Below are 69301 nucleotides of genomic sequence, written 5' to 3'. Positions count from 1 at the left end.
AGAAAAGGTGACCGTTGGGTTATACGCCTGACTTGGGTTGCATACCAACTAGGAGATTGGGTGGCAACTGCTTCACTTACTACCCTCCTAAAGCGCCAAGCAGAGAAGCCCAATGCTATTGAAATACTGTGGGCTCCTTTCCTTCTCTTGCATCTTGGGAATGCGGAAACGATGGCTGCTAATTACTTGGAAGAGAGCGCATTGTGGTTAAGATACTTGGTTGGCCTACTCATCCAACTTGCAATGGCCTTTTATATCTACTTCAGGTTCCAAAAAAATCATCCTGGGTTCAATTTTCTAGCCATTTTAATGTTCATAGCTGGGACTATCAAGTGTGGGGAGCGGATTTTGATTCTCCGTTTCTCAGGCTTTGAGAATTACCAAAAAAAAGTGTTGAGAGCTCCTCCCCCTGAAATTTCACACAGCTCCGAGGGCAAATTCGATTTTCCAAAGCATGAGTTACTGGTGGCTTACTTGAAAAAGAAAGGTGTAAGCCAAGAAACTGAATATCTCCATCAAGCATATCTTTCCTTCAAGATGTTCATGCCGTTGTTTTCAGGCCTAAAGCTCCGGATTTACGAGAAATTAAATGATATCTTCAATTTAGAGAAATCTATGAATGCTGAAGAGGCCTTCAAGTTGGTAGACATTGAACTAGAATTCTTGTACGATATGCTTTACACCAAGACCAGTATCCTTAACTCTGTCAAGGGTGTCATCTTCCTTTCCATAGCCTTACTGTCTTGTATTTCAGGATTCATTGCCTTCTCAGTTACCATTAGCAAGCATGCCTACCGACGTGTCGACATTGCCATAACTTACTTGTTGCTGGTTGGAGCTATTTTTGCAGACACCTTTGCACTCATTACACAGCTATTCTCCAAGTGGACATTGCGCACGTTGACCAAACCTGACAGCAAGAAGCTATCTAAATGTGTCTATCCAGTCATTAATTATTGGTTAAATTACAGACTAATGAAGAAAGGAATCACATCCATGGCACAAAGCAGCCTTCTAAAATATTGCCTCAACACCAAGGCAACCACGATTTCTGCAGTTGCAAAGAAACTTCGCCTGGGAAATACAATTTTTGAGAAATCCCTGCATATATTAGATCAGAAGCAGCAGCCTCCAGTTTGGATGGACGTAGACCTTGAACTGAAGAATTTCATTTACTTAAATCTCAAAGAGAAACGTACGCAATATGAAAAAAAGGAATTTGATTTCAAGTCTCTCCCAAGTTTACTTAACGAGGGAGCTTATGAGTTGGTGCTGAACAGAAGAGAACTCCACGAGAAAGTGGGTTGGAGCTTAAAGGATCTAGAGTTTACCCACAGTCTCCTTCTTTGGCATATTGCTACGGATATTCTTTACTATGATCAACGAAGAAGATATCCAAAAGGAAGTTTCAGTGCCCGTTGCCGGATTAGTAAGCACTTGTCTGATTATATGATGCACCTCCTTGTTAAGGCCCCATTTATGCTTCGAAAAGGTATTGGTGAGTTGAGATACAGAGACACTTGCAGGGAAGCTGTCGAATTTTTCAACCAGGAAATGAGAGGCCATGGCGTTAGATTAGCGGCCACGACACTGCTAGCTATTGATGCTGAGTTTAGAAGGTTCCTTTTTCAGATGAAAGGGCATGGGAAGTCAGTATTCTTTGGAGGGAGTGCGCTTGCCATCCAATTGCGAAGTTTGTCTCGGGGCGAGCGGATGGATGAGGAACAGGTGTGGGAAATAATCAGTTGTGTGTGGATGGAGATGCTGGTCTCTGCTGCAAATCATTGCGATTGGAAAGATCACATAATACAACTGAGGAATGGTAAAGAGCTGCTCACTCACGTCGCCCTTCTCATGGCACATTTTGGTTTAAGCAAGCGCATTCGGATGACGGATCTTCCACCCCAGCTTGAAGCACAGGGAAACTATAATCCCCCTTGGAATTGGGCTGAACTTAATCGTTTGGTTTATTACTTGGCCTAAGATATCTGGCTTCTATGTAATTAAACTTCTTTGAAAATTTTCTAGTGCATTACAGTAAAACAATTTTGTCTCCTTTTTTAATCATATATCAGCCGGCTGTGTAAAAGGAAAAGTAACGAGTACCACAAAAGGACTAGGATGGAATCGGCATGATATAGGGTTCAGGCATGCTCGTATAACTAACATTATAATAAAAATGTTGCTATGATTTGCAACATTGTATATATACAATAACTGTGATAGTAATATTCATACCCTATTGTTTTTGGGTCTTCAAGACTTCAACTACCTTTGGTAGTATGTCTAGAAACAAGCACAGAGTTCATAGCAGCAATCCACACACTCAAAACAAGCGAGAGCAGTGCAGAGTTGTGAGAAAACGATTGAGCATTGGTTATTCATATAGGAACAAGCCTGGATGAAGCACATGCAACAGCAGCGATCAAGCAACATGCTGCAGAAGTTGGAAGCAGCCTTAACCAAAATCTCTGCACCTTCAGGTGACTTTGATTCCTCCGTTCCTGAAGGGATATTCTTAGCTGTCGCATTCAAGTTACCAAAGCCGACACCCAGGCACTGCAGCAAAATTATCTTCTGGCTATTCAAATCCCCCTTTGTTGGCAGGTTTATTTTGTTGAATATCTGATTAAATTTAAAGAAACTAAGTAAATTAGCATAGAGGGATTCTTTTTCCTCCTAAAATATATATATATATATATATATCTATCTTAAAAAAAAAAAATAGCAACTTTATCATCTACTCTATTCTTCAATTCCCAAAATTTCTTTAACTTCTGAAAAACACAGCTAAACTTCCAAATTCTGAAGTTGATATCATCTAGAATAATTGATGGTAGAAGTGAGTCTCAACTTTTGAGCTCTAAAGAAAATTCTAATGATAGAAAATGAGACCAATGTAATAAATTAAAGAGGGGGTTATATTAATATTTGAATTCAAGGGGAATATTGTAAGTACATTAATAATTCATGCAGAACCTTAAGCAAGAATATACCTCCTGGCCTTTCAAAAAAAATACATACCTCACGTACCAGAATCGATTCTGGCACTTTCTTCCCACTATCAGTCTGAAGCAAAATCAAGGAGGAATACTCAGATGGAAAACTAGTTTGTAGACTTATTTTGGCAACCTGCACCAGAAACAGCTCAAAATTATTAGGTGAATAATTAAACATATAAACCAGACTGCAAGAAATGATTATCAAATAAAGCTTAATAATTTCAGTAAATTACATATTCATCAGGGTGTGAATGCGATCATAATTCATAACAACAACATCCATCTAAACCTAGCGCATTCGACATTCACACCATAATGCCAAACTAAGGATAAATAGGCCAGATAAAATTTACTTGAGCCACAATGTGTTGTTTAAGGTTAACTGAAGTTTCACGAAGTGGCATACCTTCTCTTCAAGCTCTTGACTCTCTGACAACCACGCATGACATGTAAGGATATCAATTTGCCTCCTTGTAAGTATCTGCCAACAAACATAACAATTAGAAAAAGTAGATGCATCAGCACGCAAACTTCTATATCTGCATTTTAATAATGAAAATATATTGTTAAATAAGGCTTCAATTGGAAGATTATTCATATAATTTGGAAGGTAATTTCTGAAAAGATATAAATACTATTGCTTTGCGGGAAGGGGGTTGTCCTTTTATTAGAAAATTAATACCATAAGCTCCCTACAATAACAAATTGGAACCACAACAGTTAAGTGCCTAGCGGGGAAAATAAACTATAGGGGTCAAAATTCAATTTACCCAAAACTGACTCTTATGGACAATAGATATATACCCTCATTCTTAGATGATAAACAGTTATTTTAAGTGGATATGAAAAAATACTTCAATAATATCATGTGGAAGGCTTATTAAGCATATAAGAAAATTTAAAACAAACTATGCATGTTGTATGCAAACAGGTCATTTAACATGCAAGAGCTGGCAGAGGCAAATGGAAATTAAAGCAGACTTGTTAAATGCAGAAAGAAGATGCAACTTTCTGCATTAAAAAGAAGTGTTGCTTTTTGAATTGAAGTTAACTACTTCTGTGGTAAACAAAAAGATTCAAACAAATTGTCAAGTCAAGTATAAACTCGGAAACTTTAAGAGCTATCAACTCCAGGAGTAGAAAAATTACTCTATCAAATGGCACGTCCTTTGCATTTTGCACTTTCAAGTCAATTACAAAAGTGCTCATATCTGCTAACATTCCATTAACCTTAATAACATCCGGAAAGTCTCCTTTGTATCTGCCCGACACAATCAAAGGACTTCCAAATGAAAGGTCCGGAATATGAGATGGAAACAACTGCAAAACCAAGGAAGAAGGATAGTATATTTGGGCAAGCATATAAAAGGACCTCATAGTAAATAAACAGTAAAATTGAGACAAACATATAGCAGCTAAATATTTGACATAAGGGTGGGCAAGGAAATCTGCAAACAGCTGTGATGTACCTCAAGAGAATCAAGATTTTCTAGAATGTCCATGGTTATGTTGGCTAGAACAACTGAAGAAGCTGTAGTAAATAATCTCTCCATTTGCAGTTCAATGTTATCTGGCCAATTAAGGTGAAATCAGAATGAATACTACTAGAATCCCGTATTATAATTAATTAGGCATTGAGCAACAAAAGCCTAACACAGCACATTGTTCCATAATAGTTTAGCATTGAGTGTCCTGATGTTTCCTTCAACTAGACTATAAATTAGTTTTTAGCAGCTTTGAAAACAATAAATTCAAATATTTTGATTCTTGATAGAAACAGAGCACAAAATCGTTCTTGAGCATGGTAGCAGAGAAAAAGAAAAAAAAGTAAAAAAGATTTAATGCCACTCAAGTCCAAAATCTAATTCTGATTTCTACCAGCATAATATAGATTAGTAACATATTATATTAGCTGAAATTACTTTTTTTTTTCATTAGACCCTGACATATTATGCAATTGGAATTTGGAAGTATGACATAACTTTTGTCCCCTCCCCCCCCCCCCCCCAAAAAAAAAAAGAAGAAGAAGAAATAGAAGAAAACTAACCTGCATTATAAGTGCAATCGTAATGGCCTCTCCCAATTTGAGCCAGCATTTGCAAGAAGTAATGATTACAATACAAACCTAGAAACGGTTTAAACACAAAAATAAGTAATAATGCTCCAAGAATGCAATAGACAAATTAATATGGCTCAGATGTGCCAGTAGGTTGATAAAATATGAAATAATGACAAATCATCAGTTGGTATTGACACTGAAAGGAAGGAAAACTACTAAGGCTGTCACCATAATGTGTCTATATAATTCACTGCACGATGACCCGAGATTTATGGCATACTGAAGAGAAAGTAAAGACAATTTAAAGCACAAGCAAGAACTAACAAGTTCAGATTTTTCAGAAAGAAGAAAGCATAGACTTGATCTTAGCCCAATGGCTGACAGAGGTGTAGAGAGGGCGTAGACTAAACAGGCTGAATGTAACTCCCGAGCACTTAGGTGCAAGTCTATGATTATTACACTGGGCAGTGTGTTAAGGCCCATGGGATGCAGATTAGTAGCAAGGCAGGAAACGCATTAGCTACTGCAGAAATGAATCATGTCTCCAGATCTCTCAACATCTAATTGTTGGGAAGATAAACCAAACCTTGAGCCTATGAGAGCACGTAAAGGAGCCCATACATACATGTTACACCTTCCACGTGTGAGTGTGTATATATATATATATATATATATATATATATATATGTCATGTTTACATCCTACATTTTAGTGATGAGGGATATTCCACTCACATGTGAACCTCAAAACTAAAGGCATAAACATATATGACAAATTAAATGCTTGACAGTAGACAGAGTGTTCTAGCAACTATTTATAGAAACATACTGCCAATATTAAGAAAGACTCCATTTGCATGCCATGAGAAACCAAATCAATTGAGAAAAACAAAAGATGCCAAAGCGGCATGAATAAGAGGGAAAGATTTTCCAAACACCTAAAAACTCACCAATGCCAAAAGTAGATATACGAGGAGATACCGATCCTCCGCTTGACAAATAACCTTTGATGACATTAAAGATCTCTCTTTCATCTTCAACTGACCCATCAGTTATAAGGAAAACAAGAGGAATTGACTCACTTGCGTCAGACAATAACTTCATTGCCTACAATAAAACAGAATTAGATGATAAAACCCCTCTATGAGTCATTAAACAGTAAACAGTTTAGAGATTTCAAAACCAGAAGTGTTAATGTGTTAACAGATAGAATTGATCAGTCACTAATTAAGAAATGCTGATAAATATAGGTACCTGTTTAAGGGGCAACATGATATTTGTACCACCATCTGCAGTTAAATTACTACTAAGCCACTGAGTAGCATTTAGGATTGATCCATGAGTAGCCATCACCATTGTTGATGAGAACAAGAGAATCTCATTATTGAAAGCAATAATGTTAAAAGAATCTTGTGGATTGAGCTTAGAGAGTGATGCCAATAGTGCATTCTTTACATTCTCTATTGGGTGTCCTTGCATGCTTTCACTTATGTCAACAATAAAAACCACTTCCCTTCTGAATACCTATCAGATTTACTTCATGGTATAAGAATAGCTAAGATACAAATATAAAGGAATCTTAAACAAGTATGTTAAAGATTCTACCCTAGAGCAATCTCAAAGGTTCAAACAAATTAAAGCTAAAGTAGATGGGCCAGTTTAACAACTGACGAGAAATTTTGATATTTTATACTCATTAACACTGATGGACCAGTTCTCTACTCACGCATTCACCTTGATAATCCCAAAAGAAAATATTGCCCACATTTTTGCTTGTCCAGTAAAACCACATCAGTACTAAAAGGGATAACATTCATAGAAAAGATTTTTTTCAGGATTTTTTATTATTTCAACTAACCTTCCTGTTCTGCAGGTTATGTCCAGGGAAAAGATAGAAGCAGAACATCTCTCTTTCATCAAAATCACACAATGGTGGAGATTGCAGGAGAACACCACCAAAAATGCCACTCGAAGAAACCTGTAATCATAACAACAATCAAGCAATGATCACTTAATTATGCATCTTCACATGTTATATGACCCTCCAGAGTCCAACATAAGTTCCTCAACTAAATAGTCAATAAAAAAAATTATCAGTTAACAAAACATCTTACGGTATAAGCAAAATTGAGGTCGGAAGTTGACCATGCTGGCACTTCTGCTTCATATATGAAGCTTAATTTACAAACCTCCCGACCTAGCTCCTAGAAAGTTATAAGAAAATGTCATTTTCTTCATATTTCAGAAGCCATATACTATCATGAGAACGTCATACCTTTAGAGGGTGGCTAGTATATTTGATCAAAAGTTCCGTTCCAATGCCGGAATTAACATTCAACTGAATCTTTTCTCTCTTAGGGATTTTCTTCCCAACAGGAATGACATATGCCGGAAAACTAAATGGAATATTGAGGCAAAACTGACCATCCTGGTAGGATAACTTCTGTGACCAACTGACTTTAATTGATACATTAGACCCTCCATCAACCTGACACATATTTAGATCATATAAAATGTTGTGAAGAGAATGAGAAGTAATAGTATTAATAAATTAAGAAAATAAAGTAATTACTCGTGGAATTTTGAAAGTAAATATATGGGGTGTCAAGAAGTATCCATCTCCAGATTTGGCAATTTTTTCGGTCTCTTTTGAATTAGCTAACGTGACCCATTTCGACTTATAGGACCCCTCAGTCTCAGAGACGTCAATCTCAACACCTAGAAGTGAACCCTGTTAGCCACATCATGTTTATCTTGAGAATCTATAAACAGAGAAAGGTTACAATAAATATTTTCAAAAGAAAAAAAAGGTAACACAATATTGTCATTATCTGAAATATGACTAAGAACAAAATACATGAATCTCATTAATCATAATTTAGACATGAAAAGATTAAGGAACAGTGAAAAAGCAATTGCATATCTTTTCCTAGAGTAAGTATTAAAAAGACTTATAAAGTAATAAGCCAAATTCAAGCGGCATTTTTTACTTTCTTTCCATAATAGCTAATAAAATGAATTGGCCCACATTAACAAATAAATATTTCAATTTAGTTATACAAATTGAGCCGATTGATAAATATTTCTTTAATATAAATAAACAAGAATAAATTTTATAAAAAAATTTTTTACCAAAAATATCGTAATTTGAGGATAGAAGAGAGATTGCAAGATTTGAACATTAAACCTTCGTCATATCATTGCTTAAGCACTTCCACCTGACTCAGCATTTTTTACTTTTGGTAACATTAAAATAACTAATTTTCGTCTAATAACCAATTTTTAAAATAACATTAAAATAGACCCTTAAATAGACGAAAATTAATATTAATGGTTAACTCATTTTCATAGCTCAAATAATGAAAATAGTTTTTTGAGAATTTAATTATTGCAATAAATTGATAAAGGTTTTGATGATTATTAAATTTTTAATAAAAGATTTTTTTTAACTTTATCCTAAACTAAAATTATTATTCCAAGAAAAAAATTTTTTAAAAAAATCACTAGCCTTTTTTAGTTACCTGCTCTCCCATAGGAATAGCAATCCGGCAATCACATCTCCGACCAGCCATTATACAGTGCACGCGCCACGCGCCGCTAACTGTAACGAACGCAGTATCCATACAACAGTCCACCTCCATGGAAACCTCGTGCATGTGTAACGGAATCAACGCCGGCGGGTCGCACCGACCATGTACGTATGGCTGGTAGCTAGGGACATCGGGGTTATCTACCGCCGCTGGTTCGGGAACCACCGCGTAAGCCATAACCGCCGTGGGAAGATAACTCTCCGTCGAAGACAACGACCTCGACATTACCGCGGGCGTCGGTGAAGCTCCTTTGCCGTAGTATAGTCGCTTCGATAACATGAGACCACAAGTGACCGACATCGAGAATTCGTCGACCATGACTGTTTCTTTTTGTTTCCGGTGATTTTGGAGAAGCTAGGATTCAAAAGAAAAAAAGATGAAACAGAAAAGAGAGTAGAAGAGTGCTCTAAATGAAGATTGTAGTAAGAAACTGCTGTTTTTTTTTAAATGCAGTTATAATATAGGAAGGAAGAAGGATTCATATCACCTGGCATTTTTTTATTATAATATTATAATTAATCAATTAAAATTAAAAGTTATAATTAGAAATTAATTTTTTTAACTGAAATCAACCAATTATTCATCGCCACGTGGAGATGTGGCAGGTTGTTCTGGGTCGGTGTTCGCCGGATTGCTACAGGAAGATAGATGCACTTTTCGGTAGTAATTTTCTACAGTGAGGAATATTTTTAGATTTTATAAAAGCCAATAAGATTGTGGCATGTTAAAGAGGGATTAATGTTGCATTCTTTTTATTAATCAACATGTAGTTAAGCTAATGGACTGGCCGATTCAAATGGGATTCCAATGTGTTGTGCATGCGTGAACATGGATTAATTAACTTTAATCATTTTGATTGACCATACTTTACTTTTTAATCACTTAGGATTTTATTTAATTATTTTAGTTTTTATATAGGAATTCATATTTTAAGGATAAAAAATAAAATTATATGTATTAAGTTTAAATTCAAAATTTACTAAATATTATCTTCAAAAAATAATTATATAATTAATTAAATTAAATTTTAAATTATTCATTTATTTGTGTTTTTTAAGGAAGTAAATGATTGATCTCGTGGCTAATTAAATAATATATTGAAAGTGCATCAACTCCAAAGTTATTTTTTAATACCTTTTTAATAATATAATAAAAAATATTCATATTGATTTACTGCGTTCGAGTTATGCTTTCGAAAATGGTCTTCCATTAATTGAACCCTTTTATTTGAGATTTTTATTTCCACACTTTATTTGGTGTAACAATGGTAAACTAAACATTGACATTTGTTCTAATAATTCTACAACTTTGATTTATGGAAAATGTCATTCCGGCATGACTCATCAATTTCATAGGCAATAGGTCTAATCTTTATTTTTCCTTTGATTACGGGGAAAATGATATAGTTAATAATATTATATTCTAAAATTGAGAAGCATTTTATCTCTCTATTTGCACAAATAATTACCATAATAACTTTTATAATTGTTAATTATGACCACTTATGTAAGTTGGTGAAAAGACCAAAAAAACATAATCAGTTTAATAAAAATAAAATATACAGACTTTTGTTGAGAGAATCAGCAAAGACTATTTTGACCCAAAAAAAAACGAAAGGAGAAATGATGGATCGTATAAAATAATTATGTCACATTAATATATATTATTTAATTATATCATATAATTAAATAATTAAAAAATTATCGATAACTAAATATTAATTTTACTATATTAATTAATTTTTTAATAATAAATAAATAATTTTTTAATAATATAAGTATATGATATAATTTAAATAAAAAATATATATTTAAACGATGTAATTATTTTATACAATTTTTTCTCAAAAACAAAAAATGTGTAAGGAGGGAGAATGTAATTTGTGAGGGAAAAAAAGTTTAAACAAAATATTTTCAACACAAATTTAATGACAGAAATAACCGTCGAAATGTTATTAGATATTTTAAAAAGATATTTACAGTAAATGAAAAGACAATAAAATGCATTGAGTCAAGTTATTTCAAATTAAAAATTTTAAATCATTTAAGAATTAAAATTTTTAAGTTTTACACTCAAATTATGGAGTTTTAAAATAAATTAATTAATTTCGAATCATACAAGTATAGATAATTTTAAATTAGGATTAATTTAAGTTCAATTTGAATAAATTTATGTTGTTACCAATCCATTAGTCAGACAACTGCCAGGCTTGCTTTTAAGGCAATCTAATATATAAGAAATGGCTTCGTAATCAATCAGCTACTCTCAGGACCACCAGGGTCCCCATTGTGGTCCAATGATGCCAATCAGATACCTTACATTTTGTCGAACAAAATACAATCTTAGCACTGTTCTTCCCTTCATGTCAACCGTTAGATCACTATCGAGATTGGAATATCTGAACAGTATGGGACCCAAAATAAATTTTTTTCGTTGCAACCTACAAGATTGCCACAACAAAGCCAGACATTATTGATTAGTTTGACTAGATATTTTTATTTTGTATTATAAAATATTCTTTTGGTTTTTTTTTTTTCTTGTGATAGGCTCTACGTTGAAGGGTTTTTAAAAAATTGTGGGTTGGATTTATACGAAATTTTACAAAAGAGGATTTGCTTTGATGAAATGCGTATAACGTGACCTTATTTATGGGCCCACAAGTTTTCAAAGCAACGGTCAAATTAAGTAGCATCATCATTAATTATGCAATGTGACATTAATTGGGTTACTTTATTTTATTTTTTAAAATTTTTTATCAATCATATTTAAAAATTTTCGTAAGTGATACTGATTCAGATCTAAGATTTGCTTTAGGATTGTCTGGGCGTGTTTTATAAAACTAATCTATGTTCAAGCCCATTGGTGGATGCTTCATACTCTTGATTTTGATCGAAGAATTTTCTTCCACAAAAAATGTCTTGAATTCCCCCTTGGAAGTTGATCACCCTTGGCACCACGATTACCAGCTTATTCTTGAGTTTAAGACGTACCACCGTATTTGCGACCTATGCCAAAGCCCAAAAGCAGGATTTTTTTTTTTAAAGAATTTTTATTGTAGTTCTATTAGCAATGTTACTATTCAATCAAACTACTCAGATCATGAGCTATTCACCTAAAATCTTTCTCACAGTTTTCATATCAAGCACACGAACGTACCACATTACCTCTGCTTTGATGACAATTATGAAGGTCAGTCTGTGTAGTGCTTGTAGCAGTGACAAGAATACCCTAGATATGGAGATGCAAGGGTTGTGATTTTGCTTTGGGTACAAGGTGTGTTACATTGCCACACATTGCTTGGCACAAGTCTGATAAACTTTCTTTGACACTTATCAGGATTACAAAGACGATCCACTACAACGTTATTATTGTGGCATATGTGAAAAAAAAATAAAAATCCAAAGCATTGTTTTTATCATTGTGGAGTTTGCGATAATGTTACGCACCCAAATGAGTTCTTAGAAATTATCCATTTTGTCAAGCTCGGAAGCAAATACACACACAAGAATCATCCATATCCTCTCACTTTCGTCCAAAAGATTTACTACGACCCCTTACGTGTTGAACGTGGTGAGCACTGCATAGCGCTGTCCTTTGAGTGTGAAAAGCATGGATGCAACTATATTATTCATTGGAAATGCATAGATCCTTTTTGTTCTATTCTTGATGATAGTGACAACTATACTGCTAGTGATGCAGAATGATGCATAAAAACCCCTTCAATCTAAACTAAAGGGGTGAAATAAATATTGCTTGTAATGGAAAAGCAGAGTTGTTTTTACCTTCCTTCCTTTCTTGTATTACTCTGTTTATTTTGTTTTGGTTTTAGCATTGGGCTTATTGTTTTCTGTTCTGGTATGTAAGCCTATATGTTGGGCGTTTTCCCTGGTGGTTTAGGTCTATTTTCTGGTATTTGGTTTATTTGCCCAGCTTTTGTGATTCTCAAGTTTGTTCCGTATTGTTTAACCAGAAAAAACTGATGCGAAATATTTCCGGTAAAGTTTATGAATTTTTTCAAAATGATTTAATAAAAATTTTAATAAAAAAGTTTAAATAGATAAATTAATAGAGTTTAGCGAGAATATCAATAATATATAAATTAATTATTAAAAATATTATTTATAATTTAAAATTTATCAATATTTTTATTAAAATATTTACTAAAAAATATCAAATTTATTAAAATATTTTTAAAATTTTCATATTTGATCGATACAACAAAATCTTTTACTTTATTAATTTTTAATTTTTAATTTAATTATTTTTAATAAAAATTGACTAATTTTTTAAAAATTTTTATCTAAATCTTTTTTTTATCCGATATTGGTCAAATGCTAACCTTTTATTTACCAATTTGGCGATTATCATTTGGGAATGTTTAAATATTATTATCTCATCAATTTTTTGGGAATTGAGATCCACTCTACTGATTTGTGGGTCGCTAGAACATTTAATATGATTACTGTATTTAAAAAAAAAAAAAAACTACATTTAAATTCCAGTGTACAATATAAAAAAGATCAAATATTTTAAACTATTGTCATTTCAATTTTTCAAAATTTTACAAATTTTCATTCAAATATAAATATACTTTTTACATCTAAAGACAGGCAAATGGATGTTTCATAATAAATTTGTCTAGCTCTAAAAAAAAATAATACTAGTAAAAATAAAACTAAAAATAAAAATAAAGGTAAAGCAAAAAGAAAAAAAAGCTCCTACTAGATGTATCTTGTCATAGCTGAATAAATCCTGCACCCAAACTTGTACTTCAAAGCCAAAGCATGCGCTTTCCTTCCGATTGAAGTCTTATCCGGCGGAGTACAATTCCTTCCGGCGATCAATTTTAAAGGTGATAACATTTAACTCTGATCGAATTCAGTTTTATTTTTTTAAATAATATATAATATTATAAAAATTTAAAATTCAATTCAAATTAAATTAAATTTTATTGATTTAATTTAATTTTTAAATTTTTATATATTATTTTAATATAAAATTTTGATATATTTTAATATATTTTAATATAAAATTATTAATTTTATTTTATAAAATTTTAAAATATATATAATTCGATTTATTATTTATTATTTTTATCTAAAATTAAATTTGAAACTAATATATATAATTAATATTCAAATTAAATAAAAAAATTTATCTAAATTAAACTAAACACTATAATTTTAAATCATTTTAGATTTTTTTTTTTCACCTTTACCCAATTCCACGAACTTCTCGGCAGAAGAAAAACCGCGAACAATCAAACCCGGCTCTTAGCTTTAAGCTAAGGTCGGTTTAAAAAAGAAAGCATATCTCCGTTCGCCCAGCCTTCATCCAATCAACTTCTCCCACGTGTACTCCAATAAGCAGAAATTACACAAAAAAATGATCATAATTAACCCCAAAAAAAAAAGAAATTCAAAACTAAAGTTTTCGGAAAAGAAGTTTCGCAGAGAGGCTTTGAGTATATATCAATTTGATTCCTTACAATTTACAAACGAAGGTAGTTATCGTAATAAATCAGAAATTTTCAGTGAAAATCGAGTTCTTCAGGTTCGTTAATTTTAAATTTTCCGATTTGCCGAGTTATTAGGGTTTTCTTTTCCAGATTTTCCTCATGTAGATGTTATAATTATCGATTCTTTTTTCAAATTTCGTATTTGTAGATTATATATCAGCAAAGTTTATAGATTTGTATTGCTATGAACCACGTAAGCTTTTAGAAGTAGGATCTGTATTTCGATTTTCTTTAGTTTTCTCAGCAGCCAAATAGAAGGTTATAATGCTGGAGATCGTGATCCTTTTTTGCATTTCAAAGCATTCACTTTTATTTCTTGTTTATGTTTGAACTTGAATTTATTGAACTTCAATCATATTATAGGATGTTACACGCTTTCTTCGGTTGATGAATTCAGTTGAGATAATTTTAATTGTTCCTCCTTTTAGGGATAAGCTCATGGCAACTGCAACTATGGCTACTGCAGCCGGTGCAGCTGCTCTTTTGTACTATACATTGAATCGTAAATTGCAAACGAATAGGTCTGGTGAGGATGACAATGAAAATGGAAGTAGTTTGTCCAGTGATGCTCCGTTAGGGATTGAGCGTGTTTCACATAGATTAATTCAAGCTCCTGCAACTTGGGTAGAGACTATTTCTACTTTGTCTGAAACTCTGAGGTTTACATACTCTGAGACTTTGGGGAAGTGGCCCATTGGCGATTTGGCATTTGGGATCAACTTCTTATTGAAGAGGCAGGTATGCGTCCTTTGATCTTTATTATAGCTGTACTGTGTACATTCCATGATTATTTTATTGGTTTCATTTACTTAGTTTTGAGGACCAAAATGGATTCCCGACAACTAGTATATGAGGGTTGGGGAGGGGGAAGGGAGGAAAGGGTGAGGAGCGTTGCTTATGATAAAGTTGGTAGTTTCATTTTCATAAGAGAGATCAGGAGTGAGGGACTGATGTTCGTTTTTCTGTTAAATCACATGATTCTATTCCAGTTAGTTTATAATCTACTGTCATTGAACTTTCCAGTGAATTACAATGTTTATGAGATGTTAACTATATCAGAATCATGAATCCTGACCTGAATCCTCATAAACAGTGTTTATGAATCCTGAATCCTGCAAATTTTATACAAAGAAACACTTAATAATTTGTTGTCTATTTGATTTATTTTGTATTGGCCCTACATACAATATGGTTATGATTTTTTTCAGGGACATTTACATGTTGCGAGTGTATTTGGTGGTAAAGATTGCATTGAACTCAAAGGACCAGATATAACCGCTGAACTTAAATATTTGTTAAACTTGTTGACACTGTGTTGGCATTTTTCAAAAAAACCATTTCCTCTGTTTTTGGAGGAGACTGGTTATGCGGAGGAAGATGTTATTCTCCAAGAACCCAAAGCAGGCGTAAGTCATATCTGGACTTGAAATTGTGTTCTTTCCATTGATCCCTCCTCCCCCACTTTTTCGGATTCTTTATGTGATATAGATTTTTTAATATTTTAGTCAATTTTCAAAAGTATGATTACATAATTGTACTGTCAGTATGCTTTCGAATTTATGATTAGTATTATCTTATGTATTGACATCTTGCAGATTTTGAAGCCAGCATTTACAATATTAGTAGACCACAAAACAAAATGTTTTCTTCTGTTAATACGGGGAACACACAGTATCAAGGATACTCTGACAGCTGCAACTGGAGCTGTAGTTCCATTCCATCACTCTGTTGTACAAGAGGGAGGAGTGAGCGATTTAGTTTTAGGTTATGCACATTGTGGAATGGTAGCAGCTGCTCGGTGGATAGCGAAGCTTGCCACTCCTTGTATTATTAAAGCGCTTGGTCAATATCCTACTTATAAAGTTAAGGTAAAGGCATAATTGGCAAGTTATGTTCATAAATTCTTCCTGTGACTATTGTTCTGTCTATGTCCTTGCTTGACAAGAATGCAACTATTGCTAATTGGGAAAATTTCTGTCATCAATGATTGTATTGTGACCTTTCAAATATTTTAAAAATGAACCAGTCTACTTGGTCAAAATTTATTCAATTTGGTTTAACAGATTGTAGGGCATTCATTGGGGGGAGGCACTGGTGCACTTTTAACTTATGTGCTGCGGGAGCAAAAGGAGTTATCAAAAACTACCTGTGTCACATTTGCTCCAGGTTTGTGCACTCGTCCACTGTTAGCCTTCAAGAATATATGCCTCTTTATATGGTCATGTATAGAACATCTTTACTGTAATGTGGTATGATAATGTGATACCTTCATTCCTTGAACATAGTTATAAAACTGACTATATATATATATATATATATATGATGCATGCAGCTGCTTGTATGACGTGGGAGTTAGCAGAATCAGGGACTGATTTTATTACATCTGTTATAAACGGAGCAGACTTAGTGCCTACATTCTCAGCTGCTTCTGTGGACGATTTGCGTGCCGAGGTAACATTCCTGATAACTGTTATTTAGGAATTATATTTCTTCCTCAGTGTGAAAGAAAGGGATGCCAAGATATTTTAACTGTAAGCAGAGGTCTTTAGGACCTTATATGTTTAATTTGATTTGCTGCAAGAATTAGTTAAGTAAATATGTCTGCTCTCCTTAAGCTTTTGTTACCTTTCTTTTCAAAGAAGAACAATAATTTGTAGTAGAATTATTATGTGCTTGTGGCGAAATGATTTTAAAGCCCTTAATAGCAAATAATGAATTGGCTTGCTAACTCTTGCTGGCCTGGCCTGGCCTTCAGTTGTTTGCCTCTCTCTTTTCTTCCTCTCCAACCCCCTCCTTTTGTTGTGGTTAAATGGTCCTCTTCTTGGGTGGAATTGTTTAATGATCCCCTTTAGAAAATAAGAAATCACATTAACCTTTGTATGGAAAATATACTTTGACTTGGCTGACATAGTTTGTGGCTTTTGGTAGCTGATAGATTTTAGGAGCTTGGCACAACTAGCATTTAATTGAAATGTTGTTGTGGATAGTGTCTAGTTCATTTGCTTCGGGGCTATGTAATATGTATCCTGAAGAAATTATTTTTGCTATTTCAGGTGACTGCATCTGCTTGGCTGAATGATCTGAGGAATCAAATTGAGCGTACAAGAATTCTGAGTACTGTTTATCGATCTGCTTCCGCCTTGGGTTCCCGTCTTCCATCCATAGCCAGTGCTAAAGCAAAAGTTGCTGGGGCTGGGGCAATTTTACGCCCAGTTTCTAATGGTACACAGGTAGCTGAATTACTGAACCTGTTTCTCAATTAAACTATTTTTGCTAGATCCTGTTTTTTAGTTCTTAAAAGTTTTTTGAGTTGAATTTACCTTAAAAGTCGTTTCTTTCCCTGGTCTTATAATTTATTAGTTGAACTTTTAAAGTGCCACAACCCCTTTGGAGGGGGACGTTATTTCTCATCCCTTCGGACTTAATTCTAGCTGAGCTTAAATGACTATTTGTATTTGATCTTTTTAATTGTGGTTGAGTTTTGGTAGTTTGTACTTCTAAGCATACCTCAAATGCCCAAGAATGTGCTGGTAATTATGATGAACAACATGTATATGTTCAATTGTGTTTTTGTTATTCACAGGTCGTTATGAGAAGAGCCCAGAGCATGGCTCATGCTGCATGGACACGTCCTGCCATAAACTTGTCCTCTTGGTCATGCATTGGACCCCGTCATCGTGGCACAGCTGCTCGATCAAACTCAAAGGAAGAGGGAAGTTCCCTAGAATCTTCCCCCAATAAAGCAGAAACGTCTGAGCCTCTTCTAACATCTACCCAAATAAACTCATCTTCAAGTACAAAAAAAACCTTTGAACTTCCTGTGTCTTCTTCATCAGGAGTTGAATGGGCTTCAGAAATTGAGTGTTCGTGTTCTGAGGAACAACACCATGATAGGGATGCTGATCTGGATGACAGTGAGGATGTCATAAGCCACAACTCTCATGATGACCGCATGAATGAAGTGGATTTGTGGCAACAACTAGAGCATGAGCTTTACGATAGGACTGAAGGTGAGGAGGCTGATGTTGCTAACCAAATAAGGGAAGAAGAAGCAGCAGCCATTGCAGAGGTTGGTGAGGGCCAGACAGATACATCTGTTCCAGAAACGAAGGAAGTGCACAGGTTTTTCCCGGCTGGAAAGATTATGCATATTGTTACGCTTCTCTCTGATGCAGTGGAGTCCGAAGGTGATTCTCCCACTTCAAGTGACACTGATAACGGCCAAAGGACAATGGACGCTAAGATTGGGATTTTCCTTACACCGAGATCTCTGTATAGTAAATTGCGGCTTTCCCAAACCATGATAAGTGATCATTTCATGCCTATTTACAGAAGACAGATAGAAAGGCTAATAAAGGAGCTTGAGGAGGAACAAGCTCTGATTGTTCAGAATCATTGTGGATATAGTGCAGAGGTAGGCTTATAGGAAACAATTTTTTTTTCTCTCTAATTTTTTGGATGGAAACAAAATATTTTGGAAATCTCTTTATATGTTAAAAGTGGTAACCTCGAAAGTGTTAAACGTGGATTGGCTTAAGTATGTTTTAAAAAATAAAATTAACAAGTTAAAACCTTTATTTTTTTAAATGACTTTTAGCGGTTTATTTAATCTAAACAATTTCTAAAAATAGGGTTGACTGCAATAGGTCTTGCTTGTGGCTATTATGCATGAATTGATGAAATACAAAAAAAATTATTTTTGCTTAAATACATTTTGATTTTATTCTCAATTTAACACTCTAAAATTAAGTTGTCAAACTTTAGTAGTAAGAAATTTCTTAATTGCCATTTTTTATAGAGGAGTGAGATATGGATTTAGATGGTGTGATTTACAATTTGAAACTAGCCCTAGCTTCAATTAGCCAAAAAAAGAAAAAAAGAGGATCCCCGAAAAACTGGCGAGGCATTTTGGCAAATATTTTTAGATTTAAACCTTGAAAGCAAAAACTAAGTGCTGATTAAGTAATAAAAAAAAGAAGAAGGAAAAACACATTAGTTTCTATATTCATTTGTTTGGTTTCTTTCTCTTATTGTAATTTAATCATTTCTTGAACATCACATAAAGAGAGAGATTTGAGGTTCTATTAATTAATCTTGTTCTATGATTTTTTTTTTTTAAATGATACAATGCAAATCCACCCAGATCAGTTGCCTTCTAATGAAGTTATTTAATGTTAATAATTGATATGAAACAGATTTTCTCTTTGAAAATAACTTCCAACAACTTTGTGTTGTGCTATGGTTTATGGAAAATGGTTATTGATCCTTCTCTTTTGTCTCTATTATTTGTCATTTCAGATATGACAAAAATTGACTGATTTAAATTTGAATATTGTATTTACTAATGATTTTTATTATTTATCGTAAATTGGTAGATATCATCTTTAAATTATTTAATGAAATTTTACCAAGTAAATAGGGACAACTAAGATGTATAAAATTGTTGGGTCAAATAGCACTATTTTTTACACACACACATACACGCTTGGAAAGACTTAGAATGCAAAAAGTATATACTATATAATAAAGAGTATATATTTAATATATTATTAATGTATAAATTTTATATATTATTAGTGAATCAGATGATATCATCTTATTAATGAATGAATATCAATTTTTAAAATAAATATATAAAAATTTAATTAAAAAAAATTTTATTAGTGATATGACATCATCTGATTTATCTTATTAATGAAATAATATTATTCAACTAATTGACGGTATATAAATTTATATATTGATATTACATTAAACATAAGCACTACAATAAATGTAGCACTTATTTTTTTATGCACTTTGTCTTTTGTTTTAATTGACCTATTAATCAATTAATATATCTTGTTTTTGTTCACATCAAATTTATAAAACTTTAAAGCATAAGGAGATTTTTTTCTCCCTTAATTAATTACTCAAATGTCAAAGAAAAATTATACTACTAGATATAGTATTTTTGTAATGATATATCATCTCTAAAATTTAATATAGTATTTTTGTAATGATATATCATCTCTAAAATTTATGTGAGGAAGAGTTTGTTGAAACACTTGAAAAATACAAAGGAAAATGGATTTAGTTAATCACAATTTAGGTAATTTATAACTGAAAAATGAAGATAAGAATTTTGACTTTTAAATTTTTACAATTATCTTCTAATTTTATAAATGATCAATTATATCTCTTTGTGGCTATTAAGAGTGCTTTTGTTGAAGGACTGTCTTGATAAAAAATTAGCAATCAAATAAAAACACGTGTTTGTCAACTGTCATTCCAGTTTTCATTTTTCAACTTATCAAAAACCCTTTTTTTTCTTAAATTTTTCTTTTCTTTTTTATTTTTCTGATCACCACATTTAATTGTGAGAATTTGATGTCTAGGGAAAGCAAATGAAAAGAAAAAAAAAAAAAAGGTAAAAAATATGAGTTCAGGGAACTCTTTATTTTAAAACATCGATCATTCCTCGACCTTTTTCAAAGAGTAGCGAAAAAGATGGGCTTAATTTGGTCATATGATCATCAAAGATACAAATATAAATATGATTATAGCATATATCAAATTATGCAAAAATAATAATAATTTAATGTCAATTAATGATAAATAGGATTAGTGTATGACACGTAATCCTAATCTATTATTTCTCAATATATATATTTTTAATTGATAATCAATAATCAATATGACATCATTCACGACGTCATTACCATTTTAAATACTTTGGTTTGACCTACAAAAATGAGTTAATAAACTTAAAACACAATGAAAAAACAACTCATCCGAGTTCCCAGAATGTTGAAACCAGCAACAAAAATACCATGGGATTTGAGAGCTGTTTCCAAGTTTACAAATCAATCATCGATAGCTTAAATCACTGTTTTTTTTTTTCCTCAATCGTCAAAGCCATGGAAAATGCCCTAGACAAAAGCCTATGTGGAACGTGCACGAAAGCAGAATGAGACAATGCGGGGCTGACAGGCTGTCCCTATTGCCCCATGTGAACCAGTCCAATGCTCCCAAGTCCCAAAAGCTGCCATATCTCTCTCTCTCTCTCTCTCTCTCTCTCTGTTTGTTGTGATAAGAAATATCACGAAATATTTAACCTAAGCTCAATTCAATTATCTAAAAGATTATTGAAAGCTAAAACTTAATAACTATGAAATATGGATAACATAACATCATTTTAACAAGTTTTTTTATATGTAATTTTTTTAAAATATATTTAAAGCTATCAAAAATTAAATTTTAATCATTAAAAATTAAAAATTTTACATTCTATTAATAGATCCTACAATTATTGATGCATATAAATATTAAATATTAACAGCCAAAACAACGTGAATTTGAGGTATTAGACAAGAAATTTTAATAAATTTGAACTCTATGTTAAATATTTATTTTAAATTAATTAACAATAAATAAATAAATCAAACTTGAATATATATATATATATATATATATAAAACTCAATGTATGCACGTGAATAAATGAAATAACACAGCTTAAAAAAAAACAAAAAAGAAAGAAATGAACGAACAAAGGAAAGATAGATTTACGTGTGGGGAAGATAGGAACAGGACATGCGGGTGGGTTGTCATTTATCTAATCATTAATCTTTCAATCAAAGTGCAAGTCTCAATCACAATCGATGCATATATATACATATATATATATATATATGTAGCTCTCATTGCTTTAGGTTTGGCAAAGCTTGGTCCATGTATTTATTGAACCCACGACTATATTATATATGGTCGGAGTTTGACGGCTAAAAGATATTGGTTTGCGTTTGCACCTATGATGGAAGGGTGGTTTTCGAACCATGAAGAATAGCCGATAACGTATATCCTCGTGCTTGAACATAAATAATGGAGTGGGGACTAAGAGAAGGAAAGGGGTTGCGTAATTCGCACTCCTATTCAAACCACTTATTAAAAGGTTTGATATCTCCACTTCCAATTGCCTAACACATCTTTCATTTTTTTTTACAATTTCCTTCCTAACATTATTATCAGAGTAATTCACACAAATTTTTTAATTAACAACTTCAAGCATCAATCTAATTGATAAATTTTTGTCAAGGAGAACTTTAGATTCTTACAAGGAGTATTCCGAGAGTAAAATTTTAAATATAAAACTGATGGGAGAGTCGTATTATTTTAAAATTTTATAAAAATAAAATAAATTTAATTAAAACATAAAATATTTTTTTTTGTAAAAAAAATTCAAGAACAAATAAGTTGTTCAATCTCTCAAATTAAAGTAAGATATGACATATTTAACAACTTAAAACAGATGATTATGATAAAAAAAAAATAATTTTGGGGTGATAAAATTTTAAAGTAAAGAATTTAGATTTGAGTCGTAATACTCTATAAATCACGTAAAAAAAATGCATTTCTAAAGTTTTAAGAAACAATTAAATTAAATCACGAGTTTGTATTTGTTCATTTTAACTCAAGTTTTTTTCTTGTGATATGAACCAAATGAATGTTATGTCAAAGTCCAAATGTGCACATTACATATATTTTGTTAAATTCCAAGCCCTACTGTACCCTAGATTCAAAGAAGCTTTTGGTTGTGATCCTTGGGACCTATACAATCTAACAATGCCAATTAGCTACCTCTAATGACATAAACATATAGCATAATTGAGAAGAATACTGAATGTTAATGGCTTTGCTGATAAAATTTTGGTTTTCCAACTCTTTTGAACGAAAATTCGATTCATTTTTTGGTATTGACTTGCCGTTGGAATTTTATAAGTCTAAATTGAAGGGAGACAGAGAAGGAAACCGAAGTGATTTTGAAAAAAAAAAAAAAAAGAAGATAATTTTGCACCATATTTTCCATATACCATTTGTTATAATGGAGTAATGGTCCTTTTATGAAGCACAATGTGCAAAGCAACTGAGCAAACAACAATTTTGCACACAAATACAAACCGTAGGAATTTGACAAGCTAACATTCTTCCAAACAGCAGGAAAAAAAAAAAGAAAAAAAAAAGGGCAGCATGTCCCCACAGTGTGGGCACCTAACATGCCATACTCCTATACTTCATTAAGGGTCCAGGTTGGCCTAGTTTGGTTCCATTCTCCTAAAACATTTTGCTTATTTAGCAACAAAAAAATTTTAATGAAAATACTATATTCTATCCCCAAACATATTATTCGTCCCATCGTTCTGTCTCAATATTTTATCCTATTCCATGTGAAAGTAATTTACTGATTTAACTACAAACATCTCATTTACGAAAGGTTAGAAAATATTTTTAAAATATAAAATAATTAAGTAATAATTTAATTAAAAAAAATCATGTTAAGTTATTAAATAACTTAAGGTTTGATTCTAAGATCATGATTCTAAATTTAACAAATTTAGTTAAAAAGACTATACATATAAGGAATCGATTGTCTTAAGCTTCGAAGAAAAGCAGCCGACTACCATGGGCATGGAGTCGACTATTTTGACAATAAAATCTAAACATAGTTTTTTATGTAAGATAACAATTAATTGTCAACTTAAAGCAATTAACTGCTATAATTGAAAATGAGTAGAACCAGTTTCTAATCCTAACGGAATTGGCTATCAATATAAAAAGTCTTCCAGAAATTAATTTAGGCTATAGCAATTGATTGTTATAAATGAGGAGTCGATTGCTCTATAATTGACTATTAATGGAGCTTTTTTAAAATTGAAAGGAGTTAATTGCTATATGAAGCAATTGGCTACTTAAATGTCGAATGCATTTCATAAAATAAAAGAAATTTATTGTTTTTATAAATGAGTAAATTATCTTATTTCAAAAAATATTTTAGAAATAAAAAATATAAAATTTAGTCGATTGACTTTTAGATGGAGTTGATTGCTCTATATGAAAAATTATAAATTTAAAAAATGTAAAAAATAATTTCTCTTTTAATGAAAAATTTGATTATTCAAATATGTAAATATGTTCTTGATGATTCAAAAGAGACATATTTCTAATAAAAAATTTAATTAAAATAATATAATTACAAAGTCACAACCTTAAGTTTAATATTTATAAATATATATTAATGTGAATTCATTTAAACAATATAATTAAATAATTTGAAAGTAGAAAACTTTCTTTCTTTTTCATCATCTTCTCTCATTAAAGGCAAGTTTCTTTAATATTATTGTTAGAAATATTGACTCAAATCTCATAAGAGATTTGTTTTAGATTTGTTTAAGATTTATCAGATATTACTTGATGGACAAAAAGACTTGCAAAAGAAGAATTCTAAGAGAAATGAGATTTTTAATAAGTAAGTTTGACTTGCAATAAAAAAATTATAAAAAAAGAGTAATTCTTAATAGGCAAGTTTAACTTACAGAAAAATAATTCTAAGATGAGAGGGATTCTTAATGGGCAAGTTTGTATAGTTATAAATATGTGAAGTCTCTACAAGGTTAGATATGAGAAAAATATGTAAGAGAGTTGTAATGTTTTGTGGGATACACACCCCATAGGAGTATTGAGGCTTTACGTCTTGTGGATGTATATGCTTATTTGTAAGTGGACTAGAGGAGACTGAGAAGATCCACATAGGTATAATGTATGAGAGCATATGGGTATGTGTTTGGTTATGTTAAAAAGGTGTATAAGAGTTCGGGTTTGTGTTTGTTTGGGTTGAGAATATTTCATAAGACTAGAGAAGATTAAGAGTGTCTTATTAGTATTTATTGTTGAGTGAGGTTGATGATTTGATGTATGTTTGTAATTCTCTATAACTAGTGGATCTTGTTTCTCATCCGTGGACGTAGATTGATTGGACCGAACCACGTTAAATTATTGTCTCTTATGTTTTTAATTTATTGTTTGATTTCGCTTCCACTTATGCGATTGGATTGAAGACTTTTAATCCAACAATTATTTGTTACAAAAAAATTTTATTGAAGATAAGGTAATTTCATTCTTATCAAGGAGTATTTAATAGTTTATTTTGCTAATATAAAATAATAACATATAAGATTTTATTATATATTGGAGGTATTTTCGGTTAACTTTTTTGCATATTATAATTAGTTAGAGACAAAATAAACTTTAAAAAAAGTAGCATGTGCAGCATGCTTGAAGTCATTTCCTTTCATAATTGAACATCCAAATTATTCTACCCAACTGCACGACAAGGATGCTACAAAAAATTTACAAATATCAAATCATTCAAGTTCCACTAATTATTTTTCTTGTAGCCTTGTGATTTTCTACTAAAACGAATCAATTAATTTAGTCATAAATTAATAGATCATATCTTTAAATTCATTCAATAACTATATGTCATATAAAAAAATATAGATATATAAAATAAAATTGATGGGCAAGTAGCATGACTCATTTTATCCCGTGATATTTTTTTTGTTGAAAATCACCACAGTTTTGAAACTATTTGTTGGATTAAAAAGTCTCAATTCAATTAGGCCAATAGAAGCATAATCAAATAATCAATTAATCATATAAGAGATAATAATTTAATGTGATTCGATCAAATTAACCTACGTCGATGGATGAAAAATAAGATCTACTAATTATAAAAAATTACAAACATACATCAAATCAAATCAAACACTAATAATTAATACCCATAGACATTCTCAAACCCCTCAAGTTCTATGAAATATTCTCAAACTAAATAAACATATTTCATGTGCATCATTTCAACACAATCAAATATATAACTATATGCATCTATATATCATATTTATGTAGACCCTCTCAGTCTCTTTTAGTTCACTCACAAACAAACATACACACTCATGAGATGTAAAGCCTTAATACTCTTTTCTTACATATTTTTTTCATGTCTAATCTTATAGAGACTTCACCTATTTATAATCATACAAACTTGTCCATTAAAAATCTCTTTTCTCTTAAATTTTTTTTTTTGTAAGTCTTATTAATCATCAAATACTATTTAATAAATCTCAAACAAATCTTATATGAAATTTGAGTCATTATTTTTAATATTTTCAAGAGAATAAAATTGTGTGAACATAAGGGTATTTAGTAAGCATTTTAATAAGAAAGAATTATTTAAAAATAATGTTGTTTTGCAAGAAAAAGCAAATGGTTTGACAGCACACAAAACCAAACAAGCACACATGAGTGTGAAAATGTTTCAACTCAAAACAAACCCATAAAATATAAACAATTAATTTGTCCAGCTCATAACACAGCAAATCCAAACTTAATTACCAATTAAGACTGAATAAGAAACTAAACAAAACGACAGCAAACACCGTGAAGTTTCGAGTTTAAAATCATAATTATACACAAATTTGGACCGTATGAACTATACTTAGGCTTGGTTTGGATGCTGTTGTAGCTCCAGTGAGATAAGATTGTCGTGTAAATTTGTGCAAGTTGTCCTGATGAGATCCAAACGAATAGATAGTGCGATTTAATTTTCATCAGTTGCTCACCAGACTGTTGACATTGATTTTTTTTTCTTCTTCTTTTATTGTTTTTCTTTTATCCTTTAAATTAAATCCTAAAGATAAAAATTATTCTTACAACTTAATTTTTTTATTTTATAAATTTTATTTAAAAATTGAAATAATAAATAAATAAATAAAATTTATTATATAATAAATAAAAATTATAAAATAATAAAAAATTATTTCTAACAAAACTATTATTAGATATAAAAATATTTTAATAATATTTTAATAATTTATTAATTTTATAAATATTAAATAATTTAAGTTTATTTTTATTAAATATTTTGTATTATTAGCTAACATCATTAGTCCAAATATTGACATAATAAATATTGATAAAAGAGTCTCATATGTTAAGATATTATTGTTTGTTTTTTTTATTATATCAACTTGCCATTAATAAAATTAGTACGTAAAATAAAATATTTAATGAAAATAAAAATTGAATGCTTAATCCTTATTTTTTTCATAATATCAAATCATAATTCAAAAATAAAATCACACACTGTACCATTATATCAGTAACATTAATTTTGTAAAAAATGCAGGAAGATAAGGATGTCCACGTGACATCTCTCCCTTCCTCCACTATTTTATTTTTATTATTTTTTTTATTTTATTAAAATTATTTTTTATTAATAAATTTTGTAAAAAAAAAATTAATGAAGATAAGAATTATGAAACTATCCATATTTGATTGTTTTGATTACTATCGATTTAATATAAATGTGTTTTTTTTTTAAATTAAGATTAGATAAAAAAAATTTTTAAATGTTTTTTTGTTTTGAGTATTCACGTGACACCTTTACTTTTTATTTTTTAAATTTTTGCTTTTTTGTTTCATTTTTTTCTTTTGCTAAATTCTTTTACTTTTATCTTTTATAAATAAATTTTGTAATAAAAATTTTTATTGAAATAAAGATAATAAAATAATCTGTATTTGACATAATTCACCATGATCTAATTGTTATACTTTTTTTTAATTCGAGATAATTGGATTGTTTTTTTTTTAATCAAGCTCATATTAGAACAAAATTTTAAGTATTACATCTTGATCTTAATATATATAAAATTTATATTTTTATTATTTATTTAATTTTATATTTCTATATATTATTAAAAATATTATTTAAAAGCTTAATTTTATAAAATCATATGCCATTTCATTGATTTTTTTATTATTTTTTTGTTTTTGAAAATTTTATTTATTAGATAAATTTATTAAAAAATTAATTAATATAAGAATGATAAAATATCATTATTTGATGTATTTCGATTCATCACAATCCAATTAATTTTAAAAAAAAGTTAGATTAAGTTTTAATTTTTTAAATAATTTGAGTTAAGTTAGAATTGGATTTCAAAAATTCTATGTGACTCTATTTAAAATATATAAAAGAATAAATTTTATTATTTATTTAATTTATATTTATATATATGATATCAATAAAAATATTATTTAATATTTTAATTTAATAAAAAATATATTTATATATAATTAAATTATAATTTATGTTTGAAAATAAAAATATTTATATTTATCTTTACGTTACCATCTACTAAAATTTAGCATAAAAAATTTTCTTCTCTCGTACGAAAAATATAATTTAGAAAATAAAAATTATACCACGTAAAAGGCGGCGCTCATTACAGTATAAACTAAACAAATATACCCAATGGGGGGAATCTTCAAAGTTGTCCTTACAGGTTTTTGGAATGCACGTGGCAGAACAAGAGTGGCCAAAGATTCAAGAGAAAACAGGTAAGAACATCAAATAGACTTACCAAATTGATAATGCTTAGTTGGCAATCAAGAGATGAACAGATATTTCTGACGTGGAACAAACTAGAGTACGCGTTTAAAGTTTCAATCATTGGGCTCTCTTTCTATCTCTTTCTTTCTCCAATATTCCTCTCATTTATAAATGCGTTTGAGTGGGGAATTTTGTGGAAGAGAAAACAAAAAGCAATCTCTTGGTTTTTGTTCATATAAAGATTTGGTCTTTGGGGCTCCTTCATAGTAATCAAGAAAAGCGTCTTTGAGGTTTTTGTACGGTTCTTTAAAGAAAAAAAAAAGAAAAGTAAGAAACAAAGGAAAGGAATTGAAGGTTTCAAGGAAATGGTTTTCATGTGTGAGATTTTCTTCACAGGAGGAAAGTTGGAAGAAAGAGAGTGGGAGAAGGAGAGATAATAGAAAAAAAATAAAGAAGAAAAACACTTAATTTGCTTAAAAAGCCATAGTAGCAGAAGTAGAAAAGAGAGATTTTTAAGCAAGAACAAGATCCCAAAGTTTTATTTCATCTGCTTCTCTGCTGGTAATTCTTTTTTATACGCCTTTTTTTTAATTTTCATTTTCTTATCTGTTGTTGGTTGGTTTTGTTCTTCTTATTTGATCAATGATTGTTGATGTGGGAGTAGAAATTTATTAGGTCATGTTCTGTTTTATGCTGTCTATGTTAAACTGAAAATCAAATTGCATAATTAGTTGCATTCATATTTTTTGGTATTGTTTTTTTCTTTTAACAGGGCTATTGGCAATGTCTGCTACAATAATCAGTGATCCAATGGTGGCATCAGCACCAGCACCAGAAACTCAAACAACATCAGCAAAACTTGTTGCACAAAGTGAAGTTGAGTTTGCCAAATGCGATTGCTGTGGGCTAACCGAGGAGTGTACCCCAGCATACATCGAAAGGGTACGCGATCGATACCAAGGCAAATGGATATGTGGCCTCTGTGCTGAAGCTGTCAAAGATGAGATTCTAAGGACAGAAAGGCTTATTAGTACTGAGGAAGCAATGGCAAGGCACATGAATTTTTGCCAAAAATTTGTCTCCTCCGGACCGCCTCCTGATCCTACAGTTCATTTAATATCTGCTATGAGAAATATTCTTAGAAGAAGCCTGGATTCTCCAAGAGGTTTAAGATCAACCCCAACTAGTCCTACAAGAAAGGTTGGTGAAATACGGGGTTCAGGGCTTACTCGGTCCGAAAGTTGTTTCCCTACCCTGTCTGGTTGATAGAGACAAATGGAAAGGAAATTAATAGAATGGAAGTGAATATTGTTGGGAATTCGATTTGATATGCTGCAAATGAAAAGAATAGAGCTTATGGGTGTTTGGTCATAAAAGACTTGGGCTCGAATTCTTCCTTCTTCATGATTGTATCATTGATTAAAAGGAAAGAACTAAAAATGAAGTAAAAAATGAAAAAAGAAAAAGAAATTGATGTTTAAGTTTAGACATAGAAGCTTATGTAGATTTTAATGTCAAATATAGAACTCCTTTGTTGTTAGAAATCTAATTCTTCTTGCAGAAAAATTACAGTTCTTTACCACTCCTTGAATCTGCTTTCTTATACCAAGGCAACAAACTTTACATTATGTTTGGACAAGTTTTTTACCAAATAGTTTGCATTTGAACTTGAAGAAGCATTCTACAATTGAATTTGAACTTTTTTCAACCAAATCGAAACATATTTTAAATGGAAAACTTGTTACCAGTTGTGAGATTTTGCAAACGTGGGTTATGAACTTGGTCCTTTTTTTTTCTTTTTCTGGTGACCCTGGTTTTTGGAAATTGAACACAAAGTTATGTTGGTCAAAACCAAAAATTTAATGACATTCATGTTTAATACTAGTATTCAAAAGGGAAAAGCTGTGTTTAAATTCATATTTTTCCAACTTAATTGTTAAAAAAAATCCCCTATCTAAGTAAAATAATACTCAGCTATTTAATTAAAGAATTTACAGAATCTCAAATCTAGGATTCTGTCAACAAGAGATTAAAAAATTTTGGATATCTGGTTTTGGGATTTGCATGATTGGATCAAAGAATATATAGTTCCAAAGTTGAGACGTACATAAATCTAAGAGTAAAATGGAATTATTCAAATAGTTGATTTCATAGATTCTATTTATGCAGAGATGCCATTAATGGCATAATGTTCTTTTGAGATACTCCAAATACCTAAATCAAGGAAGTGCACATGATGAGCTTAAATCTGTCTAAAATCACTCTACATCCAAACATGAAAAAATTGGATTGAATGACAATTTCAAAAGTTTTAGCTTGAATGGCATGGTTAACTCTTATTTGGTGCATTCCACGTCCAGGGATTTCTTTTTCAAGGGGGTAGAGCAGAATTCAGAGCTTCAATTTTTTTATTCATTCCACTTGTATGCCAATGATATGACTTGATTCGAAGCTTTAAAAAATCCTTTTATGAAAAGGGATGTAGTATAATCATGGTGGATGATAAAGTGGAAGCCTATGTTGAAGGGAGCATGAATTGGAAAAAGTATGATTGGATGGCTAATGGCTAGAACTGGTTAACCAATAGCAGTATAATAGTATGATTGTATTACTATTTAGACAGCGACTTCACCCTACATGAGCCATAGAAGTGCAATATTTGTACTGGACAGTGACTGGACTCTTGTAGCAGAAGCTGAGATTCCTAAAAAAAATTAGCAAACAGTGGTAACCAAAAAAAAGGTTAAAAAGCCTGCCAAGAAACATGACAACAACCAAGACAAAAGCTTTCAATAAGATTGAAGATCAATTCATAGTACCAGTTGTGGACAGCTCTGCTCTGCTGCTCTTGTAACCCTTGGAAGAATGAAGTTTCTGGAAATGGATTCAGTGCATGGTTGCTAAGTGAACTAACAAGATGTCCGAACAAAACACAAGAAGTGGGGTCTAGGATTCTGATTGGGTCCATCAATGACAGATCATCTGACTCAGATATGGACCCCACCAAACCTGTTTATTTTGATCAAAACAAAACTTAAAATTATTGCTTTGTCTTATTGATAAAACAAAATGGTAGAAATGGTTGCAAAGGAGATTAGGCAGCCCAATTATGTCATACATTTTTTTGTGCATATACATTTCACTCTCCTAAAGGAAAAAGTTAGGTGTTTGCAAGGTATGATATTGATTTTGGAAAAGAAGAATTGTTGGAATGGTATCCAACAGCAGTGAAAAAAAAAAATACTACTAGGTTTCTTCTAAAAAATCTAATTGTCTTTGTCATTGTTTTCAAAATAAATTACCTTTGGCATTTTTATGTTCCCATCGTATAAAAAAAAAACCCTATTTTCCTAAATTCTTCCGCCAAAAAATGTTAAATCAATCCAATCAAGGAAATTAATGCATAGAACACTAATTGTTATTCATTATATGACTTTGGACCCTCCATTCATCTGATAATAATTGATCAAATATAAAGCTTCTTGATAATTTCACATTTTATGAGATGAAAGATCCTAAACTTGAGTATTTTCTCTCCAATTAAGTTGATAATCTCTTCCTTTCAAAAAAAAAAAAAGTTAATAATCTTCTTAGTTTATTTTTAATTCGGTGAATAAAAGTTAATTATATTTTACTGAAGACCAAATTTACCCACTCTATCCAAAATTACCTTATTGTTCAAGGATGGAAAACGGATATTCTTATGATGCACCAGCTAGACTGAGAGACAATATAATAACAAAAAATTGACTATCAATGTCTTTAAATTGCTGTGATTAGTTAGTTTCTTGATATAAACGTCGTCTAAATCCTCCAAATAGTCAACTATATTATTTTTAAGAGTTAATTATAGATTTGATATTCAAACTATGATTAAATATATAAATTGATACCAAAATAAAAATAAAAATTTCATTTTTATTTTCAAAATATATATTGTTAGTTGTAATCTTGACGTGTTAAGATTAAAATTAACATAATACATATTTTGAAATTTCGGAATGTAAATTATATATTTTTATTTAGATATCAATTTATATATTTAATCAAAGTTGATGTACAAAATATGTAAATACCTCTTAATCCTCCGATCTTCCTTAAGTAGTTATTCATTTAATCTTCAGTTTATATTATGCTATTTTTTTTTATTACTCCTAATGTATTTTATGGATAAGAAGGAAACATGAATTTGTTTCTTTTTGTCTTTCTTTTTACCTTTATTTTTCAACAATATGAGTTTCTTCTATTCCAATGATTAGAATCCAAGTTGGATATGACTTTAACTTTTAAATAGAAAAAAAAATTAGGTGGTGACTCTTGTATTAAAAAGCGTAGGCTAAAATTTTCTCTATCATTGCATTCTTTTTTAATCTATAACCATAATATTTAAATAAATTTTGATTTAAATATTTCAATTAAATAAATTTGATATTAAAAAAAAAGATTATGATTCTATGGATCAGAACTCCTGCAATTGTTTAACTCTAACTGCTCATCATGTATGGGAAGTGAAGATGGAAATGAACGGAGTCAGGACAGATTTTTTGCTCAATTTAAACTTGGCCCAACTTTAGTTTTTTTTTTTTTTTTTTTTTTTTTAATTCAATTTCTCATCAAACAAAAATAAGAATCAGAAGCAAAACAACAAATCCATTTGAGCAGGAAAAAAAAAAAAAAAACTAATTCACTAAAGAGGCCTTAACATACTGCCGAATGCACAACAATGAATATAGTTTTGTTTTGCTCTGAACAGCCGCATTTGATCCATCCGATAAACACCCACTTAGTTATCAATCAATGTCATATCCATTACACTATAATTTCTCTTATACCTACCTACAAAACGAGAAAAGAGCAGAGATTAAAACCTAAAATTTCTACTTTCCATCAGGTTTCTCTGTTAATGATGTAATGTTATATCTGTCCACATTGGCTGTTAGTACCTTAATCATTTAAGGTAGATAATTGCATTTGACAATATGCAATGTCAAATGAAAGAAAAAAAAAAGGGCAAATTCAATACCGTTCTTTGATAATAAGAATTATTACAGTAGACAGACTAGACCTGCAGTTTTTTTCAAGTTTGCTTTAAACATGGATTTCTTCAGTGCAAGGCATAGGAACATTTTGCCTTTCTTTTTTAAAATTCTATATGTTATTATTTAAGTTTTTAGGCAACAAATTTTGTGAACCAAAGCCCAGTCTAAAGCACAAAAGATCTCGGGGCTATCAACGATGCAAACGAACAAGGCCGGTAGTGTTGATTTTGCAGGACATGTAAAACTGGGTTCCTTAGGCCGACCCTGCGTGTGAGAAAATGAAACATAAGAAAAGTAACAAGAAAAGAAATTAAATGACTAGTGAAAATGGTTAATATATGCTTAACCATGTCGCATTCCTAGCCGAAATTGATTCCTTGTGCCAGAGGTAACTCGTTCCCGTAATTTATTGTGCTGCCAAAAAATATTAATGGAAGAATATGTTTAAACAACCACTGGCCCCACTTTTGAAGATAAGCAAAATGCTGAACTAATCTTTCTCTATGGCAACTATTGAATATAGCATTGAAAAGGATGTAAAAAAGAGGTAATGGAATTCATAATCAGGTTTACCAGGTTGAGCGTCGCATATACTGTTTCCAAGAGTCACTTCCAGCTTCACGGCCTCCTCCTGTAGCCTTTTCACCACCAAAAGCACCACCTATTTCAGCTCCATTGGTTGGTATGTTCACATTAACAATGCCACAGTCACTTCCTTGAGGCCTGCATATGAAATTAAGTAAGAAGCATAATTTGTAAATTACAATTCCATAAAAAATATCAATAATTTATTGATTAACGAGACACCTGGTAGAGAGACTTGCCCAGTCCATTTGAAGATAACTTCAGGTTTACGAGTGAAGACAGAACTGCTTAATCCTTGAGGAACAGAGTTGTTTATTTCAATTGCTTCTTTCAAAGTCTGTAAAATTAGTTAAGGTTTCAGAAAGCAGCTCTTTGCATAACATTAAAACATGAAAGAATTTGTTTAAGGTGTCTCCAATGAACAATTGTAGCCACCGTCTACCTAGACCAAAATAGGAAATTTTGGAAGAAGAGGTTACATTAAATTTCATGACATAAAGAACTGGTGCAAACAACTCTTCTTTAACAACGTCAGCATTTGGAGAAATCTCGACAATTGTAGGCTGCACAAAGTTCCCCTCAGACTCTATCAGTCTGCCACCAGTAAGAATTTTCCCTCCCTGGAAAAACATCACAAGATAGAATAAGGTCAGGAACCACAGCCAAAATACAAAACAACTGAAATTCTGACCAAATGAGCTTCCAGTTGCATCAAACAAGGCGTACATGAAGTCAACACATAAAGCTTGATGCTGCAATGTAGAAAGTTTCAAGACTATCACCTAACAATGTTGAAAGCTGAGATCTTATTACGAACAATTGAAAGCTAAAGATAGTTATTCATGCACAATGTAAGATTATAAATACAAGTTCTTTGCTTTAACACTCTGACATGCCTTTATGAACATTTCATGCAAGTCCATGACACCCACAAAAGTTATGGTGGAAGATTGTGTTAATGAATTCATCAAAAATCAGTCCCAAGCTTTAAGTTGTATTTTATTGCACTAACACCCAAAAATTATTCTATAGTAGATAAGAGAAACCTTAGATGTGGGTTGAATGTTGTGTAAGAGTGAAAAATAAATAAATTAAGAACACACCTGTGACTTGATTATTTCTATTCCTTTCTCAAAGTTCTTCCTTGAAGAAGAAGTATGCAGTGGCCCAAGTAAGGTACCCTTTTCTAATGGATCCCCTATTTTAATTTGTTTGTACACACCAAGTAGCTGGCCAAGTACCGTCTGATATATACTTTCATGAAGAAGCTTCAATACAAGCAAACAGAAAACTCAGCAGAAAAATCATTGGCAGCTGTCGATACTCAATATATATCAAAATTAAGAAGATTCACATAATTAAAAAAATACCAGTCTACGGCATGTGGTACAACGCTGACCAGCAGTACCAACAGCAGCAAATAGAACAGAACGAACAGCTAACTGTACATCGGCATCATCCATGACAATTATAGCATTGTTTCCACTTAGTTCAAGCAAGCATTTACCAAATCTCTCATTCACTGTTTGTTGCACCTTTAAACCCACCTGCAGTTAGAATGTGCAGTATAATTAAAATCTTGGTGTATTACAAGTATTCATGTATCTAATAGATATCGAGAAAAAAGTTCTTGCTAATTGATATGCAGAAATATCAAATTTGAAATGTTTCTTCAACAATTAGTAAGCTGGTGTTCTTTTTTTTTTTTTTCAACAAGAACATACAATATCCTATCCTGTCATTCCAAATACAAAATAGGCACAAGATAGAAGTACCTTCGAACTCCCAGTGAATGAAACTAGATGAATGCGTCTATCTTTTGCTATTGCTTCCCCAATGTCAGCACCACCACAAAATGATGTGAAAATTGCACCTGGTAAGTTATTCTTTTCCAAAACTCCAGCCACTAGCTTTGTCATTGCTATGGTGACCAAAGGAGTGGTTGGAGCACCTTTCCTATAATTCATACCAGTTTTCAAGCATAAAGGTTGTACGTTAATGTATGGAAGAGAACCCAAATCTGTTTAAAGCAAATTACGCTAACTAAAGAAGAGATGAATTATTAAGTAGAAATATTTTTAAGCAAAACAGATTATGCAATTGGATTGTATTTCTTAAACTATAAACTGCTGATCACCATGGCTAACGCATCAATATAAGATGTGGAAAAAGCAAAGAGTTTTTGTGATCTTCCAGAAGTGTGATTATCTCATTATAGCACTACAGAATTGAACCAATTTATAGTTCAAGAAAAGGAATGAAGTACGTGCTAATGGTCCTTAATGTGAAATACAACAGTAGAGTTTACTATGGCATGCATTGTTGTCAGAACCAGACAGGACCAGCTGTCAAACCTGGAACCTGAGGTCAATCCAGTTCTTAAAAATTGGAATCAACCATATGTTCATTGAACCGGTTAAACCAAGTTAGACCAGACCAGATTAACAGGATTCGACTGGGTTTTGAAAATTTTTATTATTTAAATGAATTAACTGGATTTGACTGAACATCCAACCGGTTCAACCTCAGGTCTGGTTATTAAAACATTGGTGGCATGATGATAAAGTTCCATCAAAGGGAATCAAGGATATAAACACCATAAATAAATACCAAAAGTAAATTCAATAATGCAATAAATAGCCAAGGATTTACCACCAACAAAATAAAAAGGTATAGTACTTGATAAACATGATTCTACTAGTTAATATAACTGGAGTTTACAATTAATTAGAAAAGACATAATAGACCCACTAACAATTTTATCGACTGAATGGTTTAAATATTCCCCAAAAATGTGAAAAATAATAATCGTAGAAAGCATTGACATCAAGCCTTACCAAACAATGCAGTTTCCACACACCAGCGCAATGCAGGCATTCCATCCTACACAATATGGGAATTATAAATAGAACAGCTATCACAATAACAACAGCAAATTCAGTTAATAATTTGATTCCTAGCTCTACTGTGAAAACCATTATAAGAAGAAACCAATTATCTTCAACATTGATCCATAGATATAAATCCAATTCAATAAAAACCCAGAAGCAACAATGTTAAGCAAGAAAAAAAAATTCAGAGTTATTCTAGTATCAGTTGTCTCACAAAAGTTTAAGCTTCTCAGCAGCAAAAATGCCAAGTTTATAAATAAAGGAAATGCAGCTTACCAAGAACAGCACATGGGAAGTTGAATGCCGTAATTACACCAACTATTCCAAGAGGATTCCACATCTGTTCTCAGAATACATGAGCATAATGTCAACCTTCTTCTCGGACTTCATCTATGAGTCCAAGTTAAAAATGTTTAAACAAGTAGCTCACCTCCAACATAATGTGATTTGGACCTGTTAACAACAGAACCAATCATCTTTGGATGAATTTCTACCATATAGAGTATCATACATATCTACATACATATTATACTGTACCAAATAGTACAATATCATCGCATGTTATACTATATTTAAAATAAAACCCAAACTGATGACAGTTACTAATAATAAGGAAATGCCAACTACAACAAACATGAAAATTTCAACATTCCAGCAAAAATTTAGCACTTTAGTTCATCAAAAGTTCATAAAACAGAATTGGAGCCATGCAGAAATCAACCACAAGAAGATGTATAAACTAGTGACGACTAATGAACTTATGCACTTACGTTCTGAAGGTATTATTGATCCATTCAATTGCCGGCTTAGCCCCACAGCAAAGTCACACATGTCAATTATTTCCTGCAAGATTAACATTTTACAGTTATAAAGATATAGAAACTACATATATAGCTAGTATAATTGTCATGGATTATTACAGATTTGGAGAATGAACCAGTAAAACAACAGAATTATCCACTCAATAAAGAACAATTATATGAATATTATATCATGATAGCTAATGTGGGATAGAATGAGATTAACAAAGAAAAAACATAAGATGTGCCTGACAATCTTCCACCCATGATTGGATAACACTTATACACCTTAGTACATTACAGCGTTGCTGCCATCAAAAGAATCCTTGCAAAAATTTCATGATCTCCACAAATAGTGCAAATGACAAAAGAAAAAGAAAAGGACTTGCTGTAAAAGAGAAAATATCTTAAAGTAAATAGTACTGTTACACAATTTGGTGAATTCAAACCATGAACCATGAAAACCTTAAATTTAGAAGCAAGGTCTTGTTGATGCATTGCTTTGATTATAAATAAATTTTCTTTTAACAGACTAATCTAGTACATTTTCCCTAGAAAATATAAATTGACAGATGCCCATTACCAAGTACCTCTTGATTCATGTGAAGATTGAAGAAAATATTTATACTAACTCGAGCAAATAATAAATGACTTGAGAATTCACAACCGCTAACAAATTGTTCAATATGGGCCATCTTATAACATATTAAATGCAAAGAATCAATTTAACAGTTGCAAAACTGCATAACATACTTGAACTTCTCCAATTCCTTCAGGAAGAATTTTTCCCATCTCAAGTGAGACAAGGCGGCCAAGTTGCTGTAGTTTGGTTCTTAATGCATCACCTATTTGTCGAACTATGTCACCTCTCTTAGGGGCTGGAACCTGAAAAAATATATCAAGTATAAAAGGTTCAGAAAAGTAAAAATGCCATAAATAAATGTAAAATTTCCAGCCTTGATTATAAAGATTAGATTACGGTATATGTTCATCTTACTTGCATCCAAATCTTTGCTGCTTCGTTGCAAGCTTGCATCCCTTCCTCATAATCTTGGATGGAAGCCTCGGTAACATCGGCAATTTTCTGCATGAACAACACAGAAATAATAGTAACTTTAGAAGATGGAAGGAAGTAATGATTTCCAAATGCTTGCATCAAGTGGTTTTCATACTCCGCAACTAGCAATTATTGTAATATAACTCCATTATTTGAAAATGCACAAGCAAAAATAAGAGAAAACCTGCAACATAAAAGTAAAAGATAAAATCTTCAATTTCCCAGAAGTAATGCTATTCAAGGCAGTAGGATTGAGAGGGTTATTCTCAAAGAAATTGAAACAATGTATCTGCCACTCTGTAAAGCGCAAGGAACGCAAGGTCTTAACGTTTTCTGTTCTTCGTTTTAATAAGGATACCATAAGATTCATTATTTTATTTTTGCTAAAGAAAGGGACTGTTCCATCAATCATGATCACTGTCCCCACAATTATTAATAATAAAACCATATACCATGATCAATAAACATATCCATAGAATAAGAACCTGATTATTAGCAGGATTCACAGTAGAAATAACAGGGCCACTTCCTTTCCAGGTGCCATTCACAAAACATCCCAAATTGCTAGAACTCAACCCGATCTCACTCAAGAATTCGTACTCTTTCCTTGAAAAACCCATCTCTGCATTTACACGCACAAAAAAAGAAAAAAATTAATTTAAAATCCAAACAAAAGATATCCCAAAAAACTCAAAAAACAAAGTGCAAAAACAAGACTTTCAGACACCCTTTTGATAATCGATCATGAATTTGGTCTCTTTTACCTTGCTTTCTCAGAGTTTTTCTTGGGTACCAAACAGAAGAGAGAGAGTCTGAAATCCTGAACTTTAGAAGAAGAGTGGGAAAGAATTCTTACTTTTTTTTTCTTTTGCAGTGAATGAGTCGTTGTTGACGTGGAGTGAAGAGAGAGACGGATGGCTTAAGTAAAGGAGCAAAGGACAGAGTCTAAGACAGGTTGTGGTGCATGATTGGAAAAGATAAAGTGAACGGAGGCGTGAAGTAATGGGCTAATCCTAAGATTAGATTGAATACTGATTTCTGCCCATTATTATCATTATTATTATTATTATTGCTGGCTGGATCAAGTAGCAATGTCCTCCATTTTCTCATGATCTGCTCATCCCATCTAATTATTTTATTTACTTTTTTGGGGGGCTGTTAAATCATATTACATTATGAGAGTTTTCAATTGCCTTCTTTGGTATAAGAATTATTTGATTGATTAGCTAACTTTCTTAAGTCCTTGCTTTTTTTGGTTCTTTTCAATATTCACAAGGGAGGTGAACAAATTAATGAGTTAATATTAATGATTTTTAAATTATAATAAATATTTAATTTAATATTTAAAATTTTAAAAAATTTAATATGATATTTAAATTATAAATTAATTATTAAAATGATATTTATTTTTATTGTGATTAATTTTAAATAATAATATATAATGAATAAATATTTTTTTAATATTATATTAAATAATGCTTTGAAATAAAAATCATGTTTTGAAAGAGGGTGTAATTATTGTTTTCAAGGTGAGATGATGTATATATCCTTTGATTTATATTGGTATTATTATATTTGATTTTTATTAAATTTTTAATTGAAATGATGTCCTTTAATACAATTCAATAAGAGATTTTAATAATAATATAAATAAATAATGACAGCAAAATGGAAAAAAAAAAGGTAGAATTTAGAGTTCATGTTAAATTTTTTATGAAGGGTTTAATTTAATTTTTTTCTAAAGAAAAATTTTGAATTGAAGTGAAATAACAACACTTTTGTAAGTGTTTTATTTTATTTATAGATGGTTTACTTAATCTAAGCTAAATAACGAACAAAAACGCACGTGCATCCATTTTCGGGCTTAGATCCGTTTAAAAAAAAAAAAAAAAAGGAAAAATCCAAAATCTTTAGAAATTGCCAGCCCATTTCCTTCCTTCTTTTTCGAACTTCTTCGTTCGAAAAAGAAGCCCCAAAAAAGCCATCAAATTTCATCTCTCTTTAAATCTTCAAACCCTAATCTTCGTTTTCCCTCGAAAATCATTAATTTTTCTGGTTTGGTCATCGGTAAGTATTCAAATTCCCTATTCAATTTCTCGTCTGAATTCAAGGCTGGGGTTTCCTAGCTCCTTAGCTGAAAACCCTAAGTGTAATTTCTCTTTCTAGGAAATCTTTGAAAAGCTTGATGTTTTAATTTAGATAAGGAGATTATCAATGAGGAATACTTGTCTTTATAATTCAAAAAATCCCAAATTTCATGGGATTTTCAATGGATTATCTGCTTTGATTCTATTTTTCTTTTTCTACACCCGGCTAGATTTCTTAAGAAACCCTCATATTGGCCAATCGTCTCGGCTTATTAACCATTATTCGAATAAAGGAAGTGATTATGCTGGTGGGTTTGATCATGTCAGTGCTATTCGTCGAAAAATTAGTGAACTTGATGCTAATTCATCAAATTTAGCTGTTAGGAATGGTCAACAGAATGAGTTGAATGTAAGCTTGAGCAACCCTTCTTTGTGTTCTGGATTGCTTGATCATAAGGGTTTTGCTAATCAATGTGAGTTCTTGAAAGCGAATCCGCAATGTTCTTCGGATGGATTCTTTGATTACATTAAGTTTTTCTATTGTGGTTGTGGAGAATTTAGGTTCGTGGGCTATTTGATGTTGGGCTTTTGGCTTGCTGCTTTGTTTTATCTATTGGGTAACACTGCAGCGGATTACTTTTGCTGTTCATTGGAGAAGCTTTCTTATCTGCTTAGGTTGCCTCCAACTGTTGCTGGGGTTGCACTCCTTCCGTTGGGAAATGGGGCGCCGGATGTGTTTGCAAGTATTGCTGCGTTTTTGGGGACGGATACGGGTGGAGTGGGTCTTAATAGCGTGTTGGGTGGTGCGGTTTTTGTTTCATGTGTTGTTGTAGGGACTGTCTCCCTTTGTGTAGCGGAGAAGGGGATCCAGATTGATAAAAGATGCTTCATTAGAGATATCTGTTTCTTCCTCTTTACACTCATGTCACTTACAGTGATATTGGTAATTGGTAAGGTGAGTGTTGGGGGTGCCATTGCATTTGTCATGATATATGTGATTTATGCATTTTCTGTGGCTGCAAATGAGATTTTGGGGAAACATGCACGGAGCTTGAAATTCGATGTTGTTACACCTTTGCTTCCTGTCCGAGGAAGTCTGTTTTCACAAGGAAGTGAAGAGGACATTTCTATAAGTAGTTCTCTTCTTGATGTGGACACTGAAAATGATCCACCCCAGCTCCCTAGTTCCCTGCCACAGTGGATGTGGGCTTCAAATGTTGCTATATATTCAAATCACTTCATGAAGTTCAGTCCATTAGATGAAGAGAGGCCTCCATGGGGTTGGACCGAAGAGGGCATGGAAACTAATGACTCATCATTCTCATGTTCTAAATTAATATCGCTCCTGGAGTTGCCACTGACAGTTCCAAGGCGGCTAACAATTCCTTTAGTTGAGCAGGAATCATGGTCAAAACCATATGCTGTAGGTAGTGTTTTATTGGCTCCTATTCTATTGGCATTTCTGTGGAATAGCCAAGGTGATGTGGGCTCCCAGGGCCGTGTGCTTTCATGGTTTATTGGTGTTGCAGTTGGTTGCACTCTTGGTATTCTTGCATATAAGCATACTGAATCTGATCATCCGCCTCGGAAGTTTTTAATTCCTTGGGTATTAGGGGGATTTTTGATGAGCATTGTCTGGTTTTATATGATTGCTAATGAGCTTGTGGCACTGTTGGTAGCATTTGGTGTGATTTTTGGAATTAATCCATCCATTCTTGGAGTAACTATTCTGGCGTGGGGCAATTCAATGGGTGATTTGGTGTCAAATGTTGCACTAGCAATGAATGGTGGTGACAGTGTGCAGATTGCCTTGTCTGGCTGCTATGCGGGTCCCATGTTCAACACACTTGTTGGCTTGGGTATCTCAATGCTGCTCGGAGCTTGGTCAAAGAGTCCTTCCTCATACTTGGTTCCACAGGATGGCAGCTTGTTTTATACCATGGGGTTTCTCATGTCAGGACTAGTCTGGGCACTTATAGTTTTGCCTCGGAATGACATGCAGCCTAGCAAGATATTAGGAGTGGGTCTTATAATGCTCTATCTAATATTTCTTTCTTTCAGGGTGAGCAGTGCCATGGGACTTCTATCACTGGGTGGTTTAAGGTGATTTTTGTTTTGGTTGTAATTAGACAGACCAGGTATAGCAACATGTTACAAAAGAGCGGTCAAGTTATCATTTTCCAACAGCCATTGACTATCAGGTTTTTATGGCAGAGAAAGCCATTGTTGTTTCTCCTTACACAATGTAAGCTTACAGATGTAACCTCAACTGACTCCGTTGTGGGCTTCCAGTATTTGTTGGAAAAATCTGTCAAACTACTTCATCTGTAAATTCTACCGCCATTGATATACTGGGAACATGTCTCATACTTTTGTTTAATCATTTAGTATCCCTTAAGCTTTGGACTTGATTGTCCCTGGGCACCCCCTTATATATAGTGGTTGTTAATTTTGCATCAGGTTACAGCCAAGCGTCTACAAATTTCTCAGCTGCATATGACTCGTGCATCCCTTATCTGACAGGAACCTGTTCTTACTTAATCTTTCCAGTAGTCAGGTATCTGACAGCTTATTCAGTTTGGCTAAATTCATTTTAACAACAATTTTTTGCCTTGATGGCTATTTATCGTTTGGTAAGAGTGATGCTGGTTTTCCTACATCTGGTTTTATCATATTCCTAAGCCCATATATGATTGATAAAGGAAATGAATACATCGACTTTATACGGCACCTCCCCTTTTTTATTTTAAAAAGGCAATGTGACATTAATCGCGCACGTTTGTTTGTATGGGCCAACTGATAGAGCTTTGCGCTCCGATTCACACTTCACTAAAAGAAAGGCATTAAACAATCCAAGTTTAATCCAACGTCTTCTGATTCTGTTTGTCTTTTTGCGAACTTCGATGAAACCCTGCTCTCTTTCTTTGTCCTTCCATGCTTTTACTCTCTGATCTTTCCCTCTACATTTTACTCTCCCCCTCTGCTAAAGGTTTTCCTTACGAAAGAAAAAAAAGAAAAGAAGTTGGTAAGAAAATATCAAAATCTTGAATTGAGATAAAAACCCTTCTTACAACTTAATACTATTAGCATCTCTAACAACGAAGGGAAGGGGCTATTTTGTACGAATATAAATAAACGAAAAACTAACAGTAGTAGTAGAATCATTCATTTTCCTCGATCATACGTGACAGTCACGTGTGCTCTGCAATCTTGTCAGTTCAGCATCTGCGTTTCTCTGCAAACACTCAGTCCCAGAAGCCAACGTTTCAGCGCTTTCAGTATTTCTGACTCCAAAACTCCAAACCTATCAACTCTTAACTAAGCGACTTTTATATGCTTAACACACTCTTTTTTTTTTCTTTTTTCTTTGAATGGTTTTATCATCCTCTGATCTTTCACGTACCCAACAACATTAATGTTACTATGTTAGTAACATAAAGCAGAAACTCTCTTAAATGGTTAAGAAGGAAAAATAACATTACCATTGCTTTGCAAGGGTGTAGTTTAGGAGATTTCTTGACGGATGGTTCAAGTGAGTCTTCATTTGGACCGCCACCAGTGAGGCCAAGGTCTCCACCAGGAAGCCTAGATTTGTATGGGAAGCGGACGCAGATGTTTAAGGTTCAGGCTTTGGAGAGAGAGATTGGTTTGCTTCAGGTTCCTGCATTTTCTGTTTCTTCAGACTGCTTACATTTGGTTGGTTAATTACATAACTTGAAGAGTTTATAGTAAAAAATTTAAAAAGGGTCTTTTTTGATTAATGTTCTCAATGCTGCACCATTTGTTCTTTTGGAAATGTAGAACCTTTTTTCAATGTGGAATCTTGAACGCTATTTCCACCTAAATTTAATGACAATTGACAGTACTAATTACGACCGATGGCTTGAATTTCATCTAAGCAAATAAAGGAATTCCGTTATGTACTTCTTTTACAATTTTCTTAGTTCCTCTGCTCTCATGACCAGAGGAGTTAAATTCTTCCTTTAAGTAAAATGAAATTCAACTCTTAGCCACATGGGAAAATTTTTCTGTTGAAATGAATGTTCAGTGAATGAGTCAGAACCAGTGAGTCCATAGCTCAAACAAGTAGCTAGTGCTAGATTTGCTTCGTTTTTTAGGTCTGTCAGCACTTTGATATGCAAACATTTTGGAAAGGAAATTGTGTCAAGAATCAATTGGGAGTTTATTTATCTCGATTTGCATGTTGTGCCAGGCTTGCAATGAAAGACAAATTGACGAAATCCATTTATATCATTTTGTTTGTTAAATACTAGATGTTCCATTTGTTTCATTCATTCACAGGTTTGCAATCAAGATAAATTGAGAGTTTTAGATATTGATGACCTGTATTTTGCATATTTTGGAAGAGCATACAATGAGACACTTTCCATTTCTTCCATAGAAATTTTTTGTAAACAGTAATAGGATGTAATGGTGTTGTATCCCTTGTTGCACTGTCTTTGAATAATAGAAGACAGAAACAGGGCTTTTTAGTATGCTTGTCTTCAAAAATGAAAGATTTATGAAGGCTATTCTTTCGATTGTAGATTTGTTGTGCGGTACCTTGAAAAAGTAGAACCAAATTTAGTTACAAAGAGATTAATGTAAATCCGACGAGCTACTTTTGTACTTCCATGCACTCAGGAAGAATTAAAATCTGTTGAAGGCCTTCAACCTGCTTCTAGATACTGCAAAGAGTATGTTCAAATTCCTTATCTTTTAAATGGTACTACATAATTATTCAGATCCTACAGTATGCTTTATTTTTCTGTCCATTCTTAAGGCTCCGTTTGTTTGGTGCCTTCATTTTTTGGTTTTTGCTTTTTTCAACAGAAATTGAAAAAAAAAAAAAAAAAACTGAAAACAAGGGATAAATATCAAAAAGCAAAAGTACCCCCTAGTATGCAAGTATACTCTATTGTTTTGGGATCACATTTGACAGTGAACTATCTACCAATTGACAGGGTTGATGACTTTGTTGGGGCTAAACAAGATCCTTTAGTAACTAAGTACATACCTTGAAACTATCTTCATTTCTTTTTCTTTAACTCCAATCTTGCTAACTGAAATCGTCCGTTTCCTTTACCAGAACTCAGAAAATCCAGAAATCCCAATCCTTCTGGAAGCACCTATGGTACTTTTTTCTTGCTCGTGCACGCTTTAGTATATAAAACAGTCCTCTTCTATGCTTCAGTTTAACTATGGTAAAATTTGCTTCTGTGGTAAAGGAAAAGAGTAATTCAAAGGATGTAAACTCTAAAGTTGTTTATGATACAGGAACTAACATAAGAGAAATATACATAAAATGAATGGATTCTCACTTTCTCCGTGTTAATTATATTGATATGCTGTGTTTAAGTGATTTGACATATATTATACAAAAGGCTTTCTCAAAGTGACCTTTGAATGGGCACTTTTCTTGTAGTGTTCAAGACAACTGTCTAAAGTTTTATGCACTAATCTTGAGCAGGGAATGGAGTTGTATTTTCCCTTGGGTCTGCTGCTATTTTAGTTGCACGTTTCACTTAAAGATGCCAAGCAGTTTCACTTGCTATACTTCATGCAAGTCCGAATGCCTCCCGTGTAACTGCTTCTTGGAGAATACTACTTGTCTCAAGTGTTAGAATTGTGAGGGACATTCATGCCCCACTTCCGCTTGCTGCTGTTTTGGGCCATTCTTCGATAAATGTTAGAAGGTAAATTCTTGGAGTGGTTGTAGAAAAGCCAGTTATAGCTCTTGTTGTCAATAAACATCCGTATATATCCTTATTTTACTGCAACCCTGTTGTTATCTCATTATAATTTAGTGCAGCTATTACCATTCCAAGCCCTGTTTTGGAAGAAAATTTTCTGACAGAACTTTGATGAAATACCTTGTATTGATTACATTTCAGATATGTTAGACCAAATTTACTGTCTGATATATCATATATGATTGAAGTTTGATGTTGGTCATTGAATAAAGGCACATGTAATGAAACTGTATTAGCTGAGGACTTGTTGCAGGAATCTCTATTGCCAGATATTAGTACTCCAAAAAGGTAATTATCCACAAATTCCTTCTCTTCCCTCCCTATGTCCCCATTTTCTTGAGCTGGTTCATGTTTTATGTTCCAACTGCCTTTCCTTTCACTTCACAAACCAGTCAAACGGTTCTACAAGGCAAAAGGCAAGATTGTACATCAACTAGAGCTTTTGAGTGAATATATTTACTGATGTACTGGTAGCTCTTCCTCATAGCTATCCATTGTTCAGAAAATGGGCTATTAATTATTACGAGTACATATACAATCTTGAACAATAGAATGAAGTTGACCATCTCTCGTTCCATAAACTCCCATCTTTCCTTTTCCTCTAATTTATAGAAAATTATGCTTAATAAGATCTTATCAATCAAACCAGAGGTGCAAGAAGAGACGTGTATAAATCACTGATGTCATATCAATTTCGTTCTTGAATCTCCCCCACCTCCCACACTTCCTTTTATCTTTTTTGGTTATAGTTGGCCGTTTATCTTGTTGGACAGATGTTCATAAACCATTGCACTGTCAGAACTGAAATTAACAAACATCAGCATGTGTTTGATACTTGGTAGAGAGCTATTCTCTGGGTTTTTGACTAACCATTAAGTTATCATAGTTTTAGATCTAACCAACCATCTTGGTGAGAGAGATATGCTTGGCAGAAATTTCTCAATGATCTATCGGTCTTTAAAACATCAAAATGAGGGTTACTAATCGCCTGCTTGGTATGCAAAACGCATACTCAAGTTTGAATATTCCCTCTATTTATAGTTCACTCGATCTTGTCTTGTACTGAAGCTGCCAATAAGCTGTTTTTTTATTCAAAGAAAGAGTTTCGAACCTGTGACTATAGATTGGCCAAAAAAACAAATGTCATTACAGCGACTGTAGAAAAGATCTTTGCGTGATCATAGCCCTGCAACTTTCTTTGTCCACTTGTCAATAAAAATTATCAATCGAACTTGTATAAATAAATTGGACCCACATAAACATCAGCTAAGCCCACCGAACCTTCGTTCCCTCATAAAAGATACTAATGAAAGTCATGAATGGGAACCTATCATGGCCTATCTCAACAAAATAATCCCTTATCTTTAAAAAAAAAAAAAATTAGGTTTTGGACCCACAATATAGGAGCCGATCATTGGTCCAAAGAATCCAAGTCTTCCAAGAAACACTAGAAATTAAAAAAATTTAAATCATTGATTAGATTGATTAACCTAAAGTGATACTAACAGCTACATATGTTCAGACATATAAATTTAAGGTAGTGAACAGCTAATTATATGATCAAGGGCTCGGCTCCATTGATATCAAGTTCATCTGCTAAATGATTTTAAGGTCGATTCTTATCCATGATTGTTTGATATTAATTTCGAATGCATAAACTCATCCAATAAAGGGTTATCTTGCTTTTGGTTTTTATTTTTAGAAAAAAAAAAAAAGAAAGCAAACTTCCATCAGGATTATTGGCCAAAGAAGGAAAACTGCCACGTTTGGTGATGTGGACGTACATGGTCCAAGACGCTCTTTCCTACATTCTACCTTCGGACAGGAGGGTTGCCCAAACTATTGTCTCGCCAATTTCCCTGGAAGATAAGAAAAGACAAGGGAAAAGAGAAAACTGAGAAAAATCCTCATGGCCATTTCTTTCTTCTTCTTCCTCTCTTTCCTTGTCATCCCTTTCTCCTCCTCCTCATCAGACCGTCTAGAAAACTTCATCATCCACGTGTCCAAATCACACAAGCCGTCCCTTTTCTCCTCTCACCATCACTGGTACTCCTCCATCCTCCATTCTCTCCCTCCTTCACCTCACCCCACCAAGCTCCTTTACGCCTATGAAATTGCCATCAATGGATTCTCCGCTCGTCTTACGGCTACGCAGGCAGAGAAGCTCAGGGAACTTCCTGGAATCCTTTCTGTGATTCCTGACCAGGTTCGTCAGATCCAGACTACTCGGACACCTCACTTTTTAGGCCTTTCGGATGGTGTAGGTCTTTGGCAGAACTCCTATTATGGCGATGGTGTTATAATAGGAGTTTTAGATACGGGAATATGGCCAGAACGCCCCAGTTTTACAGACTCCGGGCTGTCCCCTGTTCCGGATAGCTGGAAAGGTATCTGTGAGACAGGACCAGACTTTCCTGCTTCTGCTTGCAACCGAAAAATAATCGGTGCAAGAGCTTTTTACAAAGGCTACGAGTCTTATCTTGAAAGACCCATGGATGAAACAAAAGAGTCTAAGTGTCCACGAGATACTGAAGGTCATGGCACGCATACTGCTTCAACTGCTGCTGGATCTGTGGTTTCTAACGCCAGCTTTTTCGATTTTGCATATGGGGAGGCTCGCGGTATGGCTACAAAAGCAAGGATTGCTGCTTACAAGATTTGTTGGAGTTTAGGTTGTTTTGATTCTGATATACTTGCAGCTATGGACCAAGCAATTGCAGATGGAGTTAACGTGATTTCTTTATCTGTGGGAGCCACTGGATATGCTCCTCAGTATGATCATGATTCCATAGCAATTGGGGCTTTTGGTGCTGTTAGTCACGGTGTTGTCGTGTCATGTTCTGCTGGGAATTCTGGTCCTGGTCCATACACTGCTGTTAACATTGCGCCTTGGATTTTAACAGTTGGTGCTTCTACAATTGACAGGGAGTTTCCAGCTGATACGATTCTTGGTGATGGCAGGATATTCAGCGGTGTTTCATTGTACTCTGGTGACCCCTTAGTTGATATCAAGCTTCCTTTGGTTTATGCTGGTGATGTTGGAAATAGGTATTGCTATATGGGGAGTCTGAGTCCATCAAAGGTTCAAGGCAAAATCGTTGTTTGTGATAGGGGAGGGAATGCTAGAGTTGAAAAAGGAAGTGCGGTGAAGCTTGCTGGTGGGTTAGGAATGATACTGGCAAACACTGAAGAGAGTGGTGAAGAACTCATTGCCGATGCTCATCTTATTCCAGCTACCATGGTGGGTGAGATAGCAGGTAATAAGATCCGGAAGTACATCAAAATAAGTCCGTTTCCTACAGCTACAATTGCGGTTCGTGGAACAGTTATCGGGCCTTCACCATCAGCTCCAAAGGTTGCTGCTTTTTCAAGCCGTGGTCCAAACCATTTGACCCCGGAAATTCTCAAACCTGATGTCATTGCTCCTGGTGTTAATATCTTGGCTGGATGGACTGGTTTCGCTGCACCAACTGATTTGGACATTGATCCAAGAAGAGTTAATTTCAACATAATTTCAGGTACTTCAATGTCCTGTCCTCATGTTAGTGGATTGGCTGCTCTGCTTAAAAAGGCATACCCTAATTGGTCACCTGCTGCCATAAAATCTGCCTTGATGACAACTGCATACAATCTAGATAACTCGGGAAATCCCATTAATGATCTTGCTACTGGGGAAGAATCATCACCATTTGTTTATGGAGCCGGCCATGTGGATCCCAACAGAGCTCTTAAACCTGGATTGGTATATGATATCAATGATAGTGACTATGTTGCATTCCTTTGCTCAATTGGCTATGACTCGAAGAGGATTGCAGTTTTTGTCAGAGAGGCTACTAGCTCAGATGTATGTGAAGGGAAATTGGGTACACCTGGTGATCTTAATTATCCATCATTCTCAGTTGTTTTTGACTCTGATGCTCATGTAGTTAAGTACAAGAGGACGGTGAAGAATATTGGGACTTCAGTTGCTGCAGTTTATGAAGCTAAAGTGAATGCTCCATCTGGTGTTGAAATCAGCGTTTCCCCAAGTAAGCTTGAATTCAGCGAAGAAAACCAATCGCTGAGCTATGAGATTACATTTGCAAGTGATGGTTTGGCCTTGTCTGCTGTTGCTTCGCAAGTATTTGGGTCTATCGAGTGGAGTGATGGAGTCCATCTTGTGAGGAGCCCCATTGCTGTTAGGTGGCTTCAGGGGCTCAAGGATTCCATTTGATTAAGTAGATTGAAATGCTGTGAATAACTGGGGGACGACCCTCGTCTAGCATAGCTAAACATTGGGGTGTATTTTTATCAATCTGCACTTATCATCTTCTTGTAAAAATTAAAGCATCTTGTGTCAACTTTTCATTGTACTTCGATTTCCTGTAGCATCAATGAAGAATTTCAGTTGACTAATGAATGGTAATGAATGGTGAGCGTTCCACTAAATAATGTAACAATTATTGAAGAATTGGAACACTTCATATCAACAATGAATCTGAATGGAGTCGGTTATGCTGGAAAATTTTGTGTTTTTTTGCGGAATGTCATTGCTCTCATTAACTGTAAGTCTGTAATTAATAATTATACAAGTGAAAGGCCTTATTTTAAATGAAACGAATGAACCTAGAAAATTATAATGTGGGAATGTTTTCTGTTTACATGGTCCATGCTCATTGCTGATTGGAAAGACGCTTGAAATTATCACAGCATTACATCATGCTTGTTGGTTTGTAGAAAAATATCCAACAACCAATCTGAAATGAAACTAGCCAACAAAGTAAAGTTATTATGCAAAAAGGATGCCTTACCTTCTTTTTCTTTTCTTTTCATATTAGATGTGTGACTCATTGCTAATTAGTCCACGACTGGAAGTGGGTATGGCACAACTCATCCACAATGACCCAAAACCTTTTTCGTTTTTCCATGAGAAGTCAGAAATCAGAACTACATCAATCAGTACTTAAGAATAAGATAAAGTAGTAGTTAGAAACTTTCCCAACGAAGACGCTTTGGCCGAGTGGTTAAGGCGTGTGCCTGCTAAGTACATGGGGTTTCCCCGCGAGAGTTCGAATCTCTCAGGCGTCGTTAGTTTTTTTCTCCGTTCCCGGAAAGTAGATACGGATTCCACATCAGTTCATTTACGGCCTTAAGTACGTTTTAACTTGTAACCACCCACCCCGGCCACCTGTTTTTCCTCATTATATCACCATCAGAGATGTCCTCCACTCCAGGAAATACAATACATTATTAAAAATTAAAATTATAAACGAAAATCCGATTGAAATAATGGTTTATGCGACTTTGAAAGATGAAAGTACGACACATTCGCATGAAAACCCGTAAGGAATCTTGATCAATTACAATAACTTCAGAAAACTGCACCTTTGGCTTCAACTTGATCATCCGATTTAAAAAATTCTGATAGCGACTAACAAACTTCGTTCTGTCCTCTTTAACTTTGAGGTAACAAAGAAAAACAAAAAAAGCTCCTGTACTTGATGGTTGATCATCGATGCCACGGATTCTAATGACCGTACTTCTGAAATTCCCACTCACTGTTATCTGCATGAGAGGTGGGAAAAAGAGAGATAAAATGTGTCAATAAAGAACAAGAAACTTCAGCAATCCAACTTAATAGATCAAGTAAAGGATGAAAAAAAAAATTAAAGGACTGATCTAGTGCACACCCAGTGGGCAAACGTGGCGGGTTTTGAGCCACCTGCTTATACAATGAAAATGGAAGGCGTGGTTACATACACCTGGTGAACACAATGAAATATTTTCCATGGTAAGATAATTGAGAAAATAGAGAACAATATATGAAGCATATCCTACCTATAGGGTGAGACAAATTGGCCTAAGCTGAACTAGGCATACATAAAAGATAGAAACTAATGTTAACATCTGAAGAACTATTTTGCTGTAGCTGGATTCAGTACATATAAAATGGAAAAAAGACAATAATTCAATCTGAACCCTGTAATCTGAAGTCAAAACTTCAAGCTGCCCAGCATAACCTAATGTAGAGCAACATAAAAGGAAAAAAGAAGGCACAGTCGGTCACTGCACAAAGGCAGACTGAAGTAAAGAGAAGTAGATAAAAAGATTATAAGAAGCTCGGATCCCTTGTCTCAACATCATTCAGTTACATAAAGCAATGGGCTGATGAAGTTTATCTCAATATAACCATCAACTTCACATAATATCTGTAGTGAAGTCACATAGTGCCTTGTGCACCAAACCAGCATGTCAACTTGCAAGCCAACCATGTCAAAGAATGGGACCTGACTTCTTCATCTCTATTAGCCAATATAACCCTTCTCCTTGAACAACAAAATGCTGCTAAGTTCAACATTAAAAGTAGACTCCTTCCAAAGAGTTAATTTCAGAGGACAATGTCGTTGAGGAAAAAACAGAGTATAAATATAGCATCATGTATGAGGTTTGAGGTTTCACCCATGTGACTAGTATGCAATTCTCCTAGGTTGGAAACAAAATCAATGACTAGAATACACGATGGTCATGTTTGGTGCATAGGATGATGGATAGGATAGTATGATAATCATTCTATATTATGTTTAGTTTGTGTCTAATTAAAAGGGATAGAATTACAAGAAGGATTATCATTCTCTTGGTATAAGATGATTCGATCCTCCCAACGTGGAGAAGATTATTTTTAATCCATGAGATTAAACTTACATATCCTATCATACTCTAAAAAATTACATTAATAATTTAAATTGTATAAACTTTGAAGAAGAATAATTTTGACTAATAAATAAATTATCCTCTCTTAATCTTTACACACATCAAATATAAGATAAGATGACATTATTTAATCTAATCATATTCATAATATCATCTTATCCTATCCTATCTTAATCTTGTGCATCAAACATGACCAATGTATAATTAAAAATACGACAACCTGAAAAGCAACACATCTTTGCTTTCAACTTTCTACGTTTGCAACTTACAATTTGGTTTCTGAATCAAAATAAACAAATAATGAACAGCAAGCAGGAAAATTAACAATTATACCATATGAAGCCTAAAGCAATAAGGTAACAGCGAAAGCATACTAAATTACAAATCAAACAAAGTTTGGACTACATATATTGACACATTAATCCAAAATTAACAAAACAATACTGAATAAATATAAGGGTTTCTGAAAGAGAAATTTGTTACCCCAGGCAACCGTGCACTCCTCACTTGTGGCACTAGCCTGATTGGCCTGACACTCGATGCCTAATTAACCAAAAATAAATGTAGTTCAGAATCAACCTATTTTTCGTTTTAAGAAAAAAATCCAAAAAATTAAAGATAAGAAAAGAAGAAATCACTTACAAAGATCCATGATATGGTTCCTACAAATTGCACAGTTGTCAACAACAATGTCTACACCAAAACCAAACAATATAATGTCAAAATTTAACCCAAAAAAGAAAAGAAAAACAGAAAAAGAACATTATCCATGAATGTAAATTTTACGAACCCCATGCCCAGAGAGCGACTGCACTCCACTTCTTTAGTTCGAAACGTCTTTGTTTCTTGGTGGTTGCCAGACCCGATGATAAAGAGGATCCAGCCACGTTCGAGCCACCTTCGGTTCCCCCAGCTGGGGCCATAGTCACATCAGTCGACATTGAGAGAGTTTACCTTTTGGTTCAAAGGAGTAAGAGAGAAGTCCACTACGGGAATCAGAAACTTGAAGGGAAAAGGTCGGCGAAATTACAAGTCCAAAAGTAAACACCAGACCATCCCAGACCTACCATGGGTTGGGCTCTCATCAAGTTATAATTTTACTTTTACAAAACAGGTTTTTCTTAATAAAATTTTTTTTTTAGTTTTTAATTTAGTTTTAAACATTTTTATTTTATTACATATATGATTTAAAAAAATATTACACGCATAAATTTTTTCGAATTTGTAACCTTTAAATATTAATTTTAATAACATATTAATTGATTTAAGGAATAGTTGATACAACTTAAATTGTTAATATAAAATAAATTGTATAATTCTGTTAAGAGTTAATTTTTATGAAGTTTAGACCCATATAATTGATTTACGAGAGAATTCACTAACATGATGAGTAAACTCCTTTTACCATTTTTTTTCTTCTAATAGGTTTAAATAGATAAACTTTTTATACTCATAAAAAAGAATAATGATAAAATTCAAATATAATAATTAAAAAATTTACTATTGTACCATAATATAGTAATAAATTTATTCTTAATACCAAATTTTAAAGACTTGATATTAATATGAAGCGGTCAGCCAAAACTAGACTGTCACCGGCCTAGGAAGGCTAGAAAAGATATAGTATTTTTGTAACGTCTTCAATCTCATATAAGAAAGATGTGTAGATAAAAAATTATATATATGTAAATATTTAATCTCAAACTTATGAGATATTTTTTATAGGATAAAATCGTGAGATTTTCGGATCAAAATGGATAATACCTCGTAAGTTGGGTGTGAGTCTCTACAAATAATATCAGAGCGATCATCAGTCCGTAGTCGTGAGAGTCACTAAGTGTTACACGATGGTCTGATGTAATCTTGATCCTGTGGATGGACTCAGCTTGACAGAGATGTCAAGCATTAAAGGTGAGAGATTGTAACGCACTCAATCTCACATCAAGAAGATGTGTGGATAAAAAATGATATATATGTAAGACTTAATTTTAAATTTGTGAGGTATTTTTTGTGAGATAAAATCGTGAGACAGTCTGATTAAAACGGACAATATCTTATAAGTTAAGTGCGATTCTCTACAATTTCCATGGAGTTGAGTAAAAATATAGACCATTCCCAACTATATCGACATGAATGAACATTAAAGAAATTTTGCTATATTTGTTGCTATTAGGATCAAGAAAGTTGCTGAGAGAGAGAGAGAGAGAGAGAGAGAGAGAAGGACCATATCCATGCAAAACAAACAAGGTTATGGGCTTTGAATTTGATCCATTCAATACCTAAATTTTATAAATGTATTTTAATGAGTTGCCCATGCTTCAACTTCATCAACATTATCTGTCATGTGTGGTCAAGGGCCAGCCAGTGCGATTTACAACACAAACGCATCCGGTCATGTAAAATTACTAATGTAATTTGGAATTGTTGAAGGATATTAGTTTAAGAAAAATTTTAAAGATTTTTTCGATCATTTTATGAAAGAAATAATTTTATAATTTTGTATTTTTATCAATAGTAATATAATTTATTGATAAAACGATGAATTTTTAATTTTAATAATTTTAAGCATAAAAAAGCATTAAAAAAAGGGCTTCTCCCATAAGTGTAGCTTTAATCTTAAACTCTATGAGTAAAATCAACTAAAATTAAACAAAAGCAAGAATTGGATTCTATATATTGTAACGTAAAAAAAAAAATCACTATGCCAAAGACTTTTATTAATTGGAATAGTAACAACTCAAGCGCCCCATGCTCTCCGTGATGCTTTTGTCTGCATATAAGTCAGCCGACTCAACTATCACATATAAAACTCGCTCAATTTTCTCTTAACTTTCTCCCTAACACCCCCCACACGACATGGCTATAGATCAGCAAACCACCCCGAAACCTCCCCTTCGAACCCATTTGGCCACCACATTTCAATGCCAGGCACGACGTAGAATGTTCTTCCTACGAAGACGTAATAAGTTGCCGACGGTTCGCCTTGGTGGGAAGAAACCACGGCGAGGGCTTTTCATAGTGAGGGTATTGAAGAAGATGAGGCTAAGGTGGGTGAAGTTGCAATATACGTGCATGCTGAGGAAGCTTAGGAAATATTATAGGAATTTGATTGAGGATATCATTGAAGCAGGAGCAAGTGTGGAGGCTTTACAGCAAAGAATATTTATAGAGTCCACTTTCGCTGTCCCGGTCATGGGTGTTTCGTTCTCTAGCTTCCCTTCTGCAACTGCATCAGATCGTCCTCGTCCCTTGTTGTTTTGAAACATTTTAGTTTTTTCTTCATTAAGTCCTCAACTGCCTCCTTTTCCTTTTGGTTGTTTTAGTGTTTTTTTTTTCCTCTTTTATTTGGCCTTTTACAGGTTCAAATCATCAATCTATATAAGATATATTGAAATGAAAATGTACAAATGTTTTCTACCATTACAATAATGTCCCTTACTACTACTTCTAATTATACTACTATTGCCCTTTCTATTGCTTTTCCCGATTGTTAATTTCTAGCATTACTCAATATGCAGAGGTAAGAATATGGAGTACATTGTGGCCATCAGTCATCTTACCTCTTATCTTATAGGGTGGTGAACTTTTAGTTTTAGTGATTCCATATTTACTAATCTTAATTATAAAAAATGGTATAAAATTAGGAGACCTGCCTGGCATGGGTGGGATTGGAAATTTGAGTGCAATCTAAGTTAGCAGCTCATTTTATGGTTAAAATTACCACTTTTCCAGTGACCGTTTTGTCAAGAAAGCTCAAAACCAGGGCTCGTTTCAGGGGAACCGACCAATTCAATGTGTTTGCTGCCTTATATTATCAAATTCTATTGATCCCTAAGCGTTCTTTAAACAAGTGACTTGACAACTGATCCTAACTAATTGAAAATTACTTGCGAGCTAGTTGTAATCTAGAAAACTCCAAAAAATTTAAGTACTTGTTCTTTTTCATATGAAAAATCATGCAAAAGAATTCACTATCGGACAAGATAGCCGAACAAAACTTCAAAATTAACAAGTGAACAGACATAAATAAAAATATATATAATTTTATAAAGCTTGAAGAAGAGAATGTTCAGGCAGCTTTCTTCATCAACATCAACGTCATTAGCTAGATTCCAGGTGGATTATCATAAACTACATCAGGAGAAAACATCCTTTTCTATTCAATATTAGAGCTGAATTAATGCTTGAGAAAAGAAAAAGGTTAAAATGACTTTGAATATGTTGATGAAATGAGAAGGAAAATTCTTGTTGATGATCCTGTATTCAACTTGGTGTTGTCATTTTGTTCTGCCTGACAAATTGGGTATAAAAAAAAGCAGAGGACTTTGCATACATCATTAACTACAAAAAATTGCTCAAAAAAATTCAAAATCTTCATCTTATATATCTGTCTTCTTTGATGACCAGTCCTCTCATTGAGTAAGCTTTTGGAGGGCCACTTTCATTTGCATTTTCTGGTAAACTTAATAGTAATAAGCTAATGTGTTTGATAACTATGATTGATACCATCTCAAGAAGTTAATCTTAAATAATAAAGAAATGGAAAGTCGTATGGAACTATGAATAAATATATTATGATTCAAACTCTGTTCTTCCAGCAGGGATCATACACCAATCACTTGAGCCAAATATCGGAGCCCAAGAAACATGTATGCTAAATATTTGATACAAGAATTGGCCGGTAGCAAAAGCTGATCCTCATGTCATGTGATGTTTGATGTTTATGTAAAGGAAGTATGTCAGCACTATGACCCTCATTGCAGATAGGTCCAACTCTATATGCGTCTGAGATGCAAAATCCACATATTTTACAGATGGAAGTTTGGAAGACGTTGAAAACACTCCCCCTTTGAATTCAACAGCAGCATGATCAATATATTCCTTGATTTCATCTCAAGAAAGCACCAAATTTATATCATGTGCTGATAGCTGTAAATCATTTAATATGCAGTACTAAACCAATTATTGAACAATTGATATTCCGAATCACATGGACTGGCCAGTGGCCATCATGTTGATGATTTCCTCAAAGGAAAACAAACTACTATAAACTACCCCTTATCCTGATCAGATCCCACTGAGACTGCTCAATGAATCTGTGTTATTTGATCAAAGATTGAAGGGTTTCCACCGAACAGCTAGAACATTCTGGCCATTGCCTCATCATCGTAGCCGTGTAGGGAAAGGTTGATTAACGTCTTTTCTTTGTTTTATTTTGTTTTTCAAGACGCTGAAATTAAAAACTCACCACTTTATCAAGAGATTGCGCGACTGTTGGCAAATCTTTCATTAAGTTGGACCCAACTTACATGTAGTAACTTAAATTTGAGACGTCAAGGTTCCAAGATTTCCTCTTTACCACTAGCTAAGACAACATGTGCTTTAGTAAACTCCCAAATCCCTTTTAAAGATAATACGAGTCCACAATATCAAATCCCTAACAATCAGTCAAAGGTCATCTCCCGGCTACAAATAATTAAGAAATGCACTTTCAATTTCACCTTTTTGCAACAATACAATATTTTCTCAATACATTGTCAAAAAGACGGTAACATGGTTTCTCTTTCATCCAGTTTCCTGAACTGGATGCAGGAAATCTTGCAGGAGAATTGTTTTCAATTCCAAGCCTTTATTTTCCCAGTTTGGTCCATCTGGTTTCACAGACTCAAACAATTCTAACAAATCTTCATACCGTACTGGCCTTTCCTAAGGATTTAGAGGGCAGATGGATAGAAGCATTTGAGAGAAGGAAAGTACCGATAAATGATCGGTCAAGACAGGCCAGAGTTTCTTGCAATGCATGCATATACACTCAGAACTCAGAAACAGTAGAAGAAGATATCTCTTCTCAATTGCGTGATTCAACGGCGGAGTACTAATTGTAACTACAGCCTCTTTTGGGTATTACATTAGGCAGATAATTAAGAGGTAATCACAATACCAAGGGAAACGTCATTTAGAGTCGTTGACTCTCAAAAAGCTCGTAGAGATTATATAATTGTCAAAATCTTACAATTCTTACTCCCATTCATAAGATTATATATATATATATATATATATATATATATATGGTTTTGTGTGTTCTCATCCAAAAGGAAGAAATTGAAGGTAAAAATTTTTGCCTCTAAAAACAAAAAATTGATGTATTTAGGTGAAAAGTTTGAAATATTAGTCATGAAATACATAGTACTTGTCCACATTATGATACAGTATCTAGCGAAAAGGAGAGAAAACAATGGAGTCTGTTTCTCCGTATACACTCCTCATGGAACTCTACTGCAACTTTCCTTCTCTAAGTATACTTGGTGATGCAGGCAAAAAATTGATAAACAGTACCCAGGATGATATCGAATACATCTCCGGAAAAGAAATCTTTTAAATTTATCTGAGGCCTATTTAAATCATTGTACAATGACCCTCCCGCTTTTCTGGTGCCATAAAATCACATGTGTACAACATCTGTTTAGCAATGTTTACAAGCTATGTTAAAACCAAAGCAACGAGAAATGGCACCGCACCGTTTAGTAGAGAGGAATCAGCCTCTTGGTTGAAGGGGAGTCATGGCCTCGTGGATTATTAAGCAATCATAAAATCTGGTGAAATAAACAAAAGTTACAACGATGCCATTTACCACCTGCTGTGATATCGATGACTATTAAACCGAGATGAATAATCAGGGTAGCTATTATCCCATCTTTCATCACTCTCATTTTCAAATCTGGCTGAGCTATGAATTCTTGGTGAATTATGCCTCGATGAGTGCAGTGAAGAGCTAGGAGAACCATGACTTCCAAAGTCTTCATATGCTAAAGGGCTCCTTCTACCCCTCTCAGAATGGGACCTTCCCAAGGTTGGGCTTCGTGGCCTTGGAATAAAATCTCTGGGACTATTACAACTGTAAGGAGAATCATAATTACCATAACTTGGGGGATAGGATGAGCTAAATCTAGAATCAACCCCTGGAGGGCCTTCATCTGCAAAATCCCCAAAATGCCTTAGCTCATGATGCCCTCTGCTGCCAGGTTCAGAAGAATGGTTTAATCTACGCTGTGATCTACTCCTAGACGATTCAGAACTCGAAGGAGCAAAAGCCCTACTCCTAGACAATTCAGAACTTGAAGGACCAGGAGCCCAAAGTTTTTCATCTGCCTCTACAGGGATTGGTGCATTTATTCCTGGAAATTCAACAGTCATTTTCCACTTGGGTTCAGGATGCACCATGTCGGCAATTTCCCCATCTTCCTGTCCTTCATTGGTTTCTCCATCAACAAATATTGTAATTCCTGATGGCTGATCCTCATCATCAGGAGCTGAACATATTTGACAACAGCCAATTTGAAAATAGCATGAGAATAATAAATGACAACTTGACAAGTCATATTTGTTCAATGTTAAAGCTGATAACGCAAACAATTTAAACTAACTGGCATACAATAGTTCTATCTAGACACAGTGCTTCGAGATCAGAAAACAGTGAATTTAAGAGCTAAAAGTGCAAGCCTTTTTTATTTGTGGCCTGGAATTCCATAGGATTTGCTGCCTTGTGTCTTTTCCACATCAATAGAACACTTTGCTTATATATTTTACTTTCTTGATGCATAAGACATGGAGCCCTTAGGATTTATTGTTCCAATTATTTGCTGCAACTAACTGATAATAGTTTATTAGTCAACCACTCGCATGTTACTCATGAACTGGTATGCCACATCATGGATGTGTCCAATAGCTATTTGTCACATAAGATGGTGCAAATAGTTGGGGCAAATGGCATGTCCATCACAGACAGCTGATTGCGATTTCTTCCAATTGTGAATATTTACCAATAATGCTTCACCGCAATAACTATAAATAAGATTGAAAGCCTATAGATGTGATGTGTTTAGTTACCTAGATATCCTGGAGGGTACCCAATTTCTCGCATTCTGTTAAGCCAAGGTGGTGGATCAAACTCCTGTGAAAGCAAATAAATAAGGAATTTTAAGTCTTAAGGTTGAAGGAAAGCCAGTCCAATTCCATCATTATCCAAGGGATGAATATATTAACACAAAACAGAAACAACTTAAAAACAGATATTGAAACTGAATTAAACATAAACACATGCACAGAAAAATTAATTTCCTCCATGTTTAGCCAGACAGCATCCGCTTTCCGTCAAAATTAAAAGATCTGAAACACAAGAAGGTGACTTCATGTGTGAAAAATGCATTGTAGGCGGGGGGGGGGGGGGGGGATGAGAAGAAGAAACAGAACAATGTATTTGACAACTTAATTAACTATCATAGAAATACTGGCAACCTTTAAGGGCATTAATACTCAAGCAGACAAATTTTCAGAAAAGGGGAAAATTAAAAAAAAAAAAGAAATTCAAGCTTATGCAACATTTTGAAGATTACTACCCGAACTCTGCATTTAATTAAACCCTCTGATAAAGTCATTATTATTTTATGATTTTTATTCTTCTTAGGATTGGGCTCGTCCGTTCAAAACACAAACTTTCAGTTAGGAGAGGAGAACAGCTTCAAAAGACTGATCAAAATGATCCACTGTTCCGCACCAGTGTTTGGCAGAATCTTCATAAAAAAAATCATTAGTTCACTTTAGTGATGCATCTATCAAAGGTTAAATAACACTTCAACAACTTAAACATATTTCCTACCACTTCGCAAGTTGAATAAGTCAATTGTCCATGCCCATTAAGCACAAAAGATAAAGAAAGAATTTGTCAGTTAGCTATGCAGAATAAATCAACTGTTCATGCCCATTAAGCACAAAAGAAAAAGGTGGAATGTGTCCCTTAGCTATGTACTTGGCATCTAGTAGTGGAGTGGACACGCTTGTCATTAATGCTAACAATATAATGAGAGGGTTTTCAGAAAACAAAACTGAAATATTCCTTGAAAAGCCTTTTTTCTCATCATATATAGAAGGGGTTGGAAGAAGAATTTCAAATAGAAGGATGAAACAGAAAACATAAAATAAATAAATAAAATAAAATAAAAAACTTATGGAACAGGATGTTGGTTCTTTGGAATTTTAAGGCCTCAATTTATCAGATGTATAATGACTGGGAATTTTAGTACTGTACACAAAATCTTGCTAATTTTCATGTAATATTTGGTTGTATCATACGATACCACAAAAAGAAGGGGACGGGGGAGTTGTCATGGAATCGAAGGAGCATATTACCCCGAGGCCTATTAGTTGTCGTGTTTCAGCACTAAGAACACCTGGCTTTAGCTCATCATACTTTCCACCTTGAGAGTTCTGATAATAGCGAATTGCACTGCGAGAAGCAGTATTCTGATTACGTTTGGATTTGTAGCGTTGCTTTCGTGCAGTGTTGATAGCAACATTGTCACGAGGCTTTAGGCATTGCTTCAGGGAATGACTATAAGAACCACAGTTGAAACAACGCGAAGCATCATCTTTTATCTCCAGGCCTCTACAATATGCAACAAAAATAGTTAAGAAAACATCGAACATTTAAGGTGACTGTGCAAACATAGAAGTAGGAGAGCCACGCGGGATACAAGCTGCATCATGGTTATAGTTACGCCAACTAAAATAACATTTTTTTTTTGGCTCGACAATTTAACAAACTTGGTTGGCAAGAAAAAAATTTCCTTGCTATGATTTCTGTTTCATATTTGATATTTCAGACTGGTGACTTGTCTATTAACTGATTAACAATAGTCAAGCTACCATTGCTAGTTGTCACCAAAACTTCCTAAAAACGTTAAAGTTGACTCCAATTTTTAAAACCCAAGTCCAATATATCAATCAGACCAAATAAAATGTTACATATTTGACAAATGCAGAGCACTAAGATAATAATAAACCTAAGCTGTATACTGCTAAACAAGCCAGTGTTGCACATGCAATTAAGCAACAATTAGAATTAACAAGAGCATAGATAAGTCAACAATGAAATAAATGTTTTGTATGCCTTTTTTTGGAGTGAGAATTTGTATGCATTCATTGTAAGCACAATTAATTTGGAAGCTATTATGAGCTACAAAAGAGCAGTCATGAAAGTGCAAGCACATAAAATAGAGCCCTCAAAGCTTATAAAAAATTTGCATGGGCAAACAATATTACAAAAAGTGCAGATGAGAATTTACCCTTCCAAATTACTTGAACCATCTGCTGAAGTCAAACCCATTGCATATCCACGATCATAAAGAGGCACAATGTTACTATCCAATGGGATGAACTCCGTATCATGCGGATTCCTTGTTTGGTTGTCAATCCAGAATGACTACAAATCCCCTCAAAAAATCAAACTAAAATATAGAGAAAATGCAATAAACTTTAACGCAATGCATCGGGCCATTTTAGGACAGAAAATGCAGACCTCGAGAAACTTTAATGTCCATAAAATTTACAAATAATAAGGGAGGAATGGTAAGGGCTTCAATGTCAAATCCATTTAGAGATTAAAAATTGAACAACCACCTCTTTCAAGAGAGAAAAAAAAATTCACTCGTGATTTAGAATTTCAATAATGAAATTATTACATGATATCAGATAGCTAATGACATTAAAGAAGAAAATACTAGAAGGTCCAAAACTCTACTTCTAATAAAAACTATTCCAATTACAAAAATCCAAATACATACATTGGTACAAAACACTGAATGTCTAGAGGACTAGAGACGAGCTTACCACAGCAGAGGGCTTCTCTGCACCAACACAGAGAGCAGGAAAGTACGTCTCTTCTCCTGATTCTGTAAGTTCATTTTGATCCTGACCAGATTGAATTATATTCAGTTGCACATAATGTCAAGGATAAAATAACCGCATTATACAACAATATAAAGCCAAGATGAGCACACATCCGTGCTTATAAGTCCACATGTGCATACACCAAACCATATGCATATGCATGCATCTATGCATATTCACTTGCATCCATACATATTGACACACCCATCCATCCATCATAACACACAAAGACACTATCAAACCAATATGCATGCATCCAGCCGTCTATCAATACAGAAACAGACAGCACACATAGGCATTTACATATTTTTTTGAGTGAAATAATGTAATTCCTTTTTCCTTTTGGTTAATATTGACCCTAAACTCATTATAAAATTCGAGAAAGAAAAAATCCACAAGGCAAAAGTAAATAAAAGTGATAACCAACAGATATTTCATTAGGAGACACTGGCTCAGATATTACATCTATTTGAATGTTATGATTTATGATGAAATTTAAAAGTTCTATCTACCAAGTGAACACACTTAGGGGGGTGAGATACTCCCAATGAACTCCACAAGTTCACAACAATACCTAATTGAGTTTAAAAAGTAGGTGTAGTAAACCATAAATTGTCAATAGATTCTCAAAAATTGAAGGATAAGATACCTCAAGGAAAAAATGACAATATACAATATAGTGATAGGGCATCAGAAACCAAGGCAAGAGAAAGAAAGGTAAATCCATGCGCTACCCTCAGTTCTAAATTAGACAGAGGCTTCACTTAGTGATGAATGGAGGTAGAAAAATTGAAAACCAAACATTTAACCAGACTTACTTGGGATGAAGAACCATGTTCAGCTTGCCACTCTGACCACTTCTGCAAAAGTTCCTCAAGCTTCTGTTTACTAGCTCTGGAGAAAGGTAAAAGGAGATAACAATAAGAAACATAGCTGAAAAGAATGCAAAATAGTTTCCAAACACACTGTATCTTAAGAAGTCCTATTCCAGTCTGTTAAATAGAACTTCAAGAAAAAGAATTAAAACATGAAGCTTCTTAATTTTTTTGATTTTCAGAAGTAATAACTCTTACTCCAACCCTAACCTTGTTAAGAAATTATACACAATATGAACAGAAGGTTGCTGGTCATCAAATGTCATCCGTGGTCTCTTAACACCAGATAGAGCTGGCAGATTGAATTATGGAAAACAAAAAATCATCATACTATAGGCTGCAGAGAAAGTTCCATTTCTGTTGATATGGAATTGCGCTTCTGGAACATATGACTACTGAAGCAAAGCTCTTGAACAAGAGCTGGCAAATACAAAAGAAAACAAGCATGGATAACAACTGAGAAGCAGGATACAAATACCATCTATCATGTGGTTCTGGATGGGACTTCCATTTTGAACATCAAGACACCGCTTTTTGGTGGGCACTGAATTGCCATCCATTTTCTCTTCAACTGTAAAAGATTCAGAATGAGCTCCAGAGCTGATGTCATCCAATTTCTCTTCAACTCTCGCAGTTTCAGTTATTTCATCACTTATTTGCATGTCGGATGAATCATCAGCAAAAGTGTTGTCTACCTCCGCTTCCACAGTTAAATGGCTCTGGGAATTTCTAATATCACCTTCATTCAGCTTCAGGATCTCAGCTTTCATTTCACCATCTTTAGCCTCAGCATTAGTAGGTAGAGATTCCACTTGATGAGGTCCATCATCCAAATCCCGAAGTTCACCACTTTCACTTCCAGATATTGAATTGCTAGATGCAGGAAGGTTAATTAAATCCTGACCTTCCATACTTTTATTACTGCATAAGGTAAAAGCCCTCATTAGCAGACTAAAATATAATCACCACATAACCAACTACCATCATGAACCAAGAGATAAAACTTAGAGAGATAAAAATAGTTAAATTCAGCTCTGATTTGATTGTTACTTTTTCTACCTGGTTTTTGTTTCTTAAAAAGTTAATATAAACCAAAAGCATAATCGATAAAAAAGGAACAAATAAGTAAACCACACACCAATTCTAACACAAAAACAACAATCAATGGTATCAAAAATACAGACCTGTGTTAGGCAAATTTACTTAATACAAAACTAAGAAAAGCAATATGCGTCTAAAACTTGATTCCAGGCTCAGGCAAAGGCATTCAACTAATCCAAATCAGGAAGCACAATTCAAAATTGAATGAATGCCAGTTCAAAGATTAAAGGCATTAAATCATAACTAATGTCAACTACTCTAAACCGTTTTAAGTTCCCTTAACATCCAATTTGACTTTGTTTTGATTCTTTTAGTTCAAGAATTTGACTATTCTAACATGTATCAAATAAGCAGAGCTCCACAAGTGAAAGTAACAAGGGTAACCAATCCTAACAATTACCAATTAATTGACGATTCTAACAGAAGTTGATCTCAACAAACGAAGAGACCAATAAGCAGATCACTTCAACACAGAAAACCAAATAAAGCTGAAATTTTTTTCAATACCCAGATCACTTCTCATCCTTGCAAAAAAAAAAAAATGCCTTTCTTTAATAAATTTCTAAGTCTAACTAAACTAAAAAAAGCCATAAAACTTCTTTCATTAATTTTTTACATGCTCACCATAAAGCAACAATTTTTTTCTTTTCAGATCTCAATGGCTTGTAAATAATCAAAGGAACTGTCTTACTTTGTTCATTCATAAACGAGAAAAGGAAAGAGAAAAGTAACCCACAAATTTGTTCTCCTCAAAACAAACAAAGCATAATTTGGGTTTTTTCTAGAAAAAAAAAAAAAAGATTAGATATTTCGAAAGCAACTTAACCAGAAAAATTTTAAAACCTAGAAATTCATAATTCTCCAAACAAATCACAAAAATATTTAATAAAAGAAATTACCAAAACTTGCGTTTAGGATATGCAGCTGCTTTGAAATTGTAAGGGATTGACGGTAGAGAGGGAGCTTTGTTAGAGAATTAGGTCTTTGTGGGTAGGAAAATTTTTAAAAATAAAAATAAAATAAACGAGAGGGGGAGAAAATTGAAAAACTATAAAATCAGGGGTATTTTTGCAAACATCTTATTTCTTATTTACCCCCATAAAATTAAGAAATGACTTCAAAAAATTAATTGTAAAAAATTATTAAATTTTTAAAAATTAAAATACCCTTTACATATTTGGCTAAAATATTAACAAAAAAATCCTCAACTATGATTGAAGAAATCATTCAAATCTTTTTATAATTTTCAAATATCTATTTACAATTAATTAAGCCTTCATTTTGGATGAAAATTGTCACAGAGATAACAGCGTTTGTTTTTACCATGTGGCGTGCCATAAAAACAATAGATTGGAGACGTCGATGGCCAAGTAATATTTAAAGGAAATCTTGATTGTTGGTATAGTGAATTGACCTCCATGAAAAGCGAAAAGCAGATAGGGTGATGCAAGAGAAATTTGAGACTACTAACAAGCGAATGAGGTATTGAATATCTATTTGACATGGATCACTCAGTGAAGATTTTGATGTATCAGTACTGTTGTTTTACTTGAAAAAGATAAGAATAAGAAATTGAAAAGACATTTTTGAAGAATCTAAATTTGGAGGTAAAGGAAAACTTGACCATAACTCCATAAGAATCAACCCCTGGTGAAGATTCTGCAGTACTGAATGCCCCAATACTCTTATATAATACGATATTTCCTGAAAAAACATATAGTGCTTGCAGCAAGCCCAACAATTTCATCTCCTCCCTGCTAACCAGGTTCAGGACCAAAGAAAACTTGGATCGTAATTCGCAGGTTCCAACTTTCATGAAATTGACTCGCCCTATTTTCTGCAATCAAATATATCTTGCCAATATCTTGGCAAAGTCAACAATCGTATAATTGTTTGCTTTCAGTCTAAATTATCCTTTAAACTAAGCCAACCACCAAGAAAAGTTTATTCCCCACTCTTTGACGGATTCTTTTTCGAGTTTTTGGTCTATTTAAACCAATTCATTGGAAAAGGAAGTAAACCCAAGCAATCTCTAGCTAAAAGTATAACCGACCAACCCTCCTCTCTCTCTCCCTTTCCTAAACTTCAAAACTACAAAGGCAAGCTTGGTACGTTAACTTGGAAAGGACAGGAAGGAAAGGAAAGTTAACTTGAAACGTTTGTTTCGAAATTATGCAAATCAGGGCAGCGGCCTGAGCAAAGATTGGCTCAAGGATGCTTTTGAACATCTCGGTGCAGTAATGCCACACAAGCACGCTGAAGAGGCTACGAGTGTAACTGATAAAAACAATGACAATTTCGTCTGCAGCACCGAGGAGTTCAATTCTCTTGTAGAATATGCTTATAATAAGGGTTTCGGGGATTCCATTTGAGTGCAGATCATGGATCAGCCCAAACTCTTTATCGGCTGTTGGTGATAATTTCTCTATCATATATGTTTGATATCCTGTCGTATGATGAAACATAAATTACTTCCTTTTTCTTTAATAGGATATAGTCCGGTGAGAATTTAATCTAATCCCGTTTTGATTCCAAAAATACCATTGCACCTTGAGGATTCAATAGTCTTTGGGAGTCAAATAATGATGGATCTATAAATTTCTTTTTTCATCTACTTATAATATATATATATATAATTACTTACGAATTTATTGAATTTATCGATGAAAATAATATTCAAAGATAAATTTTAAAGACGTACAAAAACTTTTTTTCTTTCAAATCTTTTTTATTTTCTTAACTTTTGGAGGTGTCCATAAACACCTTTCATGTCCGTATTTATCTACTCTTAAAGGCAAATATTCTCTCCACCCCTTTTCTTTATCATTTTTTTGAAATGTCTCTAAATTATATATTTTTTAATATCTAAAACATTTATTTTTTTATATTTTAAACTAGTTTTTTTATCCGTGTAAATGCACAATATTTTTATATTTATAATAATATTTAATTTAATTTATTAAAATTTTATATAGAATTTTTGTAGATTTAAAAGTTTATTTTTATTACTAAATATTTATATCTTCTCTCTTTATTATTTTTAATTAAATTTATATTTTAATATTAAAATATTTGATTTAATTCTTAATTTCATAAATTAAAAGTACAAAATAAAAAATAATTTATCAACAAAATTTTCAAATAACTTTTTGACCTCCATCTTAATTTAGAAAAGTATATTAATAAACATTTAAAAATTTAAAATTTTTAATTAAATTCATTTTATAAATTTGATTATTTAATTGGCAAATAAGAGAAATCTACTATATAAAAAAAGTTTACATAAAATTCAAATGTAGTAAGTATTTATAGATCCCAT

The 69301-nt window shown here is 33.1% G+C and overlaps 11 protein-coding genes and 1 non-coding gene across 19 annotated transcripts in view; 8 read left to right on the top strand and 4 right to left on the bottom strand.

Moving 5' to 3' along the window:
- LOC111274183 (uncharacterized) overlaps positions 1-1983 on the top strand; it is a 2254-nt gene extending 271 nt beyond the window's left edge. Inside the window, exon 2 of the mRNA XM_022858814.2 lies at positions 1-1983. This exon is cut by the window's left edge and continues 164 nt beyond it. Within this exon, the coding sequence (XP_022714549.2) occupies positions 1-1983 (1983 nt within the window).
- Positions 1984-2116: 133 nt separating this feature from the next.
- Positions 2117-9123, bottom strand: LOC111318624 (uncharacterized). Its single transcript, XM_022921497.2, has 13 exons — positions 8582-9123; positions 7633-7791; positions 7336-7548; positions 7175-7264; positions 6919-7038; positions 6315-6584; positions 6011-6167; positions 5050-5127; positions 4472-4572; positions 4152-4322; positions 3409-3483; positions 3025-3132; positions 2117-2625 (listed from the first exon to the last, which is right to left on the bottom strand). The coding sequence occupies exons 1-13, from the start codon at positions 8966-8968 to the stop codon at positions 2287-2289; spliced, it is 2268 nt and encodes a 755-aa protein (XP_022777232.2). The 5' UTR covers positions 8969-9123; the 3' UTR covers positions 2117-2286.
- Positions 9124-14047: 4924 nt separating this feature from the next.
- LOC111274706 (uncharacterized) lies at positions 14048-18755 on the top strand. 2 transcript variants are annotated; one of them, XM_022859564.2, is made up of 8 exons: positions 14048-14203; positions 14597-14906; positions 15377-15574; positions 15764-16036; positions 16232-16334; positions 16501-16619; positions 17222-17398; positions 17752-18755. In XM_022859564.2, the coding sequence occupies exons 2-8, from the start codon at positions 14607-14609 to the stop codon at positions 18592-18594; spliced, it is 2013 nt and encodes a 670-aa protein (XP_022715299.2). In that variant the 5' UTR covers positions 14048-14203; positions 14597-14606; the 3' UTR covers positions 18595-18755. The 2 variants fall into 2 exon arrangements, with proteins under 2 accessions (XP_022715299.2, XP_022715300.2); XM_022859565.2 differs by lacking the exon at positions 15377-15574 and having other exon boundaries at positions 14064-14203.
- A 9799-nt stretch (positions 18756-28554) lies between these two features.
- Positions 28555-29964, top strand: LOC111318623 (uncharacterized). Its single transcript, XM_022921496.2, has 2 exons — positions 28555-28940; positions 29152-29964. Exon 2 carries the CDS (start codon positions 29163-29165, stop codon positions 29643-29645), a length of 483 nt encoding a protein of 160 aa, XP_022777231.1. The 5' UTR covers positions 28555-28940; positions 29152-29162; the 3' UTR covers positions 29646-29964.
- A 3420-nt stretch (positions 29965-33384) lies between these two features.
- Positions 33385-39646, bottom strand: LOC111274705 (aldehyde dehydrogenase family 7 member B4). Of its 5 annotated transcripts, none has more exons than XR_016334297.1 (16): positions 39516-39646; positions 39237-39373; positions 38692-38778; positions 38448-38579; positions 37665-37737; positions 37325-37347; positions 37171-37234; positions 36841-36886; positions 35779-35959; positions 35374-35550; positions 35107-35271; positions 34483-34623; positions 34226-34340; positions 33992-34141; positions 33766-33832; positions 33385-33682 (listed from the first exon to the last, which is right to left on the bottom strand). XR_016334297.1 is itself a non-coding variant. In XM_022859562.2 (16 exons), the coding sequence occupies exons 2-15, from the start codon at positions 39369-39371 to the stop codon at positions 33778-33780; spliced, it is 1527 nt and encodes a 508-aa protein (XP_022715297.2). In that variant the 5' UTR covers positions 39372-39373; positions 39516-39646; the 3' UTR covers positions 33385-33682; positions 33766-33777. The 5 variants fall into 5 exon arrangements, 3 of the variants coding, with proteins under 3 accessions (XP_022715297.2, XP_022715298.2, XP_089611909.1); XR_016334298.1 differs by having other exon boundaries at positions 39608-39646; XM_022859562.2 differs by having other exon boundaries at positions 34243-34340.
- A 916-nt stretch (positions 39647-40562) lies between these two features.
- On the top strand, positions 40563-43297 carry LOC111274704 (cation/calcium exchanger 4-like). The gene has a single exon (XM_022859561.2). It carries the CDS (start codon positions 40966-40968, stop codon positions 42943-42945), a length of 1980 nt encoding a protein of 659 aa, XP_022715296.2. The 5' UTR covers positions 40563-40965; the 3' UTR covers positions 42946-43297.
- On the top strand, positions 43046-45860 carry LOC149511270 (guanine nucleotide-binding protein subunit gamma 3-like). Its single transcript, XM_089755138.1, has 4 exons — positions 43046-43083; positions 44282-44495; positions 45483-45535; positions 45803-45860. Exons 1-4 carry the CDS (start codon positions 43046-43048, stop codon positions 45858-45860), a joined length of 363 nt encoding a protein of 120 aa, XP_089611264.1.
- Positions 45861-48155: 2295 nt separating this feature from the next.
- Positions 48156-50986, top strand: LOC111274702 (Subtilase family protein). The gene has a single exon (XM_022859557.2). The coding sequence runs from the start codon at positions 48501-48503 to the stop codon at positions 50802-50804; it is 2304 nt and encodes a 767-aa protein (XP_022715292.2). The 5' UTR covers positions 48156-48500; the 3' UTR covers positions 50805-50986.
- Positions 50987-51576: 590 nt separating this feature from the next.
- On the top strand, positions 51577-51658 carry TRNAS-GCU (transfer RNA serine (anticodon GCU)). The gene has a single exon. It is a non-coding gene; the product is annotated as a tRNA-Ser (tRNA).
- Positions 51659-51789: 131 nt separating this feature from the next.
- Positions 51790-54316, bottom strand: LOC111274703 (RING-box protein 1a-like). Its single transcript, XM_022859558.2, has 5 exons — positions 54072-54316; positions 53924-53974; positions 53765-53824; positions 52261-52332; positions 51790-52135 (listed from the first exon to the last, which is right to left on the bottom strand). The coding sequence occupies exons 1-5, from the start codon at positions 54220-54222 to the stop codon at positions 52098-52100; spliced, it is 372 nt and encodes a 123-aa protein (XP_022715293.1). The 5' UTR covers positions 54223-54316; the 3' UTR covers positions 51790-52097.
- Positions 54317-56104: 1788 nt separating this feature from the next.
- LOC149511269 (uncharacterized) lies at positions 56105-56753 on the top strand. Its single transcript, XM_089755774.1, has one exon. The coding sequence runs from the start codon at positions 56138-56140 to the stop codon at positions 56540-56542; it is 405 nt and encodes a 134-aa protein (XP_089611900.1). The 5' UTR covers positions 56105-56137; the 3' UTR covers positions 56543-56753.
- Positions 56754-59637: 2884 nt separating this feature from the next.
- On the bottom strand, positions 59638-67029 carry LOC111274701 (uncharacterized). Of its 3 annotated transcripts, none has more exons than XM_022859555.2 (9): positions 66882-67029; positions 65354-65802; positions 65092-65173; positions 64825-64900; positions 63947-64027; positions 63403-63539; positions 62468-62723; positions 61169-61232; positions 59638-60591 (listed from the first exon to the last, which is right to left on the bottom strand). In XM_022859555.2, the coding sequence occupies exons 2-9, from the start codon at positions 65790-65792 to the stop codon at positions 59909-59911; spliced, it is 1818 nt and encodes a 605-aa protein (XP_022715290.2). In that variant the 5' UTR covers positions 65793-65802; positions 66882-67029; the 3' UTR covers positions 59638-59908. The 3 variants fall into 3 exon arrangements, with proteins under 3 accessions (XP_022715290.2, XP_089611464.1, XP_022715288.2); XM_089755338.1 differs by having other exon boundaries at positions 65360-65802; positions 66882-67025; XM_022859553.2 differs by lacking the exon at positions 66882-67029 and adding an exon at positions 66607-66725.
- Between the last annotated feature and the right edge of the window lie 2272 nt (positions 67030-69301).

Source organism: Durio zibethinus, chromosome 26 (genome assembly GCF_047325235.1).
Source record: "Durio zibethinus cultivar Kanyao isolate XHJ-2024 chromosome 26, ASM4732523v1, whole genome shotgun sequence".
Lineage (NCBI taxonomy): Eukaryota > Viridiplantae > Streptophyta > Magnoliopsida > Malvales > Malvaceae > Durio > Durio zibethinus.
The sequence above is the reverse complement of the archived record's forward strand: the minus strand, read 5'-3'. Positions and strand labels throughout refer to the sequence as shown.

Excerpts from the sequence above, each read along its gene's own strand:
- LOC111274704 (XM_022859561.2), top strand. The coding sequence starts at position 40,966 with ATGAGGAATACTTGTCTTTATAATTCAAAAAATCCCAAATTTCATGGG.
- LOC111318623 (XM_022921496.2), top strand. The coding sequence starts at position 29,163 with ATGTCTGCTACAATAATCAGTGATCCAATGGTGGCATCAGCACCAGCA.
- LOC111274705 (XM_022859562.2), bottom strand. The coding sequence starts at position 39,371 with ATGGGTTTTTCAAGGAAAGAGTACGAATTCTTGAGTGAGATCGGGTTG. Across the intron at positions 38,779-39,236 it reads TGAATCCTGCTAATAATCAG|AAAATTGCCGATGTTACCGA; the intron begins GTTCTTATTCTA and ends TTGTTCATGCAG. Across the intron at positions 37,348-37,664 it reads ATCAATAATACCTTCAGAAC|GTCCAAATCACATTATGTTG; the intron begins GTAAGTGCATAA and ends TGTTGTTAACAG.
- LOC111318624 (XM_022921497.2), bottom strand. The coding sequence starts at position 8,968 with ATGGTCGACGAATTCTCGATGTCGGTCACTTGTGGTCTCATGTTATCG. Across the intron at positions 4,323-4,471 it reads AAAATCTTGATTCTCTTGAG|TTGTTTCCATCTCATATTCC; the intron begins GTACATCACAGC and ends TTGGTTTTGCAG. Across the intron at positions 3,484-4,151 it reads AGGACGTGCCATTTGATAGA|ATACTTACAAGGAGGCAAAT; the intron begins GTAATTTTTCTA and ends GTTTGTTGGCAG.
- LOC111274701 (XM_022859553.2), bottom strand. The coding sequence starts at position 66,686 with ATGAATGAACAAAGTAAGACAGTTCCTTTGATTATTTACAAGCCATTG. Across the intron at positions 65,803-66,606 it reads AAAAAAATTGTTGCTTTATG|TAATAAAAGTATGGAAGGTC; the intron begins GTGAGCATGTAA and ends TACCTTATGCAG. Across the intron at positions 61,233-62,467 it reads GACAACTAATAGGCCTCGGG|GAGTTTGATCCACCACCTTG; the intron begins GTAATATGCTCC and ends TTGCTTTCACAG.
- LOC111274703 (XM_022859558.2), bottom strand. The coding sequence starts at position 54,222 with ATGTCGACTGATGTGACTATGGCCCCAGCTGGGGGAACCGAAGGTGGC. Across the intron at positions 53,975-54,071 it reads AGTCGCTCTCTGGGCATGGG|ACATTGTTGTTGACAACTGT; the intron begins GTTCGTAAAATT and ends GTTTTGGTGTAG. Across the intron at positions 52,136-52,260 it reads CCGCCACGTTTGCCCACTGG|ATAACAGTGAGTGGGAATTT; the intron begins GTGTGCACTAGA and ends CCTCTCATGCAG.
- LOC111274706 (XM_022859564.2), top strand. The coding sequence starts at position 14,607 with ATGGCAACTGCAACTATGGCTACTGCAGCCGGTGCAGCTGCTCTTTTG. Across the intron at positions 15,575-15,763 it reads TCCAAGAACCCAAAGCAGGC|ATTTTGAAGCCAGCATTTAC; the intron begins GTAAGTCATATC and ends GACATCTTGCAG. Across the intron at positions 16,037-16,231 it reads ATCCTACTTATAAAGTTAAG|ATTGTAGGGCATTCATTGGG; the intron begins GTAAAGGCATAA and ends TTGGTTTAACAG.
- LOC149511269 (XM_089755774.1), top strand. The coding sequence starts at position 56,138 with ATGGCTATAGATCAGCAAACCACCCCGAAACCTCCCCTTCGAACCCAT.
- LOC111274702 (XM_022859557.2), top strand. The coding sequence starts at position 48,501 with ATGGCCATTTCTTTCTTCTTCTTCCTCTCTTTCCTTGTCATCCCTTTC.
- LOC149511270 (XM_089755138.1), top strand. The coding sequence starts at position 43,046 with ATGGCAGAGAAAGCCATTGTTGTTTCTCCTTACACAAT. Across the intron at positions 44,496-45,482 it reads GAGAGATTGGTTTGCTTCAG|GAAGAATTAAAATCTGTTGA; the intron begins GTTCCTGCATTT and ends CCATGCACTCAG. Across the intron at positions 45,536-45,802 it reads GCTTCTAGATACTGCAAAGA|GGTTGATGACTTTGTTGGGG; the intron begins GTATGTTCAAAT and ends ACCAATTGACAG.